The following is a 72,089-nucleotide window of genomic DNA, read 5'->3' as shown; positions in this document are numbered from 1 at the left end:
AAGGCTCAAATCTTCACAGGTTGTGTGTTCTTTAGCTCAAAAATAATCATGTTCCAAATACAACTTCAAGCAGATTTATCATAAAAAAAATTTTAAAAATTAGTGAAATTTTGTTCCAAAGATAGAGTCTTAGAAGAAAATTATTGTCTTTTCAATCAAGTAGAGCATGCATGCAACTAACCTATTACTATGTAATTTATCCTATTCTATAAAAGAAAGAAAATCTAACTAAAATATCCTAATTTATTGGTGCTAGGGAAGAGAAATTACCTCCGGAAGTCAGGTACTGACCGACCTCCCCACACTTAAGGCTTTGCACCGTCCTCGGTGCCATCTGTCAGGAACAGGGGTGGGCTGGTAGCAGTATCTCCACAGTCGGGACCATCATGGCTCCCTGTGCTGGTAAAGGAAGTGGAGTCCGGGGTGTCTGAGTCCTTGAAGTTTCCCTTGAGTAGCTCCTTGAGGTGTTTGAATCGGCGCTCGTTACGACGCTCTCTTAACTTCGCTTTCTGTTCTTGCCGATCCAATCTTTTGATTATCTGCTGGAGCAGTTCATCTATTGTAGGTGCTTGTGGTGTTGAAGAAGGGATATCTTCAACCAGATCCGTGGGAAGGCTTGTAGTGGCTGTTGGAAGTCTAAGGTACTTCCCATTGGGGACATACTGATCATCCCATGGAAGCATGGCTTTGGTGTCTCCAGCTCTGTAGAAAACTCCGGCTGCTGAGACAAGATCTGAGACCAAGGCGGGAAAAGGTAAGTTGCCTGCAATTTGTACGTGTCCCATGGCATTCCGGATATGTCTTGGTAGATTCAGAGGCTGGTCTGTAAGGATGCACCATAGTAGAATGGCCATGTCCGCAGTGAAGAAAGACTCGTGAGTGCTCGGAAAGACGTAATGGGACAGGATCTGTGCCCATATGCGAGCCTCCAAGGTAAGTGCTGAAGCCGATATTCCCTTAGGGCGGGTACGATGGTCTCCGTAGATCCAACGGCTGCCAGGTAGTGCAATAACTCTGAGAACAGCTTCCCAATCAAATTGGTACATCTGGCGCTTGAGTGTGGCTTCTTGAAAGGCGTCCAATCCTTCCGGAATAGGAGGAAGACCTAAAGCTTTTTGAATGGCCTCTTCTGTAATGGGTACTTGCTTCTGACGAACAAAGATAGACTGCAGGGTAGGCAGGTAGAAGTTAGAGTAGAACTCGACTACCCAAGAAAGATTGGCCTGCCTTGGTTGTCTCTGTAGGAAGCCCCATTGTCTTCGTTCAATTTGCGGCTCAACAAAAGTAGCAATATTGGGCGGGAGGATAAGAAGGTGTTCGTTGTTGTAACTCCTTTCAGCTAGAATAGGGAACATCTGTTCACAGTAGCGATTTGAAAATCGCGCAGTGTCCTTTGCTGGAAAGGCTTTCTCCTTTTCATCAACCTTGATGATCCTCTTAACTCTTTTTGTTGAGGGCTTGACTGTAGTTGAAGAAGGCTCTGCCACTAGTGCTCTTTTAGTTCCTCTTCTTGCTGGAGGTTTGGGAGTAGCTTTCTCTTTTCCTTTCTTGGTGGCCATCTTGAAAAGGGAAGAGAGAGTAAATTAAATACAAGGAGATATATAGCAATGAAGAGAACAGAAAAGGTGGTGATGGATGCACATTAGGAGGTAACTGACAGTAACACACGCTCATGAGTACATGTGAAAAGTCATCGAAGGAAAATAGCTAGTGCATATAGTGACAAGTGAATGCAAGGTGTTTATTGGTATGCCGAAAAAGGGCATGAGTAGCATAGATCAAAATTTAATACAAGGTTTGTACTGACACATCTATCTAATACTCTAGATAATCCATCTAAGCAAAGGCTAAAAGAATCACCATAAACGCTAAAATCATCCATAAAAACCTCCATACAGTCCTCAATAAGATCAGAGAAAAGACTCATCATACACCTTTGGAAAGTAGCTGGTGCATTGCACAAGCCAAAGGGCATTCTCTTGTAAGCATAAGTCCCAAAAGGACATGTAAAAGTGGTCTTTTCCTGATCCTCGGGGGCTATATGAATCTGGAAATAACCTGTGTAACCATCTAAAAAGCAATAATGTGATTTACCTGACAGGCGATCCAGTATTTGATCAATAAATGGAAGTGGGTAGTGATCCTTACGGGTGGCTTGGTTGAGACACCTGTAATCAATGCAGACTCTCCAAGCATTCTAAACTCTAGTTGCTATGAGCTCTCCATGCTCATTCTTCACTGTAGTGACTCCAGACTTCTTGGCCACTACTTGTACTGGGCTAACCCATTCACTGTCTGAAATGGGATAGATGATACCTGCCTCCAATAGTCTGGTCACTTCCTTTTTGACAACTTTCAAGATAGTGGGATTCAATCTTCTTTGGGGTTGACGGACAGGTCTTGCTCCCTCTTCTAAAAATATTCTGTGCTCACATACTTGAGGGTTGATGCCTACTATGTCTGCCAAACTCCACCCAATTGCCTTCTTGTGCCTCCTCAGTACATCAAGTAACTGCTCTTCTTGTTGAGAAGTGAGTTCCCTTGCAATGATAACTGGAAACTTCTGCTCATCTTCAAGATAAGCATATTTGAGGTGTGGAGGAAGAGGTTTTAATTCTAACTTCTGATCATGGGCAGGCTCTGGATTGTTTGGAACTTGTGAAATTGCCAAAGTGCCCTCATTGTCAATCAAGAGGATCCCCACACTTGGACCTTGTCCAGTGTGCCTCTCTTCTAATTCTTCCTTGTGAACTGCAGCTACAGTTTCATCTATGACATCACACTGAAAGATAGAATGATTTTCTGGAGGGTTGTTTATGACTCCATTCAGATTGAAGATTACTATTCGGCCATCTATTTCAAAAGAGTATGTTCCTGAAAAAGCATCCAATTTGAATTTTGATGTCTTCAGGAATGGTCTTCCAAGTAGGATTGATGATGGCTTATCTGAGTCATTATGGGGCATCTCCAAGATATAAAAATCAGTGGGAAATGTAAGCCCTTTAATGTTCACTAAAACATCTTCAGCAACTCCAGCCACTGTAATAATGCTTTTATCTGCTAACACAAAACGAGCTGCCGACCTTTTTAAGGGAGGGAGCCTCAAAATATCATATATAGACAAAGGCATTATACTAACACACGCTCCTAAATCACACATGCAATCATAAATTACTACTCCACCAATAGTACAACTAACTATACAAGGACCTGGGTCACTACACTTCTCAGGTAATCCTCCCATTAAAGCAGATATGGAACTACCTAAAGGAATAGTTTCTAATTCATGAATTTTGTCCTTATGTATACATAAATCTTTTAGAAACTTTGCATATTTAGGTACTTGCTGAATAACATCAAAAAGAGGGACGGTTACCTCAACCTTTTTGAATATTTCTACCATTTTGGGATCGGGTTCCAGCTGCTTCCTGGGCTTCCTTGCAAGTTGTGGAAATGGAATGGGAGTGGTGTTTTCTACAGTGTCTGCGCCTCTTGGTACTTCCTCCTATGGTTGGGCTTCTTCTTTTTCAGTTATGTCCTGTATGTCCTCTTCCTCTTCAACATCTTCTATTTCTACGACCTCTTCAGCTGAGGCGTGCTCTGGTGGGCTTGGCTCCTCCTGATTCCTCTCCTGCAGTGTAGTTCCGGACCTTAGGGTGATGGCATTAATGCCTCCCTTTGGATTGGGTAATGGTTGAGAGGGAATTCTAGTGGAACTTGAAGGTTGGTTATTGGAATTTTGCATTGATCCAATCTGTGAGACAAGAGCTTGCAAAGTAGCGGTCAGACTGGCATTAATGTTATTTTCCATGGTCTGTTGACTTTGCTCAAAAAATTTTAGTAACTCTTCATTAGGAGATGAAGAAGGATGAGTGAATTGAGAGGTCTGCTGTTGCGTATTCTGTGGTCCTTGGGATTACCTCAGGTGGGGTGCTCTGTAAGGTTGGTTCTGCTGCCTGTTGTTGTTATTATTCCACCTCTGATTTCCCTGATTATCTCTGCCTCCTCTGTTATTATTGTCCCTCCAATTCTGGTTAGAATTGTCCTGCCATCCATGGTTATTATTTCCACCTTGATTGTACCCTTGGTTGGGGCGGTCATAGAAGTTATGAGTGGATGCCACCATGTTGTCTTCCTGTTGGAGTTGCGGGCATTCATCAGTATAATGGCTATAATTAGCACAAATTCTGCAAGCTCTCTATGGGACTAACTGTTGGCCTTGCTGTGGTGAAGGAGATTGAGCTTGCTGAACTTGTTATTGATTCAATTGCATTTGCTTCAGCAAGTTGGTCATTTCACAGATACTCTGAGTTAGAGCAACAGTCTCTCTGCTAGAGGATACTTCTGCAATGGCTTTTGAATGGCCTTGCTTCTACCTGTGGTTCCTAGTAGATTCAGCTAAGTCGCTGATCAATTGCCATGCCTCATCAGTGGTCTTGTACTTCTTCATAGACCCATTGCTAGCACTTTCCAATGTGGTCTTATCTTGGGGCCTCATACCCTGTGTGATGTAGCTGAGTAACACTATCTTGTCGATCATGTGGTGGGGGCATGCTTCCAGAAGACTATTGAAGCGCTCCCAGTATTCAAAGAGAGTCTCGTTGTCATCTTGAACAATCGTGGAAATATCTTTCCTCAGTTTATCAGTAACTTCAGATGGAAAGAATTTCTCCAAAAACTCTTTTTTGAGCGTATCCCAGTTGGATACATTTGCTAGGGGTTGAGTGTAGTACCACTCTCTTGCTTTTCCCTCAAGAGAAAACGGGAAAGCTTTCAGCAAAATTGAAGTTTCATCTGTACCATCTCGCCTGACAGTAGAACAGGCTACCTGGAAATCTCTCAGATGCTTGATAGGCTCTTGATCAGGTAAGCCATGAAACTTGGGCATCAAATTGAGTAGTGCGGTCTTTATTTCGAAATCTGTAGCCACCGCTGGGTGATGCGCTTGAAACGGTTGCATTGTAAAATCAGGGGCTCCTTCCTCCTGGATGGTAACTCTTCTGGCTGCCGCCACGTTACTTGTACGTAAATCAACCGAATCAGTAAAACGGGGGTTGGTTTCTTCCTCAGATGGCGTTTCAAATCCGCCATCAGAGAGGACTAACCGACGCCGAGCTCGCCTTATTCGTGAGATGGTTCTTTCAATCTCAGGATCGAATACTGGCAAGCGTGGATCAGGAAGTGAACGTGTCATCTAGCGAAAGAAACAAGCAGCTAACAGTAGCAAAATAAAATAAAATGCAAATAAATAAATTATAATTAATAACTTTAGTACTCTATTGCAACTCCCCGGCAACGGCGCCAAAAATTGATGCGAGCAGAAATTGGCGAATTAAAAATTGTTAAAATATATACGTTGCAAGTATAGTTCTTAATTTGCCAGAAATCCGCCTATCAATTTAGAAAGGTGTCACAGAAAATTGAAATTTAAAATACTGGGAGTATGAATCCCAGGTCGTCTCCCAACAAGTTGCAGGAAAGGGTGCTATTTTATTAATCAGATGTTTTCGAAAAGGTTTGAGTTGAGTAAACAGGAAATTAAATTGATGAAATTGAATAATGTAAATAAAAGCCTTGACTGGGAGTTGATTACATGGAAGCCCTATTCTTGATGGAACATTCTTAAGATAATTGACAATTGAGAGTTATTTCGTTTAGTTATCCTTTACTAAGTAAGGGAAGGTAAAACAAGTTGGAATACTGTTCTATCCACAAGTCCCAATCCACTCTTGGGAGGATTGGTGTCAGGAATTAGAAAGCAAACCAACAATAACCCAATTACAATCTTTCTCTTGAATCTTCCAACTCAAGGGTTCCTTTCAATCAACTCCCCATCAAGTTAAGGAACTACTCACTCATTGTAAAGGTAAAATTCATAGCATATAAAAAAGAATTAAAGAAAGACATTGTAAATAAAAATTAAAAATAGTCAATTAAAAATAAAAGTGATCCTTGTATTAAATAATCCTAAAAATATTCCAATGGTAAAATTAAACAAAGCAAAGAACATGGAAGAGTAAGCCAAGTAAAGAAAACGAACTAGAATGACGAAGTCTTGATGAGGTAATAACTCTTCTCAATATCCCAATGCAAAAAGCTAGAGAAACTAAAATCCTAAGAACTATCAATGTCTAGAGAGAAAAACCTAGGGGAGGAGTAAAACTAGATCTAAAAACTAAAAACTGTGTAAAATGAATGTTATCTTCGGTTTCTGCATGTTCTCTGGCTCTAGTTTGCTGTTCTGGGCCGAAAATTGGGTCAAAATAGGGTCCAAAATCGCCCCCAACGATTCTGCAAATTATGCAGATCGCACATGCCACGCGATCGCGTCGCTCATGCGGACGCTTCATTCGCATTTTGCTTCACCACACGGGCGCGTCGTCCACGCCTCCGCGTCGCTCGTGCTTTTCCATTTCGCGCGGTCGCGTCATCCATGCGGCCGCGTCGCTTCTTGCTGGTCATCTCCTCAATTTCTTGTGTTTCTTCCATTTTTGCTAGCTTCCTTTCCAATCTCCAACTCATTCTTGCCCTATAAAGCCTGAAATGCTTAACACACAGATCACGACATCAAATGGAATAAAGGAGAAGTAAAATGTATAATTAAAAGTCTCTAGGAAGCAGTTTTTCACTCATGTAATAATTTCAGAATGAAATATAAATGCATGCTATTTTAATGAATAAGTGGGTCAGGATCATGATAAAACCACGCAATTAAACACAATATAAACCATAAAATAGTGGTTTATCAATCCCACTTTTGTAACAGGAAAGTAGAGGCATTGCTCAAGCGCTATGGGGTAGTTCACAAGGTTGCTACCGCTTATCATCCACAAACCAATGGACAAGCAGAAGTGTCCAACCGGGAGATTAAGAGAATCTTGGAGAAAGTGGTCAATCCGCAAATGAAGGATTGGAGCCTCCGGTTAGGAGATGCACTATGGGCGTATAGAACGGCCTACAAGACTCCGTTAGGGATGAGTCCCTTCCGAATTGTCTATGGTATGGCATGCCACCTTCCGGTGGAGATTGAGCACAAATCCTATTGGGCGGTAAAGCGGTGCAACATAGATTTGACCCAAGCAGGAGTGGCCAAAAAATTACAGCTAGAGGAGCTCGAGTGTCTGAGGAATGAGGCGTATGAGAATGCACGGATCTACAAAGAAAAGACTAAAGCATTCCATGACCATCACATCCGGAAGAAGGACTTCCAAGAAGGTGATGAGGTTCTCCTCTACAACTCGAGGTTTCGATTCATGCCTGGCAAGCTTCACTCTAGATGGGAAGGACCTTTCAAGGTGAAGGAGATAAAGCGCTATGGAGTGGTGGAGTTGTTTGATCCTAAAAGTGAAGCAACTTTCAAGGTGAATGGACATAGAGTGAAGAAGTACCATGGCTACAAGCTCCTAAAAGATCTAGAGGTGTTCCTATTGGAGGATGCACCAAGGAGAGAGGAAGCTTAAGCAGAGGACCGTCCAACTTAAGGACGTAAAAGAAAAGTGCTTAGTGGGAGGCACCCCACCGTGGTAAGATCTTCCTTGTGTATACCATCTTGTTTGTAGACTTAGATTCTTGTGAATTTTGTAATTTCTTGATGATTGATTGATTGCATGGGATTGCTAGCTATATTGCTCTTGTTGGATAGATAGGATGTTCATATAGTTTTTATCATTTTGGTATGGATAAATTGTTGAAGTAGAGAGACTGCTATGTTTTCAATAATGCATGAATTTGTGAAGTGTTCTCTTGCCTACTAGCTTAAACACCTGCCAAAAATGTATTAGAATAGCTCTTGTTATGTTAGGAAAAAAAGAAGAAAAAGAAAACAAAAAAATTGGAAAATGGGCACCGATGCGCCAGCAAACTGTGCACGCGCGCGCCGGTGGTGCACCTCTACCTCTTGGGCCAAAGACCCGAGAGTCAAGCTCACTTTGTGCCCATCTCGCGCCAGGCACCCACGCGTTCGCGTGCTTGCCGCCTGCGCGCCCCTTGTAATTCAGCCATCGACGCGCAAGCGCACAGTGCGCGCGCGCGCCGATGTTGCAATCTGAACTCTCTGGTATAAAAACCAGAGAGTTGTGCCACACTTGTGCCAGAACTAACGCGTCCGCGTGTTGCACGCATTCGCACCGGTCTCAAATTCCTTCAGGCACGCGTCCGCGCAAGGTGTGCGTCCGCGCGCCTGCGCCACACACCAACTCTGGTATAAAAACCAGAGAATTATGCCAACTTTGTGCCAGTTCTGTGCTAGGGGCACAACTAACCTCGCGCGTCAGCGCCATGGACGCGTACGTGTCCCTTGTCTAACCCTCACCGACACGCCAGTGCATTGTGCGTGCGCGTGCCGGTTGTGTGAATCAGTTTTAAAGCTGCGCGCCCCTGCTCTAACTCTCTTTCTCACTTCTTCTCTTCCTTTCTTATTTCTCTCTTCTTCCTCTTCCATCACCTCTCTTTCCTTCTTTCTCTCCTATACTCCACTACCGTCTCTGGCCACTTACCGGTTACAACCACCTCTTCCGGTGACGCTACATCTTCCTCCATTTCTTTCTCATCTTTACAAAAGAAATTTCAACCTTGTTCTTTTCTACTTCTCAAGGTTCTACTTCCTCCATCTCTCATCTATTATTTTCTTTGCATTGTTTCTTCTTCTAGTTAGATTCTTCTTGTTAGTTTTTTTGTTTTCCCTTTTAGTGGATCATTATACTATTTGCTTTATGCTAGTTTACTTTTCCTTTTTCTTGTTTTTCCATGGATGTTGAACTTGGACTTTGAATTGTTTAATGGATCTTCTTGTTGTTTTCCGTTATCTTTGTAAGTAGGTGATGTTTATGTGATAATTGATATCTCGTTTTGGGCTTCAATTTGGTTGAGTATCTCATAAATGCTCATTGCTTGATTATTGTACACCAAGTATTCGAGGAAATGCACATATGCCATTTTGGTTCATTTTAAGTCATATACTTTCAAATTGGTGCTCCCTCCTCATATGCACTTGCTCTCTCTTAAATGCATTGAGTCTACTTTGTTTGCTTAGAGTGTATACTTGCCAATTAGATATTCATTGAACATGACTTGCTCTTTTGTTATGGATGCTTGAGATTACTCTTCTTATGCCATTACATGCTCTACCTCCTCTTGCATCCCATACCAGGTGTTATGACCCTTGCTTTTACAATCACTTTGGGCACTACAATTCACTTGCATGTATCTATTAAGATGACTCTTGGGTTTAATGTTTTCCTTCTTTTCCTTCCTTTTTCAGGATAGCTACCAAGAAAGGCAAGGAGATAGCTTCAAGGAAACCGGCCGCAAAAAGGGCACCCCAAAGGCCAAACTCTAAGGCGCACTCTTCATTAGGAGCCAAAATCCTATCTAAGAAGGCGAAGACACCCGCTCCTATTAATGAGAAAGAAAAGAGCAAACCGGTGAGAGATTCTTCAAGGTTCTCCAACCGTTTTTGTGAACTTATGTTCCCTTCCATGGTTGTGAGGAACTATCATCCTGAGCATCCACTCGCTCCGCCGGACAAGGTTGCTCCTTATATTCTACCCCGCATTGAACGACGAGGATGGGAGTTTCTTTTGAAGAAACCAAGGGAAATCAACCTCTCTTGGGTGGAAGAATACTACACTAACTACCATCTTCCCTCTCTTCAATCGGTATACGTGCACTGGAAGCAAGTCTCAGTTTCAGAAGAGGCTATTCAGCAAGTGCTTAATGTCCTACCGGTACCGAGTGACATGGATGGCTACCAAAAAGTCTTACGTTAGCGGAAAAAATTTGGATTTGATTGGGACTCAATCCTCCGAGTCATTGCTGAGCCGGAGACATTTTGGACCCAAGGTCGACTCCGGATGAGGCCTAAGTCCATTGACGCTCGCTTCCTCACTGTAGAAGCTAGAGCTTGGTCCCTGATCCTATCTCACTGTGTGCTACCTAACACCCACAAGTCGTCCTTCACGGCGGATCTCGCCTTGCTTGTTTGGTGTGTTCTCACGGAAAGACCGGTGAACATTCTGCTTCTTGTCAAGCAAGCGATGAGTCAAGTCCACGCCCGGGGTAATTTGCCATTTCCAGCATTGGTGTCTGACTTAGTTGCTGCTGTGGGTGTTCCTTGGGAAGCCAAGGACAGGAAGATTATAGTTCTGGATAAGGGCGATGTGGTCCCAAGCGGAAAATACTTACATCTTCCCATGAACAACCCAAGCCTTGACATAGCCCTTCCATCTACTATTCCTTCCACCTCATCATCACCACCACGGCAAAGATCCACACATCAAAGGATAGAAGATCTACACCAGAAGCTTGATAGATATGAGCGGCGCAACCAACGTCGATACACATACATCAAGAAGCTTCTGCGTTGTGTTACCCCTAGCATGGAGGAACCAGAAATATTCACATCCACCTCCAACCCAAGTGATGGGAGCTCTGACGAAGGGGATAGTGAAGGTTCTAGTCCCGACCGTCCTTTGCACATTATTCGTAGCACGGAGGACTGTGCTAATTTCTAAGTCTGGGAAGGTCGTTCGACCGATCTCCATGGGTAACAATCTCTTCATTTCAATACCCATGAATTTATCTTTTGCTTAGTAGTTAGTACATTGCATGTGTAGTTAGTCTCACTTGTAAATATTCCTTGCATGATAGTTAGTCTCTATAGAGTTGCTTGGTCAAAATAATAACTTCTTCCCCAAGAAACTGTGTTCTGGGGTACCCTACCAATTTTTGAAAAGAAAAAAATTTTTTTTTTGCGGTTAACTTGCTTTAAGAATGTATTTTGGAACATAGTGATTGGGCTAAGAACACACGCATGTAAGTTTTGAGCCTATTGCATGGTTACATCTTCTAACCATTATTTCCCATTCTTGTGTGTATTACTCTCTCTCTCTATGATTGTAATCCTTGCTTTGTCTGATTCTATATGTCCATTACTTGTGTATGAATGCATTTACATGATTGAGGCCGTCGTTTCAATAGTCACTTTTCCCAAATGGCCTTAACCCTTTTATCTACTGTTGCTAACCAATTTTGAGCCCATGATAAACCCCTTTTATTCTCAAATAGAGCACATCAACAACCCTAAGTGAAAAACCATGAATGTCCCTAAATTTGGATCCTTGATTAGCTTAGGTAAGTTAGGGTGTGTATTATTCAATTGGGAGGGTATACTTGGGAACTTGGGTAGATATAGAGGTGTACATTTGTAATTGTAATTGAAAATTCTAAGATTTGGGAACATACTCATGTATTGGATGATCGAATCATATGCATTGAGATTCTTTTGTGTGTGAAACCCCAAGGAAAAGGGGGACCAAAAAGAAAAAAAAAAGAGAAAAGAAAGAAATTTATATGTGTATATACGAGAATGTATGAAAAAAAGAAAAAATAAAAGAAACAAAAATATAAAAAAAAAAAAGAGAAAACAATGAAAGGGGACAAAGATGCCCCAAGACAAAGTAATAAAAACAATGCATATGGGAAGTGAATTGAAAAGAGTGCATGAGTATGCAAAAAGTGAAATCTAATGGTAGCTAGGTAATGTATCATAGTCGTATAGGTTGTTCTATATGTCTAGTGGGATCCTAGGTTAATCGAGGACTCAAATTTTAAGCTCACTTGACCATATGCATCCTTACCTTTACCCTAGCCACGTTACAACCCATGATAAGACCTCATGATACTTGTAAGCATGCATTAAGTAATTGTTGATTGTTAGATGAAAGACAAATCTTGGAAAGCATGATTAGGAGAGAATTGAGTGACGAACCCTATACACTTGAGAGAATAGAGCGGATACACTTCCGGTGAGGGTTCAATGCTCGACTCCTTATTCCCGGCTTTCACAAGCGTTCATTTAGCAAGTTATATGCACTTCATAGTGATGTTCAATTTGGTAGGATTCATGAACTACCTAGCATTTTCACCCCGTATGCTCATATGTGTTTTTGGAGGATAGATTTTCCCTTGATCAAGTAGATAGATAATTTTACATTGGTTGCATACATTTACTTAGATAGTTTGCATTTCATAAACCCTTTCTTACCATGATCTTTGGTGTTTTTATTTTTAAGCATGAAGACATGCTTGGTTTAAGTGTGGGGAGATTTGATAAACCCCAATTTTGTGGTTTACATTGTGTAGAATTTGGGGTTTTGTCAATATTTTCCGCACTTATTCACAAGAAATGCATGGTTTTGTGTTCTCTTCCTAATATTGCTCCATGATGAAAAACATGCTTATTTTGCCTTAAAATTGCTATATTTTAATCCTCTTCTATTTCCATTCGATGCCGTGACATATTTGTTGAGTGATTTCAGGAATTATAGGGTAGGAATGGCCTAGAAGAGAGAAAGAAAGCATGCACAAGAGGAAGGAACATGAAGATTTGGATTTTGGGAAATTTAGCATTGGCGCGCACGCGCACTTCACACGCACATGTACATGAAGATAGCTGGAAGCGGCGCACAAGGATGGACGCATCCGCGCGGGTCAGAAAAATTCCACCGACGCGCACACGCACGCACGCATGGCGCGCACGCGCGGGAAGTTGCACGTGACCTCATTAAAGGAAATCGTGCCTGGCGATTTCTGAGGCTCATGAGGCCCAAAATCAAGCTGTTTCTGCATGGAAAAGACCCAAGGATGCTAAGGGAAAAGGGGGGATCATTCATTTTTACACTAAGACACATTTTTAGCTAGTTTTTGGTTCTTTATTCTTCTAGAGAGAGAAACCCTTGTTCCTCTCTAGATCTAGCTTTAATTTGATCTTCCCTTGTTGAATTCTGAATTAGATCTTGTTAATTACTAGCTTTGATTGTTGAATTTGAATTTCTTAGTATAATTTTGCTTAGATCTTGTGTTTGTTTTATGAATTCTTGTCAATTGTTACTTTATACCCATTTCATGAATGTTGTGAATTTTGATTTGTTGGTGTTACATTGATGATTTCTATGATTAATTGTATTGTTTGAGTGATTGTATGTTGATAATTGTTAGTGGGTAATTGTTAATTTCAATTTACTTGCAATTTGAACATGTCTTTTGTTAATGCTTACCAAGTGTTTGATGAATTGTTTACGTTGATTATGGAGTAGTTCTTTTCACTCTTGGCCTAGGCTAAGGGAATTGGGTAAACTTGAGCCATTGGGTCTAATGGATTTGATGATTTGGGAACCTTTAGTGGTCGATTTGATAGCCATTGACACTAGCCTACTACTAGGTTAATTACTAGTGAGGTTAGACCTTAGGGTTGATGTTGACCAAACCATTTAATGTACTTCAAGTATAGAAGTAGACTTAATGAGTTTGGTTCCTCATAATTGTCAAGATATGGTTATTAGACAAGGATGGTGACCCCAATTCCCATGCCTAGCCAAGAATTGCTTTCATTATTCATATTTGAAAATTCAAATTCTTGATTACTTATCTTAGTTATAGTTAATTGCTTAGTTTAGAATAGAGTTATATTGGATGTTACCTTGTTAATATAGAATTTCTCACATCTTGCTTTGTTACTTGAATTAGTTCCTTGCACTTTAAGATTACTTGCTTGTTAAGATTCTTAGTTTACATTCTTTCTCATAACTCACAACCCCGGATTTCTAACCAATGTTGAAGCACATGTTTGCCCATTCCTTGCGAGACGACCCGAGGTTTGAATACTTCAGTTATTTCTATTGGGGTTGAACTTGTGACAACCAAATCCCTCTCTACATCTGATCCTCAAGGATTGTTGTTGGTAGAGCTATACTTACAACACAACTTTATTGAAGAATCTTTACCGACGATACCCTTAGGCAAGCTATCACTCTGCTTTCCTATTGTCTTCATCCAATCATGCGTGCTCACTTCCATCGCAAGCTGTATGTTGGTGGATCACTGTTGTCAATGGCTACCATCCGTCCTCTCAGTGAAAATGGTCCAGGTACGGTTTCTGTACGGCTAATCAACTGTCAGATCTCTCGTCTCGGATGAAAAATACCAGGCACAGCTACCGCAGGACTAATCATCTGTCAGTTCTCACTTGTGTCAGAATAGGATCTCTCTTTCCTTTTGCACACTGTCACTGCACCCAATATTCGTGAGTTTGAAGCTTGTCACAGTCATCCCATCCCAGATCCTACTCAGAATACCACAGACAAGGTTTAGACTTTCTGGATCTCAGGAATACTGCCAATTGGTTCTAGCCTCTACCACGAAGGTTCTAATCTCACGGATTCGAATGCTTTGTTGTCAGGAGAGGCAAGTCAAATCCGTGGATCAAAGACCCAAGAGACTATACTCTGGCTGTCATCCAATGACTACGTTGAACATCATGTAGACCGCTTGTGGTTGTCAGGCACGCGAATCTTGGCTAAGCGAGTAACGAAGATAGTGGGTGATTCTCACGGGTCACCCCTTCATTCTGACTTAACTGAATTAAGTACGAGAGTATATCTTGGAGAAGAAGTAAGCGTGAATTGAAAGAGAAACAATAGTATTTTCATTAATTCATGAAGAACAGCAGAGCTCCGCACCTTAATCTATGAGGTGTAGAAACTCCACAGTTGGAAAATACATAAGAGAAAAAGGTCTAGGCATGGCCGAATGGCCAGCCTCCCAAATGTGAAAAATGGCATAAGCTCCTAAAAGTCCTCTATACAATAGGAAAGACTAGTATTTATACTAAACTAGTTACAAAGGATTACAGAAATTGAGTAACTAAGTGCAGATAGTGCAGAAATCTACTTCCGGGGCCCACTTGGTGTGTGCTTGGGCTGAGCATTGAGCTTTACACGTGCATAGGCCATTTATAGAGTTAAAGGCCAGCTTGGATGCCAGTTTGGGCCTTTAACTCCAATTCTGGTGCCAGTTCCGGCGATTTACGCCAGAAAAGGGTCTCTCGCTGGCGTTTAAATGCCAGTTTGGGCCATCAAATCTTGGGAAAAGTATGGACTATTATAAATTTCTGGAAAGCCCAAGATGTCTAATTTCCAACGCAATTAAGAGCGCGCTAATTGGGCTTCTGTAGCTCCAGAAAATCCACTTTGAGTGCAGGAGGGTCAGAATCCAACAGCATCTGTAGTCCTTTCTCAGCCTCTGAATCAGATTTTTGCTCAGGTCCTTCAATTTCAGCCAGAAAATACCTGAAATTACATAAAAAAAAAATACAAACTCATAGTAAAGTCCAGAAATATGATTTTTGCATAAAAATTAATAAAAATATAATAAAAAGTAACTAAAACGTATTAAAAACTACCTAAAAATAATGCCAAAAAGCGTATAAATTATCCGCTCATCAGATACCTTTCATGGGATGGTTGGTCCGTACTTTAATGGTGTGGGCTTGAAAGTATGGTCGAAGCCGTCGGGAAGTAAGTATGAGGGCGTAGGCGAACTTTTCTATCTTTTGGTAGTTTAGTTCAGCCTCTTGTAAAGCCTTACTGATAAAGTAAATGGGCTGCTATTCGTTATCATCTTCGCTGACTAGCACTGATGCTATCGCTCGACTTTCAATGGCGAGGTATAGTATCAGTTCTTCTCCTTGTTGAGGTCAGGTAAGGATAAGTGGTTGTCCTAAGAATGCTTTAAATTCTTGGAAGGCTTGTTCGCATTCTTGGGTCCATTCGAACCTCTTTCCTTTCCTTAGGGTTGCATAGAAAGGTAGAGATCTTAGGGCTGATCCGGCTAGAAACCTGGACAAGGCTGCTAGCCTTCCGTTCAACTGCTATACCTCCTTGACGCAGGTCGGGCTTTTCAAGTTGAGTATAGCTTGAAATTTTTTTGGGTTTGCCTCAATCCCTCTTTGAGTGAGCATGAACCCTAGGAATTTGCCGGCTTCTACCACAAAAGTGTACTTTGTGGGATTTAGTCTCATCCCGTGCTTTCTTATGGTGCCGAATACTTCGGCGAGGTCGGGTAGCAGCATTTCTTCCCTTTGTGTTTTTACCAGCATGTCATCTATGTAGACTTCCATCAACTTCCCGATGTAGTCGGTGAATACTTTGTTCATCAACCTCTAATATGTAGCCCCTGCGTTCTTGAGTATGAACGGCATGACTACGTAGCAGTAGTTTGCTTTTGGGGTTAGGAACAAGGTCTTCTTTTAGTCGGGTTGATGCATCGGGATCTGGTTATATCCCGAGTAGGCGTCCATGAAGGAAAGGTACTTGTATCCCAACGATATTCGGGAGGGGGTAGGGGTCTTTTAGGCAGGCTTTGTTGAGGTTGGTGTAGTCGACACACATCCGCCACTTTCTATTTGGCTTTCTGACCAGCACGACATTGGCCAGCCATAGTGGGTATTTCAACTCCCTTATGAACCCTGCCTCTAGCAAGGCCTGTACTTGTTCCTCCACGACTTGTGACCTTTCTGGGCCGAGCTTTCTACACTTCTGTTGTACTGGTTGAGATCCGGAGTATACTGCTAGCTTGTGGCACATTAGTCCAGGGTTTATGCTGGGAATGTCCGCGGCTTTCCATGTGAAAAGGTCGTAAGTGTCCCTTAGGAACTTTATTAGTAGTTCCTTTAGGTCTTCTTTTAAGTTCGCACCTATGTTTGTTGGTTTATCCCTGGTGTCTCTGATTTGGACCTCTTCAGTCTTGCCTTCTGGTTAAGGGCGGAATTCTTCACGGGCCCAGGTTCCCCCTAGTTTGATGGTATTAGCTTCCTTTCCTCTCCGGTCACCTTTTAGGTTTAGGCTTTCATTATAGTAGCGTCGCGCGAGCTTTTGGTCTCCTTTGACGGTGGCTATGCCCTCTGGCGTTGGGAATTTCATACATAGGTGTGGAGTGGAGACTACTGCGACGAGCTGATTTAGAGTCATCCACGATATAGTCTATGCTCAGTGTTCTGGCCCGGGTTCCCTTTCTAAAGGTCATGTGCAGTAGGATGTACCCAAGTGGCTGGATCAGAGCATCTCCTAGCCCAAACAGGCTGTTGGGATATGCCCTGAGCTCCTTTTCTTGTAGTCTGAGCTTATCAAAGGCGGATTTGAATAGGATATCTACGGAGCTTCCCTAATTAACCAATGTTCGGTAGAGGTTGGCATCAGCTAGTATAATTGTAATGACCACGGGGTCATCATGTCCAGGGATGATGCCCGCGGCGTCTTCTTTAGTGAAAGTGATAGTAGGGAGGTCGGGTGACCTGTCTCCTTCTCCGATGTGGTATACTTCTTTGAGGTGTCTTTTGCGGGATGATTTGGAGATTCCTCCTCCTGCGAATCCTCCGTTGATCATATGAACGTGCCTTTCCGGGGTGTGAAGGGGACGTTCAGCTCGCCCACCCTCTTCATCTCTTCTTCTCTTTTTTGGCTCATCCGTTCTGTTGGCTAAGAATCGATCTAGTCCTCCTTCTCGGGCTAATTTTTCTATGACATTCTTCAGGTTGTAGCACTCATTAGTGGGGTGTCCGTAGATCCTGTGGTATTCACAGTATTTGGTCCGACTTCCTCCTCTTTTGTGTTTAATTGGGAGAGGAGGTGGGATCTTTTCTGTGTTGTATATTTCCCGGTAGACGCCAACTAAGATACCCGAAGAGGGGGTATAGTTATGGTATTTCCTGGGCTTCTCTGTGGATTGGTCTTCCTTTTTCTTTGACTCCTTATCTTTGTCCCGAGGTGGGTAGGAAAACCCAGCTTTAGAGGTTTCTCCTAATCGGGAGTTTTCCTCCATGTTGATGTATTTTTCAGCCCGTTCTTGTACTTCATTCAGGGATGTGGGGTGTTTCTTAGATATGGAGTGGCTGAAGGGCCCTTCTCGTATACCATTGATAAGTCCCATGATGGCTGCTTCTGTGGGGAGATTCTGAATGTCTAGGCACGCTTTATTGAACCTCTCCATGTAGCTGCGAAAGCTTTCCCGATCTCCCTGTTTGATTTCTAGCAAGCTTGGAGCATGTTTGGCTTTGTCCTTTTGTATGGAGAACCTGGCTAAGAATTTTTTGGTGAGGTCATCGAAGCTTGTGATTGATCTCGGGGGCAAGCTCTCGAATCACTTTATTGCCATTTTGGTCAAGGTAGTCGGGAAAGTTTTGCAACGGGTTGCGTCTGAGGCGTCCATGAGATACATCTGACTCCTAAAATTGCTAAGGTGATGGCTTGGGTCGGACGTGTGATAAACCACTATTTTATGGTTTATCTTGTGCTCAATTGAGTGATTTTTATCAACTCTTTACCCACTTATTCATACTATTTGCATGGTTTTACATTTGCCTTCCTAATTATGTGCTTTGATTGAAAACATGCTTCTTTGGCCTTAAGTTCCCTATGTTTAATCCTCTCTTATTACCATTAGATGCCTTGATATGTGTGTTAAGTGATTTCAGAGATTTCAGGGCAGGAATGGCTCAGAGGATGGAAAGGAAGCATGCAAAAGTGGAAGGAATACAAGAAGTTGGAGAAATTGCTAAGCTGTCCTACCTGACCTCTTCGCACTCAAACGGCTATAACTTTAGCTACAGATGTCCAAATGGTGCGGTTTCAGTTGCGTTGGGAAGCTAACTTTCGGGGCTTCGATTTGATATATAATTTTTTATATCTTCCCTGAAGTTAAGTGATGCAAACGCGTGAATGACGCGCCCGCATCGCATCTGCGAACTTCAATCCGCGCGGACGCGTGGACGATGCCTCCGCGTCACTTTCCCGCGACCTGAACGTAACAGAAATTGTAGGGGGCGATTTTTGGGCTATTTTTGACCCAGTTTTCAGCCCAGAACACATAGATTAGAGGTTATAAAGTGGGGGAATGCATCCATTCATAATCAGGCTCTCATAATTCACTTTTCATAATTTAGATGTAGTTTTTAGAGAGAGAGGTTCTCTCCTCTCTCTTAGGATTTAGTTTTAGGATTTAGAATTATTTCTTCTTCATCACAGGTTCAAAGTTCCTTTTATTTATTTTCCCAATTCAATTTATGAACTTTTCCATGTTACATTTGATTTTCTTTTATTAATGCAATTGAGATATTTCAGATTTATCACTTCTTCTATTGTTTATTATTAATTGATGTTCTAAGTTAGATCCTAACTTGATTTTGGAGTTGATTGATATCTGGAGACCCTTGAGTTGAATTACTCAAGAGTTAAATTGTAATTGGGTTTATTGTTGGCTGGCTCTCTAGTCACTAACGCTAATCCTTCCTGAGGGAGAAGATTAGAACTTGTGAATAGAAGTAGACTTCCAACTTACTTGACTTTCTTTTACTTTACTTGGTAAAGGATAACTAAGTAGAAGTAACTATCAATTATCAATTGATCTTTAGAAAAATCCAACAAGGATAGAACTTCCGATTGATCTCTCCTAATCAAGGTTTTTTATTTAATTACATAAAATCTCTTATTTATTTTTATTGCTTTAATTTATAATTATACATGTGCCCATTGCCCAAACTCCAAAACCCCAATTTACAAGACTCATAACCAATAATAAGAACACCTCCCTGCAATTCCTTGAGAAGACGACCCGAGGTTTAAATACTTCGGTTATCAATTTTAAAGGGGTTTGTTACTTGTGACAACCAAAACGTTTGTAAGAAAGGTTGATTGCTTGGTTTAGTAACTATACTCGCAACGAGAATTTACTATAACTTCTAAACCATCAATCTTCAGTTCTTCAAAATGGCGCCGTTGCTGGGGAATTGCAAACGTGTGCCTTATTATTGGTTATTGTAAATATTTGCTTTTTACTTGTTTATTTGTTTTTATTTTTGCTTTTTTGTAAATTAAGAGGTTATTGGTTTTTATTTAGTTATCAAAAATTTTTCAAAAATTTTTTTTTTGGTGTTCATATTGATCTTCAAGTTGTTCTTCGTGTTCATCTTGACCTTCAAGTTGTTCTTAGTTGTTTTCTTCATTTTGATCTAAAAATTTTAAGTTTGGTGTCATTTTATTGTTTTTCACTTTCCTCATTAAAGTCAAAAATTCAAAATTCAAAAATTTAAAATTCAAAAATTCAAATTTCAAATTTCAAAATTTAATTTTCAAAATTCAAAATTTAATTTTCAAATTCAAAATTTAAATTTCAATAACCTTTTAATTTAAATTTGTTTTTATTTTCGTTTTTAATTTTTAGTTGCTACTATGAACTCTCACCCCCGTCGCTATGAGTCTGGTTACAATTATGTTGCAGGAAGAAGAAATTACAATGAGAACAGGCATCAAGGTTGGAACAATCAAAGATGGGAGGAGCCACAAGGATTTGATCAACCCTCATGGCAACAACCACCTCCAGTGGACTATCAACAACCACCACCATATGCCTATGAACCATTTCCTCAACATGACTTTGGACCGCCATACTCACAAGCCCCTTTCCACCATTCACCTCCATATGACCCAAAATTGTATCCACCATACCAACCACCTTATGAGCCAAATGAACCCTCCTATCCACCCCAAACCTCCATGGAGAAAGCACTTACCGATCTAAACTCTACTATACAAGCTCTCGTCGCCCAAATCGGACCACCAAATACCTTCAACAATCAACCCTCAAGCTCTAGTGCACTTTCTTTTCAACAACAGAATGATCTCTCCATCCCATCACCACCCTCCATGGAAGAGCACCCACATCCATCAATCCAAGAGCAAGATGATCCCAATTATGCTATTGATATGGAACAGGAAAGAAGGAATCATCTTTGCGAATCCATACTTCATCAAGAGCTAGAGGAGGTCCTACGGGTAAAGGTAGGAGAGACCCTTGAAGATGAAAGAGTAGTTGAAAGGAGTTGTCATGGAAAGAAAATCATCGAGGATGAGTATGATTTTATACTTAAACAACTGGACAAAGCAGCAATTATTAAAAAGGAAGAAGTGGTTGCAGACTTAAGAGATGTTGTACCTCCATTGGAAAGTCCAGTTATAGAACCTCCTTCCAAGGCAATTGAAATTGATGCTGAGGAGGGTGTACAACCTCCAAGGCATATCATAGTTGAAGACTTGGAAGAGGTTGATCAAGAGATGGAGATTCAAGAAAAAGAGGCACAACCTCCCATGCCCTTGGTGAGCAATGAAAAAGAGATTGACTTGGAAGAAAGCCACCAAGAGGAAGAGGTTGAAATTGAAGAAGCTTGCAAAGAGGTGGAAGTTGTCAAGAAAGAACATAAGGGAGAGGAGCTTGATATCACTTTGCCAAAGCTGCTGGAGACCTCTCCACCTAAGTTGCCATCATCTTTTACAACATTCAAGTGGGTAAAATTCATATCCCTTAGCTTTCTAATTCCACTTGAATATGGGCTACTGGAGACGGATGGTCAACTTAGAGCTCTTTGTGGCATTAAGAGTAAGAGGAAGATAGTTAGTGGTTGGTGTTGTCAAGCAAGGTTCAACATGGTTGTGTGCTCAAAGTTTAAATGCAAGGGTTGGTGTAAAGCTCAACTAAATGGGTCTAGGAAGTTGTTTGGCCGCCTTAGTGAGAATTCAGATTGCTTGCTACCCGGATGGAATCATGATGATAAACACAAAGACGGGTGTAAAAGCAAAGTTTGGGATCCTGGAGTCTGTTCTGACATTCAGCATACTGGAAGCCTGAGATCTTGTTTAAAACTGCTCAAGGGCTTTACATGCCTTGTTTGGGATCCCGGAGGCTACTGGAATTACAAACATTTGTGGAGATTCAAGGATCAATACAAGCACAAGCCACCATGACAAGAAACTCACCAAATGTCCAACTTAAGGACTTTAACTAAAAGTGCTAGGTAGGAGACAACCCACCATGGTATGATCGTTTCTTTTTCAATTTTAATTTTATTTTATTTTGTTTATTTTTAAGTTTTATTTTATTCCATTTTATTGAACCTGGAATTATTCATAACATCCATATCAGCACTGCATTTGCATTCTGCAATTTTCATGTATAAAATAAAAAAAAAAGCACGCACGCTACGCGGTAGCGTCGCTGACGCGTCCGCATCGAATGTGCCTCAGGAAGAAAAAGCAATCGAACAGAGAGTCATGCGGGAGCGTGGCTGAAGGCGTGCCTTTGGCACAAATCACCCCACGTGACCGCGTCACCGACGCGTCCGCGTCATGTGGGAACTTTGGCCTCCCACGCGTCCGCGTTACTCACGCGGCCGCGTGACCTGGAAATCGACGTAAGAAAGGGTGCACGACCGAAAGTTGTGCTCGAGTGGTGCTGGACTGGTGCTGAACGCACAATTCTTACCACGTGGACGCATGGCTCACGCGCCCGCATCATATCCCAATGATGGCCACTCACGCGATCGCGTCGACCACGAGACCGCGTCACCTTGGAATTTGGCATTAACGAATTTTGAACAGAGAGTTGTGCGAGCGCAAGGGGTGGCATAAAACGAGTCACGCGGGTCGATTAATTTAAGCGCAAGTCGTGCGAACACGTCCCCCACGCGTCCGCGTCGCTTGCGCCGGACAGCTTATCCAGATCAGCCAACTATCTTACTTTTCTTCCCCAATCCTAATTTTTCTTATCCTTTCTTACTTACTTTCTTCCCTTCTTTCCCTTCTCATTCTTCTTCACTTCCATTCTATTTTATTTAATTTATTTGCATAATTTCATTCATTCCATTTTAATTTTGCGCATATTTTTATTTTCTTTTCTAAATTCATTATTTTTTCTTTAGTGTTGAATTTTCTTTTTTCACTGTTGCATCTTCTCTTGAATTATTTTGGGTACTTAGTGACTTGTTTTTATTCTGGTTAGGTAATATTATTTAAATCAATGCCTATCTTTTATACATGTATTACTTTTGCATTGACATGAATTTATATTATCTTTCCTTACCCACACTTTCTTCCCTATTGTTGCAAATTTTTGCACTCTTGATTTGCCATGAACTTCTACTGTTTCCTCACTTGCATGTTGTAGCTACCATGTAATTGAGACCCCTATTATTTGGCATTAACCCAACCATATTTTATTTATCTTCTTATCTTTATTTCTAGGTTACTGTTCTTCTTTTTCTCTTCTTTCAGGCTGGCCACCGAAAACGGAAAAAGGGAGAAACTTCTAAAGGGAGAGACAAACAAGTCCATCTGCACAATCCTTGAAGAAAAGCATCAGTTAGAACAACCTGTCCACCTGCACATCTCAGCATGCACCGAGGACGGTGCAATCTCTAAGTGTGGGGAGGTCGATACCGATTTTCATGGGTTAGTTACTCTTCTATCTCAACACCAATGGTTTATTTTCCTTGTTAGTTGTTGCATTTGCATGTTTGATTGCATGATTATTTGATTTTGTGCATATTTTACTACTTAGTTGAAGTAATATTTTCTTTTTCAAGAAACCTTTTAGAGCATTTCACTAATTTGAATAAAATTTAATGTTACACTTGTTTGAAGAAATATTATACTGGAACATGGTTTAGAGCACGAACACACAAAACCTGTGAGAATTTTGAGCCTATTTGAATTGGTTGCATTTTATCAACCAAAATTTTGTTTTAGTGTGTATTTTTCTCTCTAAAATTGTGATCTTTGTCCTGCTTAATTCTATATTTCCATGGTTTGATGTATGCATGAACTTATATGATTGAGGCCTTTGTTTCACTGAGCTTACATACCCATATGGCCTTACCTTTCATTATTCCTTGCAAACCAATTTTGAGCCTATTTTACCCCTTTGTTCTTTACTTTAGTACATCATTAACTCTAAGCGAAAAATAATAATGCCCTTAATGTGAATCCTTGGTTAGCTTAGACTAGTGAGAGTGCTTATGATTTAAGTGTGGAGAAATTGGCTTTGGAAACATTTGGTTTGAGAATTGAGTATGTTAGAATTTTCTGAAAATGTGAAAGAAATATTTAGGACATGATTCATGCATCCAATAATTTAATCATATGCATTGAGAAAAATAAAAGAAAAGAAAAAAAAAATATATATATATATATATATATATACATATATATATATATATATATATATATATATATACATATATATATATATATATATATACATATATATGTATATATATATATATATATATATATATATATATATATATATATATATATATATATAAGAGAAGTGAGAAAAAGAAAAGAAAAAAAAGAGCAATTAAGCAAAAAGGGGACAAAATGCCCCAAAGTAAGTGGTGAAAGTAATGCATATGTACTGTACTTAAAATTAGAATGCATGAATATGTGGAAAACATGGTTAATGGATAGTTAGATTTTGTATTGTGATTACATGGATTGTCTTAAGTTAGGTGAAAAGTTTAAGTTAATTAAGGATTCAGATTTTAGACCACTTGGCCAAATACAATCCTACCTTGACCCTAACCCCATTACAACCCTTAAAAGACCTCTTGATATGTGTATCTGTGCATTAAATTTATGTTGATTGTTAGATGAAGAGAAAGCCTTAGAAAGCAAGGTTAGTAGAGAATTGAGAGAATCGAACCTTAAACACTTGAGTGATTAGAGTGTATACACTACCAGCGAGGGTTCGATGCTCAATCCCTTGTTCCCTGCTTTCATGAGCTATTTTCTTCTTGCAAGTCTATTTGTACTTCATTTTCATTATTTGAATTAGTGAAATCCAGTTCATATTTCTTCTTGAAAGATTTGTTTACTTTTAACTAAGTAGGTAGAAACATTTTGCATGTAGTTGCATTCATATAGATAGGTTGCATTTCATATTAATCTACCATTCCTCTTCATCTTTATAGCTTCTCTTGAGCTTAGCATGAGGACATGCTAATGTTTAAGTGTGGGGAGATTGATAAACCACTATTTTATGGTTTATCTTGTACTCAATTGAGTGATTTTTATCAACTCTTTACCCACTTATTCATACTATTTGCATGGTTTTACATTTGACTTCCTAATTATGTGCTTTGATTGAAAACATGCTTCTTTGGCCTTAAGTTCCCTATGTTTAATCCTCTCTTATTACCATTAGATTCCTTGATATGTGTGTTAAGTGATTTCAAAGATTACAGGGCAGGAATGGCTCAGAGGATGGAAAGGAAGCATGCAAAAGTGGAAGGAATACAAGAAGTTGGAGAAATTGCTAAGCTGTCCAACCTGACCTCTTCGCACTCAAACGGCTATAACTTTAGCTACAGAAGTCCAAATGACGCGGTTTTAGTTGCGTTGGAAAGCTAACATCCAGGGCTTCAATTTGATATATAATTTTCCATAGCTGCCCCGAAGTTAGGCGACGCGAACGCGTGAATGACGCGCCCGCGTCGCATCTGCGAACTTCAATCCGCGCGGACGCGTGGACGACACCTCCGCGTCACTTTTCCGCGACCTGAACGTAACAGAAATCGCAAGGGGCGATTTCTGGGCTGTTTTTGACCCAGTTTTCAGCCCAAAACATACAGATTAGAGGCTATAAAGTGGGGGAATGCATCCATTCACTTTTCATAATTTAGATGTAGTTTTTAGAGAGAGAGGTTCTCTCCTCTCTCTTAGAATTTTGTTTTAGGATTTAGAATTATTTCTTCTTCATCACAGGTTCAAAGTTCCTTTTATTTATTTTCCCAATTCAATTTATGAACTTTTCCATGTTACATTTGATTTTCTTTTATTAATGCATTTGAGATATTTCAGATTTATCACTTCTTCTTTTTTTATTATTAATTGATGTTCTAAGTTAGATCCTAACTTGATTTTGGAGTTGATTGATATCTGGAGACCCTTGAGTTGAATTACTCAAGAGTTAAATTATAATTGGGTTTATTGTTGGCTGGCTCTCTAGTCACTAACGCTAATCCTTCCCGAGGGAGAAGATTAGAACTTGTGAATAGAAGTAGACTTCCAACTTACTTGACTTTCTTTTACTTTACTTGGTAAAGGATAACTAAGTAGAAGTAACCATCAATTATCAATTGATCTTGAGAAAAATCCAACAAGGATAGAACTTCCGATTGATCTCTCCTAATCAAGGTTTTTTATTTAATTACATAAAATCTCTTATTTATTTTTATTGCTTTAATTTATAATTATACCTGTGCCCATTGCCCAAACTCCAAAACTCCAATTTACAAGACTCATAACAAATAATAAGAACACCTCCCTGCAATTCCTTGAGAAGACGACCCGAGGTTTAAATACTTCGGTTATCAATTTTAAAGGGGATTGTTACTTGTGACAACCAAAATGTTTGTAAGAAAGGTTGATTGCTTGGTTTAGTAACTATACTCGCAACGAGAAGTTACTATAACTTCTAAACCATCAATCTTCAGTTCTTCAACGTGCCGTCATATGGGGTCATGTTAGGAGCTTCGAAGTCTTTTGGGACCTTAGCTTTCATGATTTCTTTCGTGAACGGGTCCTGGTCCTTGTGGGGACTAGTTTTGTAGTCAGATCGAGTGGTTTTAGCTTTCAAGTCAGCTTCAAGTTTTAGGAGCTTTTTTTCCAGCTCCCGTCGCCGCCTTGTTTCTCTCCGGAGGTTTTGCTTGGCTTCTCGTTGTCGTTCAGCTTCTTGTTTGAGCTGTTTGAGGTGATACTGCTGTTCACGAATGGCCTCTAAGATTTCTGTGCTCTGGGGTTGCTTTTCTCCCTTGGAGTGGTGTGCATCCTTTTGGGAGGTTGGTGTAGCTTCTATGTTTTGCAATGGCGTTCCTTCTTCTAATCCGGAGGTGGGGTCATTGATAAGAGGGTTGTTTGCCATGATGATGGAATGACTTCCAGGTCCCGACAATGGCGCCAATGTTTCGAGGTTACCTGAAATAGGGGGTCGATCTCGGACGAGATCTTCTAATCTGGCTGAGGCCGCTGCGTCCGACTTGTTGGAGGAGGAGGTGTTATTGATCCTCTTTCACCGGAGGGGGGTGGTACCTGCAAGAGACTCTGATGCTTAAGTCAGTATGGGCTTTAGGCAAGTTTTTTTTAGAATTGGAATGTGTGTTATACCTGGATGCTCCGGTGTATTTATAGTAGTGTTTGACAATCTTCCTTTGAGATAAGTTTGTTATCTTATCTTATCTTTTGTGAGTGAGATCATAGCTTTGGCCAACCGCTTTTCTAGTAGTTGGTGGTCCTTTTATTCTGGGCCTTCTTGGGCCCTTGCGGCATTTACTGGAGCTCCTTATGAAGAGGTCGGTGGCGAGCCAACCTCTAAAGAGGTCGGTCGATTTATTTTAGTCCGACCCAGACCTTTTAGCTCGGTCCAGGGTATGAACAATACCCAACCTCCACCAAGTCTCAAGTGTCCACAAATCAAGCTCCAATTAATATATATACACGTAATTTCACATTACCACACATATACATATCCAAATTTAATACCCAACACACAAAATTATAGAATTAACTCGAGTTCTAGAATTCTCACCTTACCAACTAAAAATTAGGACAAGACTCGGCAAGTCCACCAAGGCAATTTAATCTTAAACACCGAAATTACACGAAATTTCAATACCTCAAAACCTCAACATTTTCGAACTGAAGAAGAGAGAATAGGAGCTAGTAATTTGATTTTCTCACCTTGAAAGGTACCGGGCTTTATAGAGCTCGTCACTGTGGACGCGTGGTCGCAAATGGTGCAGCGATCGGAGCTCTGAATCAAAAGTTACGTGGGTTTGAATCTATGCCAAGGGTTTGGAACCTTTTCCCCCTTTCCTTGTATTCTCCACGGGTTCTTCATTGAAGAAGAAGAAGAATGAGCTGATGCTCATTAACTTAAAGGAGTTGGTTGGGCCCATGGGCCCAGTTTGGATCTGGTTCGATCGGTGCGGTCTATTCGGCCCAATCTTGGGCCAAATTCTTTAAAATTAGTGTCAGAATTCTTTTTTTAATTTGTTCTACCTCATTAAACTATAAAATCTCGTTTTCTAATTTTTTTATTAATAATTAATTTATTAGCTAATTATTTACTAATTTTGCGGGTTTTACATCATACATTTGATTCAGGTCCTGACTTTCTTTTTAGCATTTCGGGTGCAACATAGTAAACACTACCAACAATATCTTGAAACCTCCTACCTGAAATTTATTTTCAAAGAGGGAATTAGAACTTTCAAACAAAAACAACAAAACATATCTGATACAAAAGGGGATAAAATGTAAAGAAAACAAATTATTAGCATAAATATATTCCCTTACCAGGTTTTATGAAATCGAACAACTTGAAATTTGTGGCCTTTAGAGGTGAATCTTCTTTGGTAGACTTGAAGAGAAAATTCTACATTTAAAGAAAGACAAAATCAATGTCTAGTTGCATGACTCCAAATTGCATAAACATGCAAATTGACTTGACCTAGGGATGGCAACGGGTTCTCATGGGGGCGAAGACATGCCCCATGCCCCCGCCCTATCTCCGTGACGGGTAACGGGGACCTCGTACTCGCCAGGGACTGGGCCTCTGCGGATTTTTGTAAAAAAAATAAAAAAATAAAAAAATAGAAAAAATAAAGATAATCTTTAATCGTTTTTACAAGCATAATTTCTATAGTCTTCAACGACTTAAATAGCAATAACCAACAAATATTTGATACGAAACATATTCATAAACAACCAAACATATCCATAAAAAACCGAACATAGTTAATCACATTGTAAAAACATAATTCTCAATCCTTCTTTTATCCTGTAATGGTAGTATATTGTATATAATTTAGTAGTTTACTTACATCAACATCTCCTTCAATATTATGAATTGTAAAGCACTCAAGTTCTATGTGAGTTGTGGTGCCAAGTTCTTCAAAAGTCAATCTTGATTACACATTAAAGCCTCTAATATATCCGGGTGCAACCTACTATGATATGGTTTAACAAATCGACCACCCGTACTAAACGAAGACTCAAAGACAACTGTAGAGATAGGAATTGCCAAAAAATTTTTAGCAATAGCTTGCAAAGTAGGAAACTTCGCTCCATTTGATTTTCACCAATTTAAGATATCAAAATCATGTTCATTTGTGGCACTAGTCTCTCTTCAAGATAATAATCCAACTCACTCTTTGTATCAATAAGTGCGGATTCTTCACTTACATGCGCAGCAAAGTCAACTTGCCAAGATTCATGACTAAACTTCCTCCCCTTTGAACTTGAAGGAAATGATGGTGGTGGCGGTATATCTAATTGAGCAGCTTAGTCTCTCTCTCTCTTTTCTTTGTTGCATACTCTAAAACTAAATCTTGCACTACCTTTTTCACTTGACCAATTACAACACATGCCTCCATCTCATCATATATTTTATGAAAAAAGAAATTCAATAAATATATCTTGTACCTAGAATCCAAAAGAATCACAATAGTCATAACTGTATTAATCACACCCCAACACTTTTCAAACTTAGCTATCATGCTAGTAGCCATCATTTCAATTATCTCATTTTCACAATTTTTTCACTCCATCAAAGCCAACTTAATCACACAAACTTTAGAAAAATAAAGATTTGATGTAGAATAGGTTGTTCTAGAAAATAATTCAGTCACATCAAAAAATACCCTCAATCTTTGAAAATTTTTATTTGTCATATCCCAATCCTTATCACTAGGCAAAGATTTATATTGACTCTCATGCAATGACAATCTTTCAAACACATCTCTATACATAATTGCAGTCTTAAGCATAAAAAAGGTTGAATTTCACCTAGTTTTGCAATCAAGACAAAAAATTTTTGTGTAGGATATTTTAAGTTGCACACATGTTTCCTTAAACTTTTCTTCTCTCTTCGGTGTTGCAGTCCAATAATGGACACTATCCCTCACCCTTTCTGTAGCATGTGAAATAAGTTGTAACCCATCCTTGACAATCAATATTTAATATATGCACACAATATTGCATGTGAGACAATTTATCACCCGAAATAAAGTTTCTATGTGACATTTTAGTCAAAATATTCTCAATCATAACGTCATTAGTATTGTAATTCTCAAGAGTCAAAGTGAATACCTTCCCATCAAGATTCCAATCCATCAAACAATCCACCAAGACCTCTAAAAGTACCTCAACCATGTAGGGAGCCGACATATATATAACCTACCATGACAATTTAGTATAAAAAGAACATTAGAGGTATTCCAATTATAAATATTTCATAAAATTAAATATTTAATGTTATTACTTCACAAGACGGATTTGTAATTTTCAAGAATCATCAATATAATGGGCTGTGATAGCCATGTAACCTTTGTTTTGGTTGCTTGCTGTCTACATATCAGTCATAATTGCAACTCAACTTTTATTTCCCTCAAGAACAATCATTTTCTTCGATCTCTCATCATTGTAGAGCTTGAAGATGTTACTTTTCAAAGTGTTGCAAGTAATCACCTTAAAGAGAAGTTGCAAAGCTTTGCAAAATCGTCTAAAGCCAATGCGGTCCATAATAGATAGCAGATACTCGTGAAGACAAATCATAATAGATAACTCTTTCCTTGTATTTCTTGTTCAAATGTATATACACCAACCACAACTGTTTCCTCACTAGTTGTTGGAGTTGTCTTCATTGTACATTGTCTTATATTTCTAGTGGCGCAAAGATTGCACGTTTTGAAGTGATCATGCAAGTGCGAAGTTCCTTATTTTGGGTCATCAAGTAGCTTTGATTTGCAATAATTGCATTCAGCCTTTAATTTTTCCTTAATTTTCACAATCTTAAAGTGATTCAAAACTTTAGAGATTAACTTCCTCTTTCAAACACCACTTGTAGAGTTTGTTGTTCCTTCATTGGTAGTTGTTGTATTGGTTAGGGATTCGTGAGGTTAAGATTGAGGAGCCTTTTGAGTAGTTGGAATATTAGTGGCTATAGGATCTTTCGATGGAGTACTTTTCTCAAAAGTATTACTCAATGCATCAGAGGAAGACATTCTATAAAATCATAGAACAATAAAACTATAATCACATACACACAACAATCCACATTAAATCACATAAATCAATTTACAGAGAATAATTCGCAAAAAATAAAAATAATAAATCACAAACATCACAAAAAATACATAAATTAAAAAAATCACAAAGAAATATAAATTATAATTATAATTAACCTAACTCATAGAAATTATAACTAAGCTATATAATTAACAAAGAATCAGAATAAAAAATTATAACATAAGCTCATAAATTACATAAATCACAGAATCCACAGAGAATCACATAAATCATAGAAATTAGAATAAAAAATATAAATTATAATTAACCTAACTCACAGAAATTATAACAACTTTTAAAATCAAAGTATATAATAAAAATTTTAAAGTTTGCAGAACTAACATACTCGACAGTCCGTGGAGGCATAGACTAGTGAAGACCAGCGACCGGCGAAGATGCAACGATAAGAACACACTCCACACTCCGACGCAAAGACGGTGAACACTGGAAGACGACGCACTCCCTACTGTGGTGAGTGGTGACGCCGTGATGGTGGCCTCGAGAGTCCGTGAGAGGTGGCAGTAAGGGACTGAGGGGGTGGAAGGTGGTGGTGAGGGACTAAGGGGGTGGGAGGTGGCAGTAGCGGTCGACAGTGGTGAATGGTGAGAGTGTTGGGCTGTGCATTTGTGAGAGACCAAGAGGAGAGGATTTGAGTGACTAAATTTTGAATTTTGAGAGTGGCGGCTTGGGTTTTCTCACAATCTCATATATAGTATATATATAATAGGGGGTATTTTAGTCTTTTCACTTATATGGGGTTTAAACGGGTCTCCATGGGGTGGGGACCTCTACCCATGCCCCCGCCTCGTTTATTATACGGGACTCCGTCCCCTGTCCCACGAGTACAAAATTGTTCCAGTATCTGCCCCCGATGAGTAAATTCCCGCAGGTACATGCCCTGCCAGAGGGTTTTGCCATCCCTAACTTGACCATATCTCTGGTTTCATGTCCCGATGAACCAAACCGTGTAAATGACACTCAGCTGCAACCTTGAGCATTTGTCTTAGATCCACTACTATATCTTTTTCAGTGTAACGAATATCCCTCCTAATTAAAGCGAAGGAATTCAAGGTAAGTTCCAATTCAATAGGTAAAAATACTGAATATAGAGATATAGTAGACAATAAAATTGGAATAAAAAATGAGCAGTACAATATAGACAATAATTGCTATTGAACAAAGTTGGAATATAGACACATTCAATTTAACAATAAATAAATAAACCAGTCCAACAAGAGGAGATTTTAATATGTAACCTATGATTGGTATTGAAAGTGAAATGTATGAACCGATCCAATAATTTTATGAGGGATGTCTTGGAAGATTTTGAAAATTAATGATTATGAGAAAATTTGTAGAATATTTATTTTGATATTTCACGCAAAAGTATTTCTCAGCAATGTGAACAATCCAATCAAGCTGAACATTATATGAATTAGCACAAAAATCAGAGAGCCAGAACAAAAAAAAACAAGGGGAGCATAATAAGCAAGAACAAGGAACAATAATAATGCCCATAGGTCCAGAAACATACCCTGGAAAAAGTTGCAAAATCAGCATTCAAGGAAAATTGGTAGAAAAATTTGAATATAACTTCATACTTTACTACATAGACTTACTTCTCAAGTTTATATAAACAACAGTAGCAAAACGATACAGATTAAAGGCCATTTGTCCTCCTCCATCTTCACACAGAAAAATTGAGCCCTAACGTTTATCACGAAGAATAGAAGCACAAAAAAAGTGTATACCTAAAACTTGCACGGAAAAAGAAGAAAAAAAATTCCTAATTAAAATGAGCTTAAGAGATTAGAGATTGTTACGATGGAAGAGGTGAGTTGAGAATAGATGGAAGAGGCATTGGAGGGAGCTCGTGCGACGAGAGCGGCGGCAGAGAAAGTAGACGCGACGAGAGCTGCGGTGGTGGAAAGAGTTCATGCAACGACTGTAAAGGGAGTAGACGCAACGAGAGCGGCGTCTGAGGGAGCACGTGCGACGCGAGTGGTGACAGAGAGAGCTCATGCGACACAAGCGTCGGCGGTAGCAGCGGCGGAGAAAGCTCATGCGACGGAAAAGTCACGTTTTCAAGGGAGAGAGAGAGAGAGAGAGAAAAAGAACAGGTTAGGTTAGTGAAGAATGTGCGACGGAAAAGAGGGTAGGTTGGAGTTTCAGAGTTTGTGTGAATAAAGCTCGAGAAAGTTCTCCTAATTTAAAGTTGCGACAAATTTAGTAACTAACTACAAACAGATTTTCTGTTATAAAACATCTGAAATTAAAATTTAATTTTATCCACAGAATTACTAACAAAAAATCTGTAAAAAATCTGTGGATATTTTTTACAGTAAAATTCTATCGAAAAAATCTCTACAGTAATAATAGTAGGATATTATGTATTTCTACTAAAGATCTTGATATTTTAGGAAAAAAATTATATCATGATATATTCGAATTTAATATATATATAATTTAATAATAAAGTGTTGAGAACCGTATCATTCGTCAAAGTAAAATGTCTAAAATGTATAAATTTCCATTTAGATTTTTAAACGCATATTTTTTTCCATCACAAGCAAAAAGCATTTTTTTTTGGGTAATGCTAGGGAGACAAAAAAAACAGCCAGAACTTATCTTATTTAGTATTTATTAATTGTCGCAACAATTAATGAATGCTAAATAAGACAAGTTATGGCTGCTTTTGGTTGATTTTCTTTGGTTACCAAATATTTCCGTTTTTTTTTTCCTATGGTGTGGAGAAAGGGAGGAGCGCCTAATCCTCCACACTTAAGATGCTAATTCAAAGCGTCACAAACAAACGGCATACAACAAAAAAAAAATGAATTCCAATTTTAAAGGATTTTATTTTAAATAATGTTAGAAAATTATTTTTTTTTTCAATCAATGTCAACTAAATTTTAAAATTATTCTATTTATCTCAAATTTTGTACCTTAAATAATAAATTATTAAATCTAAATCTTAAAATTATAAACATAAAGTTATATTAGCGAATTAAAAGTTTATTTTTTATATTTTTTCTTTATTTTATAGGATTAAATTCAATACAACATGGATGTATGCAATTGTGAATAAATAGATTACAAAATTGGTTGATAATAGATCCAAATGGATTTCTTGAATTTCTGGCAAGTCATGTATGTTCTGTGCCTAGTACAACGTGAACTGTTTCTGTTCTTTGTTTCTTACAAAAAACCGCCAAAAGTTATACTGCTGATCGAATCTGTTACAAGCTTGATGTCTTGCGGGCTCTCCTTGTCCAGGTTCCAACTTAATAACTGCCGGATAAAACAATGCTTCCAATTAAATACATTGGGGACAACCAAATGGGAAAGATTCAATAAGGGTATGTATATTAGGGTTAAAGATGTAATTATTGAAAATTTTAGGCGATCAATATTTCTTTTTAATTTTTTTATTTGGATTAATATTTGCTAATTTTTATTTTTCTTATTCTTACTATGATCTTTATTTCAATTTTGACAATGTCACTATATTAATTCATTTTACTATTATATTATTGAGAGATTATACCATACTTCCTGAAACTTATACTCACTTCTAATTTCAATACAAATTGCAAGTCTTCACCCTTCCATCTTAGAAAACAATCCATGATGTAAGACTTTTTTTTTCAAGTATTGGTCTTACTAAACACAACAATCAATCAAATATATAAACATAAATTAATAACGAAGTATATTCTTGTGGAACTCATGAGTATCGTCTGAATTAATAGTAGTATACATGTTATAAAAGAATCTCACTTTTGCTCTTGTCTACCAAAAGAAAATTCTCACTTTAAGCTCTATCTTCAATGCCAGAGGTTAAGTAAGTCAATGGAGTAGTAAGCATCAAGATATTGAGAAGTGGAGTATAGAACCTTACAAGATAAAGGCATATAGTATCCTAATTCTGTTCAATCAAAGACCTTATTATGGCACATTCACTATCCAATATGCTCATTATTAAGCCTAAACTTAATAATACGATGGATTCCAAACTCATAATAGGTCAATTAAATTATCCATTCAACTACATAATTATTGTCTAGTATATACACACTTGCTATATGAAAAAGAAATGGATTCACACGTTGGATATACGTAGCATAAGAAGTTAAAAAAGCTAACATTGTATATATAAAGTAGTGTTGATCCCCATGAGGAAGCACAAATGTGCAACTACGATTTGCAAGGAAGAAAAGTTAAGGCAATTATTTTTATTTTTTATTTTTTATTTTTCTAAGATATTCTCCAGTCTAATAAGCTAAGGATTAATTCATCGTGAACTACAACTTTATTTATGAATTTACCATTGGCCAATAAATTACTATATACATAAGACAAAATTTAAATTTCCAATATTTACAAAATAAACGAGTGAGCAATCCTTGACCAACTTATCTTTGTTAAATTTAATTGGGGATAGAAAGCATATAGAGTCACATACATTGGACAAATAATAACTGCTAACAGTATTGCATTGGGTGCTCCATCCTGTGTTACTGTACGTGACTTTATTTCATTCAGACCCAAAAGCATGGGATGAGATGCATATTATCCTTACAAAGCAGAAGCAGAAATTGCATTCTTTGCCGCCAACACACGCTCAAACGCTTTGCGCATGCATTCAGCCCTTTTTGAGGAAAACCATGTGCACCTATATTATTAATTATTGTTTATATCAAAAGAAGAGACCACAATCATCTAGTTTTTTCCCTTTTTTTTTAATTATTGTCTTAAAATTTCAACATGTTGAACTGTGTATGGTTGCTATATATCTCCTACTGTGGCTGTCGGTTTCACATATGGGGTAACCTACACCATCTATTTTGCGATATGTAGAAAATTGGAACAAAACAGAAAACATTATTGAAGTACTCTCTATCAACAGCATATCAAGTATTCTATATATATGAAGATTCTTTTCAAAAAAAAAAAAAAAAGTAAAAAACCATTATTGAAGTTACAACCATAGTATAGCACGAGTTTTTTTTATTTGTTCTCGAGTGATGTCTAATTTTCTGCTTTGTAGTTTTATTTTATATTGAGAATAATAAAAGGTAAAGAGAATTAAATTTCACAAAAATCAGATTTACTTACGTTTGAATGTTAGTTTATTTGGAGGAATTAGCTAGAATTGAGTTTATATAGTTCTGCTTTTTTTTCAAGTTAGGTGAGCACTTAAAAAAATGTTCTAAGGTAGGTGAGTTTAGGTTTGAAAAATGAGGAACGACTCTTGTATCAGTAATTGTAATCAAACGTTGATTATAATGAAAATTTCATCATAGTTTGAGATGGAAATTTGAGGTAGGTCTTAATAGATAAGAGACGGAGCCAAGATATACCGCGATGTCAATTTCTCTCTCTTTTTCTCTTTTGCATAATCGTGATGACATAAACTGAACATAATCTCCTGGTTTATTGTATTAAACACAAATTATAAAAGTTGCTACAATTTATGTTTTTGATTCAATTTCCCTTTCTCAAATCTACAAAAAAAATCTTCAAACAATGCTCTAAAATACCTAATTTAACGACTTAACGTCAAGATGGTGATATGCTCGCTCTCGACATTGTTATAGGACTGAGTTCTAATGATGGAAATTAAAACACTGGAAAATTAAATAGATGTTAGCGGGGACCGAAGTTTACTTAGTTCTATAGATATTTTTTTATTTATTTCACCGTGCAACTTTTAACTTAGCTTATGTGGCGACATATTTTATCATAATTTATACATATAAATTTTAAATAATAATAAAAATATCAAGAAAGGACAATAAATTAATACCTAGAATGATAAAGAAAAAATGAGCTACTCAAATGAAGATACTAAAAATATTTTTTTATGAAAAATGTTTTGTATAAAAGTATAAGTTATTTATTTAGCCACATTTTAAATAAAAATAATACTTTTATAACAAATTAAAATCTAATCCTTCAATTCATTATCTAAAGATAAAAAAAAAGTTTTTATACAAAGACAATTATAAAATCTTCATTGGAGAATCTACCAAAGAAAAATAGCAGAATCATCGCAAAAGAACCAAAATGGATAATTACAACTGTTATAAAAGAAGTGCAAAATCACTATTTAGTGGCGGTTACAATGCAAGACGCCACTAAAACATGTCCCGTTTCAACTCCATCATTGAAGTGGCCTGAAACCGCCACAATTTTCATCTGCCAACAATATTATATTTAGTGGCGGTAATATCACTGGAAACTGCCGCAAAATAATTTAGCCACATAGCTAGCAGGGAGCGGTGGTTGGCCAAGCGCTGCTAAACCATGTAGTGATGGTTCAGAATCGCATCAAAACCGACTATCTAATGCCTATGTTGTGGTGTTGAGTTTCAAGAGGAATATAGTTAAAGAAAATATTTGATAGATGAATTACGTTTCTTTTTTTTTTTTTTTTTTAAAGTACTTATGAGTATGGGTAGTTGTTTATAGAACAACGAGAGTTTGATAGAGATAATAAATGGGATGTGTAGTCATTATTATAGAGTTCAACAAGTAATAATTGGCTTAACTTCTAACGAATCATTAACTAATTTTTATTGTTTACTAACAGAACCGTTAGGTTAAATTAATGTATACTTTCTTAGAAACTAAAATTCATGAATATATTATATTGTAGTCAATGAGTAATGATATATAAATGGTAAGAGTTACTTCTTTCGCTCAATATTTTATAACCTACCACACCAAATTCCTTTTAATTTTATGACTGTTGAACTTTGACATGAAGAAGATGGATCTACTACTTGCATGTTTATCAATCTGGTACATATCATTTGTACTCAATCCTTACATACATATTATGGCTTAGGGTGGTGATTATGACTACAAGCAAACATGATGGCACATGGCAGTACTGAATGATATGAAGTGTCAAAGACTGCAACTTGGTACGCAAGAAACAACGACACACATTGCTATTAAGTGAGTGGAGCCTATATATGCAATGTTAAAGCCATACGAAAACTTTTATTGTGCGTTTTTATATATTTGAAATTTATCATATTATTATAAGGAGTGTAAATTCTTGTTGTCTCCAGTCACTTTATGCTATAGGAATAAAATTTATTTATTTAATTTAAAATTTAAATATTATTAATAATAACAAAAAAACAAAATTAATTCTAGTTAACTCCGCCATATTCTAACTCTTTTTATTTTCTCTTTCTAACACTACAAGAAAACAGATCTGTTGCCGCACTTTTAAAGCATGGCGAAAAGCTGAAAAAAGTGTGGCGATAGCTTTTTGCCACGCTTTTTGAGCTACCGCCACGCTTTTAAAAGGGTGGCGTATGTAAGCGTGGCGGTTGCTCTATCGCCACGCTTTTGGTGACCAATCGCCACGCTTTTTCTTTTGCCACGCTTTTTACAAATGGCCACCCTTTAAAGCGTGGCCGTATGTAGGAGATATGACCACGTTTTTGAAGCGTGGCGATAGAGAGATATGGCCACACTTTCAAAGCATGACGACAGAAAGATATGGCCACGCTTTGAAGCGTGGTGATAGCGAGATATGGCCACGCTTTTAAAGCGTGGCCATAACCAGAGATACGGCCATGCTTTAAAAGCGTGGCAATAGCCTTATAAAATTAAAAAAAAATTCCTTTTTCTAATTTTTACCTTCATCAATACAAAATATAAATTTTTCAGTTCTTTTTTATTATCAAACTTATAAATATAATATGCAATTTTTATTACAAGACAAATCAAATAATAATTAGTGACATATATAATTTTTGCTATAATTGTTTTATACATTAAAAAACTAATACTCCAATACAAAATAAATCTCGAGTTCAAATTCTAAAACTAAAAACTGAAGAAAAATACAGAAACAATACAAATTATGAATGATTGACTGTAAATAGAAGTGTAACAAAAATTACAATTTATAAAATTAAAAAACAAATAAAGAATCAAATTTAAGTTACTATATGGCAATACCAATAATTGCAGCATAAACATCAAATAGTGGCAAAAGCAGAAACACAATGACTCCTCCTGCAAGTTCATCCATGACTCCTCCTGCAATCTCCAAATCTCCAAAACTGGACTTATAGGGCTTGCAAGTTCATCCATGACTCCTCCTGCAATCTCCAAAACCATGACAAGGAGGAAGTCTCGGTAAAAACAAGAAAAGATCTGAGGCCAAAAGAGAAGAAAAGGAAAAGAACTTATTAGAATTTTGCCTTCCAGCTGAAAAGAACTTATTCATTTTGGGTCATTTAACACCAGAAGAAAGAAACTTTCATTTCAGTAATAAATAAAGAAAAAGCATGGAACAAAATCTTCATTTTTAATAACCTCGAGTCCTAATCCCCCCAAAAAATAAAGAAATTAAATGGTTTTACAGAACTCCATTTTAGTAAGCATATAACAAAGCAAGCTTAAGGATGTTGACCCATTTAATAATTAATCATGAGTTGATAAAAATGAAACATTTTTCTGTGATATGATATATGAATTGTCATCTCAAATCTCTCTTTAATATACATTCAACCACAAAATTTACCAGATCAAGCAAATTTAAAATGGCAGTATCTATAACTGACTCGAACTTAACCATCTCTTAAGATATTCAAAACCATTTGAAAAGTATTCATATCTGCTAAATAAAAAAAACTACATCAATCTATCTCCTCTTATTCAACAAGAAAGGAAGGAAGGTTGACGAAAAGATAAAAAGAAAGGAGGAGATGGAAGAATCAAAAGGAAAAAAAGTTCAGTTTGACAAAATTCCTTAAAGACAACATAAAACAATAACCAGGCCCAAAAAGCATGAAAGTATTAATCATAGTAGTAGCAATCAGGGGACATAGCTCGCAATTCAAAAAACACTGAAAATTTAATAAAATTAATTGCAAAATTTGCCAACACGTCAGTTCACGGCCCTAAATCTCTACCCTTTCTACAAATTTGCATGTACAGATTAGTATTTCCAAAATTCACCCAGCACAAACTTAGATTCCTTAAAAAAGGTGATATAATATAAAATAAAAATGAAAAAGAAGAAGCATCCAAAAGGTGAATAATCTAACCTGATTGCCAGGGAAAACAAATTTTTTAAAAAATTCCGGAAACAAAAGTTTCAGGCCGATCTATAAGCCTCAGGATTGCAACGAATAAATATCCTGGGTAAATGAAATAGAAGCAAATTAAAAGAATAACAAAAAAAAACACAGAAAAATATCTTTAAACCTACCTATCAATTGAATTTTAAGGAAGAGTGGTTTTCTAGTGATGGAATTGTGAAAAGACTAATTGATCGCACACTATAAAAGCTTGTAAGAAGAGATCTCATAAGACTAACCATATGGTGTATTGGAACAGCCGTAAGGGTTCCAAATCTTCCATTGATGCGGCAAACTGCTGGAACAAGAAAAGTGCTGCTCCAACACTGACAACTGCAACACCAATTCACAAAGCATCAATTAATTTCAGAGTAAACTAAATATTGAAAGCAATCTTATATTTTGAAAAGGGAGCACCAAACTTGTGCTTAGTTACACTAGATTTTTATTTCTCCTTGTTAATGGAATTTGGGATTAATCATAAATTATTGAATACCTTTTCGATACCGGCTACTAAAAAGATCAAACCATTTTGCTTCAGGTTCAGAAGAACCTTGACTTGCTGCTGTTAAGTCATGCATAACCAAAATTCCAAACATTGTCTGCCAACAAAATTTCAAGGTTAACAATCATATATATGTTACTATCTCTATTTGATATTTGTATTCAGAAGAAAAATAAATAGATCAATACCATATAGGATTTCTTGCAAGAGGCAAACCGGCTACTAATGTTGCAAAAATCCCAATACATATAAAAAGTTGATTAACAGATCCAAGCGCACCGCGAATTTCGGTTAGAGAAATCTGTTCATTGTAAGGAATCACCTAAGCAGTCAATATAAAATATATAAACAAGATCAGAAATGTTAAAATAATTTATAGCAGCCAAATATGTATCTATCAAATGCAAAATCTCAGCAACCAAATATCCATTGTCAAACAAACACATTCTTTGTGTGTTGCTTGATCTTGACCACAACAGCCTCAACTGAAAAGCCTGTCAAAGTAAACTTTCATATATGACGACTCATACTAATCTTCCCCTACACCAATGCTTGGATTGGATGTCATGGTATCTGGTGGGTGCATCCCAACAAGGTGAAAAACTAGATTTGCTAAAATAAAGGATCAGATCACGACTCTAATTTCAAAAGAACATCTTTCACATAATAAAATTTGTCGTGCAACAATAATCCAAGTGTATCTCTCCAAACTTTATGATAAAAGGTTAACAAATAAAGTATTCATATAAATCTCATCAAATGGAAGATAAGTGCAAAACAATAAAACATAACCCCTTTGCACAAATGAGTAAACAAAGTAAAATGATTATGATGAAGACAGAAATTAACTCAGCTCGGAGCAACATATAGTTTTTACTTCTTTGGTTAGTGTGTGTATGTGTGTACGAACTAAAAAGAAAAAGAAATTACCAGTGAAAGAAGGGGCTTCCAAACACGACCAGATTCAAGACACGTTCATGAAAAGAGAACTAAACAGAAGAATTCCGACCAACAACACAAAAGCGATATAAATTCTCGGAAGAAGTTGATTAGATCCAAGCACACCGCAAATTTCAGTTGGAGAAATCTGTTTATTGTAAGGAATCCTAAGGTTTACTATTCTGCAATTTACTAGCCTCAACTGAAAATTAACTGAAAAATAAAAAAACTTAAAAGAAAGAAAGAAAGAAAGAGGCACCATACTCTGGTCTGCACTGCGCGGGGCATATACCTTGTGTTCGTCGCGCATTGAGCATGTTCGGCGGAAGGTACCTCTCTAGCGCGGTGAAAACCGCTAGGCAGTACATCAATTGCAAGTCTTCGTACTTCTCCGCTTTGTGCTCCTTGTTCGGATTCAGTCTCAGCCTTGCTCGAAGAAACCAACGCCCTCGCAGCTGGATTCTCCTCCTTCGCCGCCACGGAGCCGTTTGCCGCTGTCGCCAGGGACGGCGCCTCCGGGCGGTCGTTTTGTGACATTCTTCAAGAAATGGCATAGATAAGAATGACGGTAAGAGGGGAGAGTGAGAGAGTCTCGCGAAGCTTTTGGCCAAGTTTTAGGGTTATTAGGATGCAGGGGTTATTGGCATTGGGGTTATTAGTTTTTTTTTAAACCTTTTGGCCACGCTTTTAAAGCGTGCCAAAAGAGTACCAGGATATGGCCACGTTTTATAAACGCTACTGTATTGAAACTCTGTTGCCACGCTTTTAAAATGTCTATGTTTCTCTCCATGGCCACGCTTTTGAAGCGTGGCAAAAAAAATGTGGCTGTATCTCTAATCAGTTGCCACCTTTACAAAAGCGTGGCCATTGACCCTTTTCGCCAGGCTTTTGAAGCGTGGCGAGAAAAAATGTGGCCGAATCTCTATTCAATCGCCACCCTCACAAAAGCGTGGCCAATGACCACTTTTGGCCACACTTTTAAAGTGTGGCAAAAAAAACGTGGCCATAGGCCTTTTTTCTTGTAGTATAACCATTTTTCTCTCTCATAAATGTCATTCAATTCTATTTTTTCTCTCATTCATTTTGCTAGCTTGTTTTTGAAAAATCTTTAATTAGTCTTCAATCTTTAACTAATTTTAATTACCAAATTAATCTTTTATATTTTATTTTATTAGACAAATTAGTGTCAACACTACAAGAAAAAAGGCCTGTTGGTAAACTTTTTTTGCCACACTTTTAAAGCGTGCCCAAAAGTGGTCTATGGCCACGCTTTTGCGAGGGTGACCACTGATTTGTGATTTGGCAACGCTTTTTTTTCCATGCTTGAAAAGCATGGCCATAGAGGGAAATTGCCACACTTTTACGAGGATACCCACTTACTTGAAATTTGGCTACGCTTTTTTACTGTCACGCTTGAAAAGCGTGGCGATAGAGGGAAATGGGTACACTTTTACGAGGGTGCCCACTGATTAAAAATTTGGCCACCCTTTTTTTTGTCACGCTTAAAAAGCGTGGCCATAGAGGGAGATCGGCACGCTTGTAAAGCGTGCCTAGTTTGTGTTTCAATGGTCACCTTTTTAAAGCGTGCCCATATTCTGTTTATTTTGGCACCCCACAAAAAAACGTACTGATAGAGTTCCCTCCCCCAAAATTTAGTTTCCCATTCAATTTTTTTCCACACTTAACATTTTTTTCCTTAGTTTTCAATTTTAACCCAAACAACATCACACACTAGTTTTAACCCTAAAAGTGACCCAGTCACAAAAAAAAAAACCCTAAAAGTTACCCGCGCCATCATCATCCTCAAACAACATCTCCATCTTCATCGTTCATCGTTGATCACCCATGCCTTTCCTCTAACCCAATGAACTTCGTACTCATGCCTTCATCGTCCGAGACCGTTCATCGCCTTCATCCTCATCTATTGATGCCAAGGCATCTTAGGCTAGTTTCACTAGCCTTTTTCTTTTATTTTTAGTTGTTTTATGCATTTTCTTGAGCCTTAAGTAATCATTTGGGCCAAATAGTCATGCTTGTCTTAAATCATTCAACATGAAGATTTTGATGCAAATTCCATGAGTTTTTAGTTATATTACTTGAATGCTATGAATGGAAGATTTCTCATGAAATTTTGCAAGACTTTGATGCAATTGTTTGGATGATTTCAGGGAAGAAGAGGCTAGGCAAGGAAGCAACAAAATCAATAAAGGAAGCTTGAATATCACATGTGGAGTTTAAGTTCCAGTTTAAGCTTAAACTGGAACTTAAACTACCAAGCCATATAATGCTGGAATTGAAGTTTAACCTCCAGTTTAACCTTAAACTGGAGGTTAAACGCCAAAAGTGAGAATCTCACCAGGGGAGCATTTCCACGTTTAACCTCCAGTTTAACCTTAAACTGGAGGTTAAACGCCAGAAGTAAGAAAGGCACCAGGAGCATTCCACGTTTAAGCTCCAGTTTAACCTTAAACTGGAGCTTAAACGTGTTCGACTATTTTTCTCCTCCAGGGTTGCTTTCTCATTTCCACGTTTAAGCTTCAGTTTAACCTTAAACTGAAGCTTAAACGTGCTCGAGCTTGTGCCTCCAGGGAGTGCCAGCGTTTAAGCTCCAGTTTAAGCTTAAACTGGAGCTTAAACGTGTTATATGGAACAGCTTGACCATGCCTTCTTCAAACATAAATAACTTGAGCTACAAAACTCCAAATGAGGTGATTCAAAATGCATTGGAAAGAAGACATCTAGAGCTTTCCAAGCATATATGGCATGCATGGTGGATACTAAAAATTGAGGGAGAAAACAGCCCCGTAATGTGCATAGAAGAGCATAGTACCAACATGCAATCAGGCCAGCTGACCTCTTCACCTTCCATGGAGTATAACTCGAGTTGTAGAAATCCAATTGAGGTGCTTCCAGTTGCGTTAGAAAGCTGACATCCATAGATTTCCAACGAGGTATAATAGTCTATATTTGGCATCAAATTGGCAAGGTTGACAAGAGAACAAAGTGACGACTCAAGAAAGGGGGGTGCAACGTTTGAGTGTAGTTTAATGGATCATTATCCTTTTTTTGGATCAATTATGTCACTCTACCCTTCAAGCAAGCAAGGCCCATCAACAACACCAAATCAAGGCCACAAGAATCATCTAGAATAGTTTATTTTCATTTGATTGTAATTTGCTTTGAATTTCATTTTCATTTTGTAATTTAGGGAGCCTATTTAAAGGCCTTAGTTCCTGCATTTGAGAGGGACTGGAGGAAAGGGGAATCCAGCCCCTGAGGGGGCATCGGGGAACTTTGGATCATTTTCTTGAGTTTTGTAATTGAATTCAGAGCTATGACTCACTAAACCCCTTTCATTGGGTTAGGGAGCTCTATTGTAATTCAATGAATCAATAATAGTTTATTCTTCTTCTTCAATCTTTTCTCTTGAATTTTGTTAGAAAGCTTCTCGATCTAATTCCATTGGTTAGTTGTCTTGGGAAAGAGACTATCCATAATTGGAATCCTTCGGAACCTTGGGAAAGGAATGGAGGATTCATGCTAGAGAAGCTTTCTCACAGTGAATTGGATTGGGATTTGGATGGATATTGTGACATGTAATCCTACCAAATTGTGGTTCATGAAACTGTGTGGTATAATCAGTGATCGAGCATCATCTCTTCTTACAAATATTTAAACCAAGGGATTGGGAATTTGTTTGTTTTTAGAGAGAATTGGTGAGCCAAGGGATTGGGATCCAATCATATAAGATTGCCAAGCAAAATTCAATGAACGCGTTGGTTGAGGAAGAGATAAACATGTTTTGATTCGGAGATCTCAATATCTCCTAAAACCCAATGAATTCCCCATCTCCGATTTTCACTTTCTCTTTACATTCTGCAACTCAATTCATGCAATCACCCCCATTCCCTTTTAATTTCCGCACTTTAGCTTCTGCTCTTTAATTCATGCAATTTAAGATTCCGCCATTTCAATTTCTTGCCATTTACGTTTCCCGCCAATTTTACATTCCGCAATTCTCATCTAAATTTTGATTCTGCTCAACTAGAACACACTTCTAATCCGAATTGCTCACTCAACCAATCCTTGTGGGATTCGACCTCACTCTATTGTGAGTTTTTACTTGACGATAACCGGTGCACTTGCCGGAAGGAATTTTGCCGATCGTGCAATTTCCTAAATCGTGGCATAACAAGTTTATGCGCATCAAGTTTATGACAACACCAAACTTAATCCTTGCTTGTCCCCAAGCAAGTTCTGAATTATTGAGAAGAAAGAATGAAACAGAAAGTAAATTCATTAGCCATATCAGTAAGTAATTGACATTGATTAATGGCGTGTTCATGCAGAAAGTTGTTGCAGCATCACTTTATTGTTTCTTAGGTAAGAATGTCACTTTTTATGTTTCCACTAAAACACTGCTATGGCCTCTTGTTATTCACATATCCTTGGCAAGTTTCTTTTCTTTGTTTTTCTTTTTCTTTGAGCTTATTTGCTCCTTGTTGCTCAGTGTCATGTGTTGCACAAGCCTTTGGCATTTTCTTTTTCTTATCAGTGCACTACACATATCCACTACAGGCATTTTAGTTCACATTTCTTCTTGAGACATTGGTACCCTGCACCTCTTTGTGTGACTAAATGTTTTGTATTTAGGTTGCTCTTGATAATGGACTTTTGGTTGATAATCCCGGGTTAGTTAACCCAAGTTACCAAGTGTTGAAACACTCCTCAGAACCTATTCATCCAAGCATATCCTTAATACATAAACACCACAGGCATTTGTCTCAGAAGTTCAAACCATTGGTGCCTAGCTTATTTTCTCAATTTTTTTTTTTTGCTTTTTGGTTGCCCTTTTTCAGTGGCTTTTTCTTCTTCTTTTTCTTTCTTTTTCATGGCCAAAGACATTTATTCATCAAGATCCATAGACAGCATCCTAATTTCCACTAAAAGTGACAATTCTAACTTTATTTCTTAGTGAGCTGACTATTCAATCAAACATGCATACCAACACTTAATCTTATTTGATTTCTTACCAAATGGAATTGAGTTACTTTTGTTCAAACATTTCTTTTATTTTATGGAAACAGAACAAGCATGGCAAGCATTTGTTTAAGAAGATGAAGTTATCCAGACACTTAGACTATCACTTATTTGAAAATTAAACAAACAGACAAACAAAAACTGCAATGACTCAAACTTAAAGCAGGGGTGCATGCAAACTTCAAATATCAGCAATTCAAAGTACAAGTAATTAAGTGACAATACAACCTTTTAGCATCTTCTTTGTTGTTCATCATCCTTCCTAGCCTTGGTGTTCTCTTTGATGATGATGTATATTCCTTCCATGAGATTGATTGTCTTCCTGCAAAGCTATTAGAAGTTGCTTGTTCCCCAAGCACTTTGAGAATTGGTTAGCATGCATGGATGTTTGTAGGCCTCTGAACTTAGATTGGTGTGTGAACACGAAACTTAGTTCCTTGCCATATGCAGCAATTGGGATCATATGCAGAAAACCTCATGTGCTTTTATTAAGAAAATAACTATGAACTAGAAAAAGAAACTATGAACTAGAAATTAAACTATTGTTTAAGTAGTTTCCCTGATTGGTTGGAGCTAGTGACTAGTCATGCTGAGGTAGAAATGTGCTTTTAATGAAGTTTTTTGGTGGAACACCAAACTTAGAATCTCACATTCACCCTTGAATTGTTTTGGTGTGCAACACCAAACTTAGCTCCTTGCAATACAGATAAATCTACTTAACTCTTTTATTGAAATAACTAGAAAAGAAAAACTACCTTTGGTTGGGTTGCCTCCCAACAAGCGCTTCTTTAACGTCATTAGCTTGACATGCTGTTCCTGACTTTCTTCCTCTTCTTCCAGTTTGTTAAGAGGAATGACTTCAAGTGGATAAAGGAGCTAGTTAGTGCCCCTTGTTGTGAATGCTTCTTTCCAGCAAGCTTTCCCTTGTGATTGGCTTGAGTGAACTTGCTTGTTGGCTCAGGAGTTGGATTGTTCTTCGACCTTCTCTTCTTCATGGATATGATCCTTTGTTTCTCGGTCACAATCCTCCTTTTGGTGCTTGTTTCTACTGCCTTCACATCCTTGATCTCAGAACTTGGTTGTTGTTGGACAGTTGGAGTATCCTGTTCATCAAAAGCTTCCTGAATTTGTGGTTCAATGAACCCTTCCTCTTTGCAACTCTCTGTGTCATTGGAGTGTGATCTCCCTTGATTGACTTTCTCCCTTTCTTGTTCTTCTGATTCCTCCCTTGGGTTTGCCATGGTATCACTAGAAGAATTGTGGGTAGGGATTTGCTTTGATAGATATCCAATTTGTGCTTCTAGCTTTTGAATGGCAGCACCATGATTTTGTAAGTTGGATATCACTTCTTCCTTAAAGCTTTTCAAATCGGCCACATCTCTGCCCATAGTTGCAATCATTCCTTCTATCCTGTTTAATTGATCTTGAAATTGTTGGTTCGGATTGGGTTGATGATGTTGATTATCTTGGCTGTGATATGGTGGCTGGGAGTATGTGTTTTGTGTGGGCTGATAGAGTCTTTGGTTGGAGTGTTGGTAGTGGTATGACTCTTGTGTGTAGTGGAATGAGTCTTGTGGATAGTGAAATGAATTGTATGAATTTGAGAAGGAATTTTGTGCTGAGAAATGCTCAAGTGATGAAGAATATGGATATGTAAAACTAGGAGGTGAGGTTGGATAATTCAGAGGTGATGGCTCTTGATGAATGGGGTGTGAATAAGTGAAATCTCTTTGGTTTTGATCTTCCCAGCCACAACTTGAGTAGTGATCAAATTCACCAAAACATGGACCATTTTGTGGCTCTGGGAAGTACCCCGTTTCCTGTTCCTGATACTCCCACCCACCATGAGCATAATAACATGAATCATTCTGTGGTGGTGGAGAGTTTCTCATGAATTTTGATTGACCAAAAGATGATGGATACTCCTTTCTTTTTTGCAATGTGCCCAGTCTCAAACAATACTCATCCAAAGATAGTGGAAATTCCATAGTGAGGCAATATCACAAACAGCTAGTGGTTAGTATGCTAACAAGTGAATAAGCAAAGAAAACAAATTAAAATTTGCAGAAATTAGCAGTAATAAACTGAAACAAAAACTATTAACAAAAGAAAAGAAAAATTGCTCAATCTAGTTAACTTCCAATTGGAGAATTGTCAATCGAAAACCAATCCCCGGCAACGGCGCCATAAACTTGATGCGCATAAACTTGTTATGCCACGATTTAGGAAATTGCACGATCGGCAAAATTCCTTCCGGCAAGTGCACCGGTTATCGTCAAGTAAAAACTCACAATAGAGTGAGGTCGAATCCCACAAGGATTGGTTGAGTGAGCAATTCGGATTAGAAGTGTGTTCTAGTTGAGCGGAATCAAAATTTAGATGAGAATTGCGGAATGTAAAATTGGCGGGAAACGTAAATGGCAAGAAATTGAAATGGCGGAATCTTAAATTGCATAAATTAAAGAGCAGAAGCTAAAGTGCGGAAATTAAAAGGGAATGGGGGTGATTGCATGAATTGAGTTGCAGAATGTAAAGAGAAAGTGAAAATCGGAGATGGGGAATTCATTGGGTTTTAGGAGATATTGAGATCTCCGAATCAAAACATGTTTATCTCTTCCTCAACCAATGCGTTCATTGAATTTTGCTTGGCAATCTTATATGATTGGATCCCAATCCCTTGGCTCACCAATTCTCTCTAAAAACAAACAAATTCCCAATCCCTTGGTTTAAATGTTTGTAAGAAGAGATGATACTCGATCACTGATTATACCACACAGTTTCATGAACCACAATTTGGTAGGATTACATGTCACAATATCCATCCAAATCCCAATCCAATTCACTGTGAGAAAGCTTCTCTAGCATGAATCCTCCATTCCTTTCCCAAGGTTCCGAAGGATTCCAATTATGGATAGTCTCTTTCCCAAGACAACTAACCAATGGAATTAGATCGAGAAGCTTTCTAACAAAATTCAAGAGAAAAGATTGAAGAAGAAGAATAAACTATTATTGATTCATTGAATTACAATAGAGCTCCCTAACCCAATGAAAGGGGTTTAGTGAGTCATAGCTCTGAATTCAATTACAAAACTCAAGAAAATGATCCAAAGTTCCCCGATGCCCCCTCAGGGGCTGGATTCCCCTTTCCTCCAGTCCCTCTCAAATGCAGGAACTAAGGCCTTTAAATAGGCTCCCTAAATTACAAAATGAAAATGAAATTCAAAGCAAATTACAATCAAATGAAAATAAACTATTCTAGATGATTCTTGTGGCCTTGATTTGGTGTTGTTGATGGGCCTTGCTTGCTTGAAGGGTAGAGTGACATAATTGATCCAAAAAAAGGATAATGATCCATTAAACTACACTCAAACGTTGCACCCCCCTTTCTTGAGTCGTCACTTTGTTCTCTTGTCAACCTTGCCAATTTGATGCCAAATATAGACTATTATACCTCGTTGGAAATCTATGGATATCAGCTTTCTAACGCAACTAGAAGCACCTCAATTGGATTTCTACAACTCAAGTTATACTCCATGGAAGGTGAAGAGGTCAGCTGGCCTGATTGCATGTTGGTACTATGCTCTTCTATGCACATTACGGGGCTGTTTTCTCCCTCAATTTTTAGTATCCACCATGCATGCCATATATGCTTGGAAAGCTCTAGATGTCTTCTTTCCAATGCATTTTGAATCACCTCATTTGGAGTTTTGTAGCTCAAGTTATTTATGTTTGAAGAAGGCATGGTCAAGCTGTTCCATATAACAGGTTTAAGCTCCAGTTTAAGCTTAAACTGGAGCTTAAACGCTGGCACTCCCTGGAGGCACAAGCTCGAGCACGTTTAAGCTTCAGTTTAAGGTTAAACTGAAGCTTAAACGTGGAAATGAGAAAGCAACTCTGGAGGAGAAAAATAGTCGAACACGTTTAAGCTCCAGTTTAAGGTTAAACTGGAGCTTAAACGTGGAATGCTCCTGGTGCCTTTCTTACTTCTGGCGTTTAACCTCCAGTTTAAGGTTAAACTGGAGGTTAAACGTGGAAATGCTCCCCTGGTGAGATTCTCACTTCTGGCGTTTAACCTCCAGTTTAAGGTTAAACTGGAGGTTAAACTTCAATTCCAGCATTATATGGCTTGGTAGTTTAAGTTCCAGTTTAAGCTTAAACTGGAACTTAAACTCCACATGTGATATTCAAGCTTCCTTTATTGATTTTGTTGCTTCCTTGCCTAGCCTCTTCTTCCCTGAAATCATCCAAACAATTGCATCAAAGTCTTGCAAAATTTCATGAGAAATCTTCCATTCATAGCATTCAAGTAATATAACTAAAAACTCATGGAATTTGCATCAAAATCTTCATGTTGAATGATTTAAGACAAGCATGACTATTTGGCCCAAATGATTACTTAAGGCTCAAGAAAATGCATAAAACAACTAAAAATAAAAGAAAAAGGCTAGTGAAACTAGCCTAAGATGCCTTGGCATCACCTATCTAAGCTAATGACCTTCGCACCCATGCCTTTCCTCTAACCCTCTCTCTGTCGAACCCTCGTTCATCTGTCGAACCCTAAATCTAAAATCACCCTCCCATAACTGGAACCCTAACTCCCTAAGTCTCTTCTCTCGCTTTCTTATCTGCCTTTTAGTTTTCTCTTCCGTCACTCTGTTCTCTCCCTCGCACATGCCAGAATCGCCGTCACACAGAATCCCCTTCGCACACACCATTGCAGACTAGCACGTCTCGCGGTCTCGGTCCAAGGCGTGTTCTCCTCATCGTGTCGTCTCCGTCCTGTGAACGTCTCCGTCCTACTCTCCTGTCCTGTGAGCGTCGCTGTCCTCCCCGTCCCGTGAACGTTGCTGTCCTCCCCGTCCCGTGAATGCCGCTGTCGTTCTTCCTGATTCCTGGGCTTGTGAAATTTTCCTTTTAACTACTCTGTTTTTTAAATCTTCTAGACCTCTCTTCTCTCTGTTAATCTTCTATTTGTTCTGGTTCTGTTATTAAATTGGTTTTGCTGTGTTTAATTTGCTATTAATCTTCTATTTGTTCCCCAACTAGTCGCTCATCCCTCGCGCCATTGGCTTCGGTGGCGCCATTTTACTGTGCGTAGCTTTGGCCTACTTCATCTCCAACCGCCGTTGGACGAAGAAGAAACCGATTATGAAGAAAAGTAGAGGAGTGGTTGCTCTTCAAATTATCCAAGAGGTACAAATCCTACTATTTTTAGGGTTTTAATTTATCATATTCATATTTTAAGTCTGAATGAATAAAATTTTTAGATAAATTCATAGTTTGTGACAAATTACACTACAAGTAAAAAGCCCTGTCTTCAGTGGGATCTGCATGGAAAACTATCAAGTCACTACTGGTATATGAATTGTACTGATTTCTTATATTGGAGTATATGAAATTTATTTCAACTTGGATAATGAGATTCATTCACTGGTATTCTTTTAATCTTAGTATATGAATTATACTTTATTATGACACACATGCATTTGTTCGAATAGTACATATACTTGATACAAGGTTTGAGTGATATGATCATTTGTTATTTTGTTTGGTTATGATGTAAATTGCTTATTGGAATGGTTTCTGATTTTTGTCTTTAATTTTTTTGGTAAAGAAATACTAAATGGAGGTTTCTTGAGGGTGTGAGTGTGTCTGGTGCACCGCCACCTAAAATGGTCTTGGTGCAGCAGTGTATCCGTGATAAAGGTGTATTGGAAGTTCTATGCAACTATGATGCTATCAGTCTACTAAAATTAAGGTCTCTTCTATAGTGCCTAACATTTACTGATAGACTTAAAAAATAAAGAGGTGAGTCTTACTTTACTCTATCTCTACTTTAGATAACAATGTGTTTTTCGAATTTTATGCGTCCTCAAAAATCAAATTGCTGACGTATAAAAATGAATTAAAATGCACTATTCTTTTAATATGCATTCTTGCTATATGCTAATACGAAACACCCGTTTTCAAGGTTTTTCCCTTTATTTTTTTTGAAAAATCCATTTTGTCCATATTGTTAAAGTTCCGGAGTTACTGTGTTTATGACTTAATATTATAAAAATGTATTAAGTAAACATACTAAAGTTTATTTAATATATTGGTTACTATGAACCTTTCATTTCTATGCATATACAAATTAGACAAATTAAACCAAAATTTTCTAAACTATAATTGGAAGTTTCTAACCAAGTAATTTGGATGATCATTGAAAGTACAAAACAGAGAAAGAATAGGACTCGAGAACTTGTGCAGGAAACAGAGTTTTCAACCTTAGCATGATGGAATTTGAGTGGTCATTTTTAAATAGGAGCCTAGATTTTCAGTGGTCATTTTTAAATTGGAGTCTAGATTGAGTGTTCAGTCTTACAGCAACATTGGAAAACTCTAACTGCAAAATACTAAAGTTGAGATAGCTGAGTTGTTCCTTTCATAATTTTAGTTGTAGGTCATGGATTGAGGCCAGTCATTTTTTACAATTGAAAATGTGTTATCTCAGGTGTCTAAGGAGGTGCTCCTTCAAGGAATAATTAAACAAGATCTATATGTTTTTGAGAACATGTATATACCTAGACAGATTAATGAATCCAAAGTATTTCAATCTTTTTTTGCTATGTATAAATCTAATTTAGAACTTAGCATAGAAGATTAGGACATCCATCACTTATTATTTTTGAGATTATTCTTAGACACTGTAATATATTCAAATAAAACTGAGTTTGATTCTGTTGTGTGTGAAGCTTGTGCAAAAGGCAAAATGCATACCTTACCTTTCTCTTTGTCTAATATTGTTTTTATTTCTCCTCTTGAATTAATTTACATTAATGTATGGATTCCTGTCCCAATTGTTTCCAGATCAGAATTACTATATGAGCATTGTAGATGTTTACACAAGATACACTTATTTATATTTACTTAATTCAAAAGCTCAAGTTCTGCAAATTTTACAACAAGTTACTTATGAAAAACCAAACTGGAAATTCCGTTAAAGTTGTGCAGATAGATAATACTAAAGAATTCTTGTGTTAGCCAGCTCGTCATTCCTCGCCAGTTCACCATTTTGGTCGTCGTGCTGCTCGCCCCTCTCTCTCGCGGTTCTGCTCGCTTTTCTATCGCGGTTCTGCTCGAGGTGCTGCTCAAAGGTTAGTTCTCTCTCCCTCGCTCACACAAACCATAAGCTGCCATCCATTACCAACTTCTCAAGTATTTTCCTTTTTATCTTCCATGAAATATTTTCATAAAAGGGTCCAAGAAATCAAAGCCAAAATCCAATTTTTGCTGCTGCAAAATTCCACCTACTGAATTCAAATCTCAGTTTCTTAAGAAATCAGTCCTGTTCAGTACATAGAAGTGATCAGGTATATAGTTTGAATTTCTTTTCTGCACTTTTTTTTAATAATTTGGGTTTTCTTCCATTTCAGTTCTTAGTATCTGTGTTGATTCCTGAACTCTTTTTTTTTAAGGAAAAAAATATCTGGTGTGAATCTGATATTTTTTTAAAGATATTTGAGCATTAGTTTTCTCTGAATTTGATTTTCATTTTTTTTTACCAAATTATGGAAATTAGATTAATAGTTTGATAAAAAGGAAACTAAATGATAAACCTTGAAAGTTTCAAACTCATTAATGCTCTATTCTGTTTGGCATTACTCTGTTTTAGAATTTTCTCTAGTCTTTCATTATTTTAATCTCTCATTCAATTTGTTACTCCACCTAGGTAGCAAGCATAATCTAACTTATGAAAAATGAGGTGTTTAAAGGATGCTGCTGAACCACCTTTAAACAAGATGCATCCCCATGGGAACTCATCATGTCACTAATGGTAAGATTTTTATCCTCACCTGCTAGGGCCACATAACCTCCCTCTTTGTATACCTTATATTGATCATTCAGCATATAGCTAAAGCTTCTCCAATATTCCTGATGGTTTTCCTGTTTATCCCTCTACTTTTATTAAGAACCTATTTTGCTGCTGTTTTTGTTTCATGAGAGTTAGGCTTAGCTAGAGTTGCTTGTTGTTTTCCTTTTTGATTAATTGGAGCATTCCTCTTGGTTTGATTAGTGGAGATAGCGCCTTTTTTTATTTGAGACCGAGCTTTGCAATTTGGTTTTTTGCATGCTAGGTTTGGGATTCTGAATAGTAACTATTTTTTGTCCCTGACTTTTAGGGATTTCCTTGCCTTTGTTGGCTTGATTATTTCCTTTCTGGGAGTGGCCAACATGATGAATGATTTATTAATATTATTTTTTGGGGAGATTCGGTTTTTTGTAGGAATCTTAAGTTTTAAGATGCAAAGTATATATAATTTCTTAATGAGTGGAAGGTCAAATTTTGGATATTGCGTTGCAAATTTGTTTAATAAGCTTTTTTGTTGGCGAGCGAAGACGTTATGTTTTGTGAACATGTTCCTTTATTTTACCCTTTTATCAGGAACTATCTGGCTCCATTTCTAGATTAATAATAGACCGAAGCTCCATTGATTATTGTTATAGGGATGGAGAAGGTGATGCTGAATGAACTCTAAAGATGGTAGACACAGGAGTAATTGGTAGCGAGATTGCCATGGCCGAAGTAAGTCTTAAATCCCCTCTGTAGTATATGTTGTATTTAGAGATGTCTATTCTTTTTCATTTATAAAGTTTGCATTTTCATTCAGGAGTCAGGTATCTGGTCTAAACCCAACAGTGACAATTTCACACAATGTATAGAACTGCTAAGAAATCATAAGAGTATGTCTCAAGTACCCTCCTATCTCGTATTATGCAGTGGGTTATTCTGTGATTTTCTCTTCTCACTCTTCCTTTTTCTTTCTTTTTCATCAGGGCTAGATGCAAAGACCAACGGCTATATCCTCATAAACACTAACGGTGGCTTGAACCAGATGAGATTTGGGGTCTGGCAGCATTGATTTCTGATGGTATATTATGAAAAGTTAAGTAGCGAAAGGTACCATCTTAATAATTATTACTCCACTTAGTAATTGAATTGTTCATTAGACACTATTAATACCGAATTGTAATTGTCTCAATATGTGACTCACACTACTGTTTTGTGATTAAATTTAATCTTAGTAATTCTTATCTGATTGAGAAACAATTGTGATTGACTTTTTTGTAGTACATATAACTATATAGCTCTTAATTCTATGGATTAATTTGGTTGTTGGAAAAATGCTAGGTGTTAATTCTAGACATTTCACATTAGATTATTTTGGGAGTGAAGTGTTTATGGGTTCACTTTAGCTCTGTAGAGTGCATGGTTGTAAAAGTATAGCTAGAGAATAAATTGAGATATGGATTATGAACATCAATTTCCATAACTGATGCCATGAGTTACAGTGTCACAAAATGGTTATATTTTTGTAAAATGTCAAAAAATTCAATGATGCACATACATATTTTCTTGGAAAATTGTAATGGAAACCTGTGTTATATTTTGTCACATGATGACTTATTAGGATTGTGTGTTTTACTGACACAGATTTATGGTGAAGATGAATGGTCATTTAGATTCTGGGAGCAAGGTACTGGAGTTTTTAGTTGCCCTTCTAGAAAAAATATGATAAGGAAGAAGCTGCGGCCAGTGAAGACGAGGAGTTTTAAAGCAAATGGTAGTAGGAGTTCTTCCCACATCAACTTTTTGTTAATCATAGTTCTGCTGTATATCACTTTTTGGTTTTCCATCCTTCATATCTTTGGGAGCATTATAGTTTTAATTTAAATTATTATTATAGCATGTAAATAATTCATGTAAATCAATAAAAAAATCAATTCTTATGCCTTCTAATTTTCTCTTTTTAGTTATTATTATAAAATTGTAATTTTTTAATTATTATTATGCATTCTAATTTTTTCCTTTTATTTTTAATTTGACAAAGGAATAGGCCACGCTTTGAAAGCGTGGCAAAAGGCTTTAGTTGGAAAGCCACGCTTTTAAAAGCGTGGCTGTATGTGCTCTATTAGCACGCTTTCAAAGCGTAGCCAAAACCAACTTTCTTGGCACGCTTCAAAAGCGTGGCGATATGTGAACTTTTCTGTACGTTTTTAAAGCGTACCGATAGATTAACACCTATAGCCACGCTTTTAAGCGTGGCAAGAGTTGAAAGCGTGACCAAAAAGAAAGCATGCTGATAGATCCACAAAAGCGTGACGATAGAGCAACAGGCACGCTAGCGGATGTGACCCTTTCAAAAGTGTGCCGATAGCTCAAAAAGCGTGGCGAAAAGATATCGGCACGCTTTTTAGCACTTTTTGGCACCCTTTAAAAGCGTGGCAGAAAGTTTATTTTCTTGTAGTGCTAGCAAAGAACCATATCTCGGTTGCAAGGGGTTTTTTACATTGTCTTCCACCATCTGACTATACTTGTTAAAGTGTCAACATAGGTGGAATAATGCCTCTTTTACTTCTTTCTTGGAATTGCTAAAATAGTTATTCCTAACTTGAATATTCCTACTTCTTTCAATGAAGCCAAGACTATGGTAAGAAACTTAGGTCTTGACTATAAGAAGATTGACGCATGACCGAATGATTGCATGCTATATTGGAAAGAGCATTAAAAAGCTGTTCCAAGTTTACTTATTTGAAGCTACTTATGAAAATGAGCCATTTGATAATTCAATGATTCCCTCTATACCTAATGATGATTGTGAAGTAGACTTGGAAAGGAATGATTTGAATGAAGTTCTTGTCGATGTTACAAAAGAAGTCTATTTTTTCCAAGAGTATAACACAGAATCAAATAAAGAATATGATTCTGAAGACTTTTGAGTGATTTGTTTTCCTCATTTTTGGTATATAAGTCAAATTTCATGCTTTATTTTTACAATTTTAAACCTAAACTCGCTTTATTTCATGATTTATTTGTTATGGTTCACTACTTGATTTGCTGAACATTTTGTTTTACATATTTATTATTCTCTTGTAACATTTTTCTCTTATTAGATGTATATGCAATTGTGTTTGATGGTATTTAATATTTTTACAGCAACTTAATAAAAAACAAAGCAACTTCAAAAGAGAAAAGGCTAGTAAAGAAGTATTAAGCTCATGCAAAAGTTAAAAAAATTGAAATAAAGAAAGTATCTTCTACTGCAAAACTAGTCCAAAATTTTATATCCAAAGGTGATAAAAGAAGTAATCAAGCCAAAATAGCACAACGTCCTAAGAGAAAATTTTCAGAAATTGGAGACAAACAAAGTAGGGAGAATTCCATGGAAAGGAGAAATAAGACACTTATGGACAATGTTATGAACCGGTCTTTAAGGTATTCTCATAATCAAGTGAGAAGTAATGTTCAACTAGAAGAACAACCAATCTCTAAAAAGATGAAGAGCAAGACAAAGTGTCCAACAATGACTCTTGATGTATTTTTGCATATAGAAATAGTAGAAGTGGAAAGAGAAGAGGAAGAAGACTTTGAGTCAATTAGTGAGGATGCTAGAGCTATTGAAAAAGAACCAGTTAACTTGACAAAATCAAAAAATAACTTAAAGCATCCAACAATGACTCTTGATGATTTTTTGGTTGAACAAAAAATTCATGTGGAAAGAGAAGAGGAACAAATTGAAGTTCCAACTATTGAGGATGCTAGATCTAGGCTAGGGGTGTACATAAAATAACTAAATTGTGGTTAACCGATTCAAAAACCATAACCAAATTTTGGTTAACCAATTTAATAAAACAATTTTAAAAACCTTATCTATATTATTAAAAAGTGGCTAATCAAAACCAAATTTTAAAAATCAATTTTTAACCGGTTAACCAAAATCAAAACCAGATTTTATGCAACTCTTGTGTTCAAATTGGTTAATCGATTTTTTTGTAAAAACCTATTTTTATCTGGTTAAAAACCGATTTTTAATTTTTTTGAAAAATCCAATTTTTCTATGTAAAAATGTTTTTTTTTGAAAACCAATTTTTTTAGAATTGGTTTTTATTTTTATAACCGATTTTGAATTTTCTAACTGGTTAATAACCAGTTTTATCATATAAAACCAATTTGGTTAATTAACCAAATTATATTTTTGGCTAACCCAAAAACAGGTTTAATTTTTGGATTAACCAAACCATGTACAATCCTAATCTAGGCCATCCTTGAATGATAGAGGAAATGTTCATATCCCCATGAGAAAGATTATGTTGGTGAACATGAAAATGACAACTTTGATGTGGAAAGAGACCAAGTTATGAAAAATGCTTATGTGGAAGATAATGTAATTTTGTTTGTTGCTATTTGTTTTTTGGCTATTTATAATGTATAATGTGGATTCATGTATGTGTTAGAGTTGCTATTTTTTGTTTTAATTTGTATAACTTGTCAATTTTTTAATTTAGATATTTCAAAAGTTAGAAAGATTTGTGGAAAAATAAGGTGCCTAAAGATTTATGCAAGAACTTGAGAAGAAAGGGAAGAAGTGACTTTTGATCATGGAGCAACAGTGGGGCCAACTCCTCAGACAGTGAAAAATTTTATTAGAACAATGGAAAAGAATACTAATTTTATTACCTTGATGTACACTAATTGAAAAGTTGTCCCCAAACAAATCAAAAAACGTATATGAAAATATATTAATATAAGCTCAATTTATCTATATGTTTATGTCATAGGTTTATAATCTTTTTATTTATATGATATGATCAAATCAAAGTGTTTGTAGGAGGAAAGAAATAAAAGGAAGAAGAGAAGAACATTTAAATAAGGAAAAATATTTATATTTGTTTTGGAGCACATATATACAATTCTTTTAATTAACGCATTATTAATTAATTGTAGCATCGTATTCATATGAAGAGTTAACTAGATGATGTGTGATAATTTTATGTATATAAAGGAGTAGTTTAAACAAATGGAGTCATTTGGAGGAATAATAATAGAAATAATTAAAAATGAAGGGAAGGTTAAGATGCATAAAAAGGTAACAATGTAAGGCTATCATTGTAAGTTAGTCTATAATTTTTTTTCTCTTGGTTCCTATGTTGTGCTTATGGCTGTAACTCTAATTATTTTAGAAACACAAGCATGATTATTTTTTCTTTATTACTAATTTGGTTAGTATTTTGTATTTATGGATGTAATATTTTGGTTAATGTTTTATGCTTATAGCTAAGGGTGTTCAAACACTTACATATGTATATGTTATTTTAATGGTGTTGTTAGATTGCTGCCCCTATTAATATCAATGTAACACCTTTACTACTAGAATGTCACGCTTCCGGCTGTGCCATTTTAATAATAAGGATATTATGATGACTTTTATATATAATTATAATGAGTAGGAACCTTTAACTGAAAATCGTATCAACTTTTCTTTGAAAAACCGGAAATACTTTTTCTTTCTTTTCGCACGAACATATATATATACACACACAACACTATTAGATTCACATTCAAATTTATGTACATATATACAAACTAAGTCATAAAATCACAACTCCTATCCCTCTTTATAGAAAGTAAATATCGATAACAAAGGCGAGGGGAAAGACATCTATAATAATATGGCCATAAAGCACAACTAAAAAAGCGCAGAAATCTCTTCATAAGTTTCCTCGTCCATTTTTTGAAAAAGATAAAGCTGTAAGGGGGTGAGAACCTAACCACACGATCTCAGCAGAGGAGTTTTAGAATTCTCATAAAAGGATATATATATATATATATATATATATATATATATAAGAAAGTTCATTTTACGACAGTGATAATTACTTGTCTTATGAATCTCTTCTTTGAACAATCTTTAAACCAAAATCAAGCCTAATCCATAACTATTTAGTTATTTAATCTTTAATTCACCAAACTTACTAAGGCATATAACTTAATCAGTTATGGCCTCTGCCCCAAAACTCGTTCACATTTAAACACGGCCTCCGGCCCAAAAAGACACCGCAACACATCAAGTGATATAACTAATTCAATCAATCACGGCCTCCGGCCTAAAATATAATCAATCACGGTCTCCGATCCAAAACATAATCAAATCACGGCCTCCAGTCCCAAACATAATCAAATCACGGCCTCCGGCCCAACCTAATCAAATCACGGCTTCTGACCCAAAATATAATCAAATCTTTGCCTCCGGCACAATATATAATCAATCAAGGCCTTCGGCCCAAAAGATATTCAAATCACGGGTTTCGGCCTAAAATATAATCAAATCTCGGCCTCCGACCCAACATATAATCAATCACAGTCTCCGACCCAAAGTATAATCAAATCTCGGCGTCCGACCCAACATATAATCAATCATGGCCTTCGGTCTAAAACATAATCAAATCATGGCCTCTGGCCTAAAATATAATCAAATCTCAATCTCCATCCCAACATATAATCAATTACAGCCATCGACCCAAAACATAATCAAATCACGGCCTCCGACTCAACATAATCAAATCGCTTACAAGCAACCAAACTCAACCACAATCCGAACTAACAAGTCACAAACACAAGCAATCAAAAAATCACATAGAGAACATTTATAACAAGTAGTACAATTAGTAGTTAACAGAATATCAATTAGGAAAATCAAAACAATTGTGCAGACCCAAGAAATTTCAAACAAATGCGGTATAATGCATGCCTATCTTACTGGCCATGAGCTCATATGTCGGTTAAACTGCCAGAACCCGACACACCCGGTAGCTAACCCGGATATCGTCTCTCTGTTGCGCATCCCCAAGAGGCAGATAATCGACAGAGTGTGCCCTATCACCTTCACATAGAGGCAGCCATCAAGGGAATAAATCAAGAGAGAGTGTCCAACCACCTTCCCTTGTTAGGTCGTGCCATATAGATCATGGGATTAATGTCCTACCACCTTGCAGACAGAGAGAAAATATGGGAGAAAACATAAAGGAAGAGTCTCCTACCACCTTCTCCACCTCCAACAAATTACAATAAAAGAGAATGCGAGAGAATAAATCGAGGAAGAGTGTTCTACCACCTTCCCCACATCCATATCATAACAAGAGAGGGAATCCTTCATCCTCAACTTGTCTGTTTGTGAGAGGGACAAAGCCACTGTCCTCGCTGTGGGCGGGACGAACCACCATCCCTACAACATCAGCCATAATCTCGTTATCATAATCAAGTTCATCATTAACATAATCATAATCTCATATATCATTCTTAGAATTCACAACTTGAAATTCATATTCTTTAAATAAATTTCTCGACTCTTATATTTGAATCCATTTGAAACCTCAAACTCACTTCTATTCTCAAAACCTTTAGGTAATTAATTAGTTAACTTTTAAAACGTTAGTTTAGCTAACCCATTTTCAAGAAATGTTTCATTATTCATTCGTCCTCTTCGTTGTTAACCAAATCAAATGCGTTAATTCAATAAAACTTCTCAAATATAATTTTTCTTCTCAAATTTTTCAATTGAAACTTCAAAACAAACTTTAAAACTTCCAATTCTCATAAACATAACCTTAAACCATGAAATTCATTAAATATATCAAAACATTTAAATCTCCATCATTTATCTTGTCATTAATAACCAACCCCAAAATCATTCTCATTTAGTCTCACATGTCATTCTTTAATTAATATCTTTACGGGCTAACTAAATCCAACTTTCAAACTTTTCAAGTTCAACTTTAAAGTCCTCCAGAAGCTTTCAAAAGCGTTTTTAATTTCATTTTTAAGTTTAAAGCATTCCCAAAAGACTCGAAAATCGTTTCATTTCGCCAAATCAAATTTAAATACTTTAACTTCTCTAAAACTTTTCAAAACAGAATCCTTCAATCAAATTAACCCAATACTCTTCATGGTTGGGACCCTAGAAGGGTGGCAAAGTTCGAGTATTAAAGAAAATACTGCCAATTTTTTTATAAGCATTTAAGTGAAATTGAATAATAAGAATAATAGAAAACCGTTACTTTATTGGGTTAATTTGATTGAAGGATTCCGTTTTGAAATTTTTAAAGAAGTTAAAGTATTTGAATTGATTTAGAGAAATGAAACGAAATGATTTTTGAGTCTTTTGGGAATGCTTTAAACTTAAAAAATAAAATTGAAAGCGGTTTTGAGAACTTTGGGAGGACTTTAAAGTTGAACTTGAAAAGTTTGAAAGTTGAGTTTAGTTAGCTCGTAAAGAGATTAATTAAAGAATGATATGTGAGACTAAATAAAAATGATCTTGGGGTTGGTTATTGATAATAAGATAAATGATGGAGATTTGACTATTTTGATATATTAATGCATTTCATGGTTTAAGGTTATGTTTATGAGAATTTGGAAGTTTTAAAGTTTGTTTTGAAATTTCATTTGAAAAATTTGGATTGAAGAGTTATGTTTTGAGAAGTTTTATTGAATTAACTTGTTTGTTTTGGTTAACAACGAAGAGGATGAATGAATAATGAAAGATTTCTCAAAAATAGGTTAGCTAAATTAAAGTTTTAAAAGCTAATTAATAAATTACCTAAATGTTTTGAGAATAAGAGTGAGTTTGAAGTTTTAATGGAATCAAATATAAGAGTCGAGGAACTTATTCAAAGAATATGAATTTCAAGTTGTGAATTCTAAGAATGATATATGAGATTATGATTATGTAAATGATGAACTTGATGATAATGAGATTATGATTGATGTTGTAGGGATGGTGGTTTTGTGCCGCCCACGGTGAGGATGGTGATGATATCCCGCTTACGGTTTGAGTTTGATTATGATATGGATTATGGTTATGATTGAAAAGTGTGTCGGGCACTATATCCTTGAAAAACCCTAATTTTGTGGTTTATCTTGTGTAGAATTTTGGGAGTTTTATCAATATTTCTACACTTATTCATATAAATTGCATGGTTTTATGTTTCCTTCCTAATTTTACCTCATGGTTTAAAACATGCTTCTTTAACCCTAAAAATGCCAATTTTTAAACCTCTTCTATTACCATTCGATGCCGTAATGTGTTTGTTAAGTGGATTCAGGATCTATAGGGTAAGAATGGCCTAGAAGATGGAAAGGAAGCATGCACAAGTAGAAGGAGCATGAAGAATGAAGCTTTGGAGAATTGGTGGCGATGCGCTGAAAATGGTACACATAAGCTGGCGCATTCTCATGGTGATGTGAAACCCCACCGATGCGCACGCATGCTTGACGCGTACACGTGGCTAGCAGAACTCATATGACGCGCACGCGTGGCCAACGTGCATGCGTGACGCCCAACACGTGACCTCATTAATGAAATCGTGGCTGGCGATTTCTGGGGGCTCCATGCCCAATCTGAGCTTAATTCTGCATGGAAAAGACCCAAGGAACCAAGGGGGAAAAGGGGGACTCACTCATACACACCATACACATAATTTTAGCGAGTTTTAGGTTCTTGTTTTTTGGAGAGAGAAACTCTTACTTCTCTCTAAATTTAGTTTATTTTGATCTTCCTTTGTTGAATTTCTGAATTGGGTCTTGTTAATTCTAGTTTCAATTACTTAATTTGAATTCTCTAGTTATAATTTTGATTACATTTTGTGTTGAATTGGTATTTTCTTGTCATTTCCCCTTTTCTTCTCATTTTATGAACTTTGTTGATTTTGAATTTCTCTTAGTGCATTGATGTTTTCTATGATTGATAGTGTTATTTTAGTTGTTCTCTATTGATAATTGTTAGTGGGTACTTGTAATTTCCAATTAGTTTTGCAATTTAAATATGTCTTTAGTTAGTGCATACCATGTGTTTGATGAAATGTTTCCTTTGATTATAGAGTATTTTTCTATACTCTTGGCCTAGGCTAAGGGAATTGGGTGACCTTTAGTCATTGGATCTAAGTGATTTAGTGGTTCGAGAACCCTTAGTGGTCAAATTAATACCCATTGACACCAATCTACTACTAAGCCAATTAGTAGTTGGATTGGGACTTATGAGTTGAAATTGATCAAGCCATTTGACGTACTTCACTTATAGAAGTAGACTTAATGAGCTTGGTTCCTCATAATTTTCAATATATGGTTATTAGACAAGGATGATGATCCCAATTCCTATGCCTAGCCAATAATTCCTTTTATTATTCATATTTGAAACAAAAAAATCCCAATTACTTGATTCTTGTTATAGTTAGTTTAGTTGTTTACTTAGTCTTAGAGTAGAAATAGATTTATATGCTCTCTTGCTAGATTGAATTTGCCTATACCTTGCTTTAATTGCTTTGATTTAGTTTCTTCCACTTTAAGATTTTTTGCATGTTAGGTTTAGTAGTTTAAATTCTTGTTTATGACTGATAAACCCCAATTTTTTTGTTTATCTTGTGCTTAATTTAGGAGATTTTATCAACTTTTCTCACATTTATTCAATGAAATAGCATGGTTTTGTAATTCTCCCTTAATTCGTGCTTAAGTGTAAAAACATGCTTTTTAGGCCTTAAAATAGATAAATTTAATTCACTTTAATTCCATTCGATGCCTTGATATGTTGTTAAGTGATTTTAGGTTTAGAAGGCAAAGATTGGATTGAAGGAATGAAGAAAAAGCATGCAAAGTGGGAGAACTCATGAAGAAATGAAGGAACTGCAAAGCTGTCAAGCCTGACCTCTTCGTTCTAAATCGATCATAACTTGAGTAAAGAGGTCCAAATAAGGCGGTTCCAGTTGTGTTGGAAAGCTAACATCTGGGGCTTCAAAATAATATAAAATTTGCCATAGTTATCTTACAGTTAGGCGACGCGCACGCGTCGCAGGACCAGCGTGGACCATTTTGGGCAAAATGTGGCCAGCGATTTCTGAAGTATTTTGGGCCCAATCCAACCCATTTCTGATGCTATTGAACCCAAGGATTGAAGGGAGGATGAACCAAGTAGTCATAGTGGAGTTTTCATCATGTTTTAGGGATAGAATTCTAGAGAGAGAGGCTCTCTTCTCTCTCTAGATTTAGGATAGAAATTAGGGTAAAGTTAAATTAATCTCTCTCAATTTTATCTTTCAATTCTTGTTTTGATTTCAATTATCTTTATATTTTAGTGTTCTATTGTCTTAATCTTCTTAGTTTCTCTTGTTAATTTCTTATTTTGCTCTCTTTTATGTTGATGAACCATTGTTGGATCTTGATTTCTTCTAATGCAATTTTATGTTTCCATGTCCTCTTTGATGTTTATCTTTATTGTTATTGTTGATTTCTTGCTTATGTTAGTTATGGGTTTCATTAATTCTTACATTTTGTGATGTTTACTTTTCTTTCACTCTAAGTGTTTGATAAAATGTTTACACTAGTTTTTAAGTAGTTTTATTGACTCTTGGCCTAGGCTAAGGGAATTGAGTGACCTTGAGTCATTGGGTCTCAATGAATTGGTGATTTGAGAACCCTATGTGGTCAATTTGATAACCATTGACTCTAGCCTACTACTAAGTCAATTAGTAGCTAGGTTAGGACTTGTGGATTGATATTGATCAAGCCATTTGATATACATCAAGCATAGAAGTAGACTTAATGAGCTCAGTTCCTCATAATTGTCAATATATGGTTTGTAGACAAGGATGGTGATCTTAATTCCTATGTCTAGCCAAGAGTTCTTTTCCTTTATTTTATTAGTTATTTGTCATTTACTTTGTTACTATTTACTTTTCTTGCCAATTATCAAATCAAACCCCATTTTTGTTCTTCATAGCCAATAATTGAGCACTTCATTGCAATTCCTTGTGAGACGACCTGAGGTTTAAATACTTCGGTTATATTTTATTGGGGTTTGTACTTGTGACAACCAATCTTTTAAATTTGATTTGAGAATTATTAGTTGGTTTGGAGCTATGCTTACAACAAAGTTCTTATTTCTATAAGAGAAATTCTAGACCGACAATAATTTTCGTATCAATGACTCCCAACCCCGGAATTCTAACCAATATTGATGCACATGTTTGCTCATTCTCTTGAGGATGACCCGAAACCAATACTCTCGATTACTTTTTATTGGGGTTGACTTTGTGACAACCATATGAAAATTTGATGAAAAGGATTGTCTGTTGGTCTAGGACTATACTATGACAATGATTTGATTTTCTATTGATGAAAATTCTAGACCAACACTAATCTTACTCATCATATTTTTGGTGTCGTTGCCGGGGGATGGTTGCAACATATGCTTTGATATTGGTTATGTGAATATGTGAATATTGTAGATAGTTTACTTGTTTTCACTAGTTTTTTTTTTTTTTAGATTTTCTTTAATGCATGAGCTATGACTTCTAAGTTGAATGACTATGTCTCAACCGAATTCTAACTTAGCCGAGTTCAATTCTGAAATTGAAAAAATCTTACTACATACTCGGCAAGCTAGGCGGCGGTTGGATTACACGGCTAGTGCTTCGGCCTCTCTTGAGGAACTTTTCGAAACACTAAACGGAACAGAGTGTGATCTATAGTCCGATTCAACGAAGAAACTTTTTATTCTTCTGTTGGTACTACTGATACATCTTTGCATACTACAGGTGAAAACCACAAGGCGGAGCCACATAGGATTACCTAGCATGAGCAAGGAGCACCGGATCTTATTCTTCAACCGTTGCAAGCTAGGTATCTGAATCTTGATCCTAATTTTGAGCTGAAGAATAGTCTGATTAACTTGTTTCCTAAGTACCATGGACTACCGAGCCAAGACCCCATTAGGCATTTGAGAGACTTTCAAGTAGCTTGTTCTACAGCTCGAAGGCATGGTGCTGATGAGATTGTTATCATGGTTTTTGCTTCCCCCTTCTCTCTTGAGGGGCAAGCAAAAGAATGGTTCTACTCCCAACCTGATGAAGTGGTGACTGAATGGGACCTATTGAGAAGAGATTTCTTAGATAATTTCTTTCCTCTGGAGAAGACTGACTACATCCGGAAGGAAATTTCCGGTATAATGCAAAGAGACCAAGAGACACTCTATGAATGTTGGACTCAATTTAAGAGGTTGTTGGAATCTTGTCCACATCATGTGTTACATACTCACTTGCTAATTAGCTATTTCAATTGGAGGTCTTTGTGCATCGAATAAGAGATTGCTTACCGCCTCTAGTGGTGGTTCCCTTTCTAAGAACAAGACGGCGGCGGAATCATGGAGTTTGATCAATGATGTCGCCGAAGCTACCCAACATGTGAGATTGAGGAACAATCCTCCCAAGAGTGTGGTGGAAGCACCTTCTTCCGACTTGGCTTTGACTAAAGTGCTTGGAGAAATGACCATTCTCCTCAAGGAGATTCACCAATGACAAAAGGCATCTTAATCAATCCAAGCCATCCAAACCCCACCTCAAATCCTACAACTTGAAGGACCTCCTAGAGTGTATGGTTTATGGTCTAGTACCTCACATTACACCGACCAAGGCCATCAAGTCCAAGAGGATTACACTCTTGCGGTAGCCAACAACTACAACAACCGTCCACCCTATCAATCTCAAGGTCAAAGCAATTACTCCCCATGGTAATATCTCTAATCAAGGGTGGAGGGACAATGCTCAAGAAAACAACCACAATCAAAGATGGAACCAAGGTAACTCATCTTCTTATTACTACAACAACAATAACCAACATTCTTCTCAATATCACAACAATACCAACCAAAACCACTATAACCAACCATACCAACACTCACAACAAAACCAAAACAACAACCATAGATACCAAACACCTCACCAAAGACAACAAACTAATCAACCTTCTTCTTCTCCCACAAACCAAGGTGATGACTCTCACCGTGCACTCTACCAAGAACAAGAAAGACTTAGGGCTATGATAGAGAAAAATGAAGAGAACACTAGGACTCTCAATACACAAGTTGTCACTATAAGTGCTCAAATGTCTTCCACAGCCCAGATTCTCTCAAGGTTAACCCTACCTCCTACCAACAATACCAACACCAACCAAGCCTCTAACTCATCAAGCCTTCTTTCTCAACCTATCCCAAACCCAAGGGGTAGCATCAATGCAATCACCTTGAGAAGTGGTACAACGCTTGAGGAAATTGAACCCAAGCTTATCAAGTTGACAGAGGATGTTCCTAATGTAGAAGTTGGTGAAATAATGGAGATAGATGAAGATGAAAAGGAGGAAGAAGTTGCAAAGGAAGAAGAAGAGCAATTGAGGGCCAAAGAACCGAAGCGAAAGAGCAACTTAGAGGAACAAATTCCTATTCCTTTCCCCGCGTTAGCCAAGAAGGCCAAGAAGCATGAGGAGCTTGATCCCAACATAGTTCAAATCTTCAAGAATGTGGAGGTAAATATTCCACTCTTTGATGCCTGGTATGCAAAATCGTGATCGTTCATTCCTTGGTAACGGTGTCAAAAACTTAATACGCACATTCATAATTTTAGTTCTTTGTCACAACTTCGCACAACTAACCAGCAAGTGTACTGGGTCGTCCAAGTAATAAACCTTACATGAGTAAGGGTCGATCCCACGGAGATTGTCGGCTTGAAGCAAGCTATGGTCACCTTGTAAATCTCAGTCAGGCAGATTCAAATGGTTATAGAGTTTTAATAATTAAAATATAAATAAAACGTAAAATAAAGATAGAGATACTTATGTAATTTATTGGTGAGAATTTCAGATAAGCGTATAGAGATGCTTTTGTTCCTTCTGAACCTCTACTTTCCTACTGTCTTCATCCAATCCTTCATACTCCTTTCCATGGCAAGCTTTATGTAGGGCATCACTGTTGTCAATGGCTACTTCCCGTCCTCTCAGTGAAAACGGTCCAAGATGCGCTGTCACCGCACGGCTAATCATCTGTCGGTTCTCGATCATACTGGAATAGGATTTAGTAATCCTTTTGCGTCTGTCACTACGGCCAGCACTCGCGAGTTTGAAGCTCGTCACAGCCATCCCTTCCCGAATCTTACTCGAAATACAACAGACAAGGTTTATACTTTCTGGATCTCAAGAATGGCCGCCAATAATTCTAGCCTATACCACGAAGACTCTGATCTTAGATCAGGAGGCTAAGAGATAAACGCTCAATCCAAGGTAGAACGGAAGTGGTTGTCAGGCACGCGTTCATAGGTTGAGAATAGTGATGAGTGTCACGGATCATCATATTCATCATGTTAAGGTGGAAGCGAATATCTTAGAATAGGAATAAGCTTGAATTGAATAGAAAAACAATAGTACTTTGCATTAATTCATGAGGAACAGCAGAGCTCCACACCTGGATCTGTGGTGTGTAGAAACTCTACCGTTGAAAATACATAAGTGATAAGGTCCAGGCATGGCCGAATGGCCAACCTCCATGATCTAAGAACTAAATGTCCAGAGATGTAAATACAATAGTAAAAAGTCCTATTTATACTAAACTAGTTACTAGGGTTTACAGAAATGAGTAAATGATGCAGAAATCCACTTCCGGGCCTACTTTGTGTGTGCTTGGGCTGAGCATTGAAGCTTTCACGTGTAGAGGTCTTCCTTGGAGTTGAACGCCAGTTTGTAATCTGTTTTTGGCGTTTAACTCTGCTTTGCAACCTATTTCTGGCGCTTAACTCCAGAATAGGGCAGAGAGCTGGCGTTGAACGCCAGTTTGCGTCATCTAAACTCGGGTAAAGTATAAACTATTATATATTTCTCGAAAGCCCTGGATGTCTAATTTCCAACGCAATTGAGATCGCACCATTTGGACTCCTGTAGCTCCAGAAAATCCACTTCGAGTGCAGGGAGGTCAGAATCCAACAGCAACTGCAGTCCTTCTCCAGCCTCTGAATCTGATTTTTGCTCAAGTCCCTCAATTTCAGCCAGAAATTACCTGAAATCACAGAAAAACATACAAACTCATAGTAAAGTCCAGAAATGTGAATTTTATTTAAAAACTAATAAAAATATATTAAAAACTAACTAAAACATACTAAAAACAATGCCAAAAAGCGTATAAATTATCCGCTCATCACAACACCAAACTTAAATTGTTGCTTGTCCCCAAGCAACTGAAAATAAAATAGGATAAAAAGAAGAGAATATACTATAAATTCCAAATATCAATGAAACTTAGCTCCAATCAGATGAGCGGGGCTAGTAGCTTTTTGCCTCTGAACAGTTTTGGCATCTCACTTTATCCTTTGAAGTTCAGAATGATTGGCATCTATAGGAACTCAGAATTCAGATAGTGTTATTGATTCTCCTAGTTCAGTATGTTGATTCTTGAACACAACTACTTTATGAGTCTTGGCCGTGGGCCTAAGCACTTTGTTTTCTAATATTACCACCGGATACATAAATGCCACAGACACATAATTGGGTGAACCTTTTCAGATTGTGACTCAGCTTTGCTAAAGTCCCCAATTAGAGGTGTCCAGGGTTCTTAAGCACACTCTATTTTTGCTTTGGACCTCGACTTTAACTGCTCAGTCTCAATTTTTCACTTGACACCTTCACGCCACAAACACATGGTTAGGGACAGCTTGGTTTAGCCGCTTAGGCCAGGATTTTATTCCTTTAGGCCCTCCTATCCACTAATGCTCAGAGCCTTGGATCCTTTTTATTACCCTTGCCTTTTGGTGTTAAGGGCTATTGGCTTTTTGCTCTTGCCTTTTGGTTTAAAGAGCTTTTGGCTTTTTCTGCTTTCTTTTTCTTTTTCTTTTTTTTTCTTTTATATTTTTTTCGCCAATTTTCTTTTCTTCTCTTTTTTTTTCGCAAGCTTTTCTCTATTCACTGCTTTTTCTTGCTTCAAGAATCATTTTCATGATTTTTCAGATCATCAAATAACATTTCTCCTTTTTCATCATTCTTTCAAGAGCCAACAATTTTAACATTCATAAACAACAAATTCAAAAGACATATGCACTGTTCAAGCATTCATTCAGAAAACAAAAAGTATTGTCACCACATCAAAATAATTAAACTAGTTTCAAGGATGAATTCGAAATCATGTACTTCTTGTTCTTTTGTGATTAAAAGCATTTTTCATTTAAGAGAGGTGATTGATTCATAGGACATTCATAGCTTTAAGACATAGACACTTAAACACAAATGATCATATAATAAAGACACAAACATAAATAAAACATAAGGCTCAAAAATCGAAAAACAGGAAAATAAGAATAAGGAGATTAAGGAGCAGGTCCACCTTAGTGAGGGTGGCATCTTCCTCTTCTTAAAGAATCAATGGTGCTTTTGAGCTCCTCTATGTCTCTTCCTTGCCTTTGTTACTTCCAATAGTTGTGTGGAAGAAAATGTATCCCTTGAGGTATCTCAGAGGTTTCTTGGTGAGGGAATTCCTCATGCTCTTGTTGAGGTCCATGAGTGGGCTCTCTTGTTGTGCAGTTAAATGCTCTACTACTGATCTATGGACCCTTGAGATGAATCTCTCCATCTTCCATGACTCGGAGGTGGAAGCTTTTGTCTTCCCTTTCCTCTTTTAGAGGTTTCTCTGGCCTTAGGTGCCATAAATGGTTATGGAAAAATAAAAAGCAATGCTTTTACCACACCAAACTTAAAATATTTGCTCGTCCTCGAGCAAAAGAAGAAAGAAAGAAGGAGAAAAAGAAGAAAAATAGAGGAGAGGGAGAGAAGTGTGTAATCGGCCAAGGGGAAGAAGAGAGGGTTGTGTTGTGTGAAAATGAAGAAAGAATGGGGGGTTTATATAGGAGTGGGGGAGGTTTAGGGTTTGGCCATTAGGGTTGGGTTTGGAAGGGAAAAGATTTTAAATTTTGGAGGTAGGTGGGGTGTATGGGGAAGAGTGGAGGGATGTGAGGGGTTAAGAGGTGATGGGGAAGAGTGATTGAGGTGATTGGTGAAGGGTATTTGGGGAAGAGGGTTAT

The 72,089-nt window shown here is 37.2% G+C and overlaps 1 protein-coding gene across 1 annotated transcript; it reads right to left on the bottom strand.

Annotated features, from left to right (window-relative positions):
• Positions 1 to 39,921: 39,921 nt before the first annotated feature.
• Positions 39,922 to 40,657, bottom strand: LOC107617899 (plastidic glucose transporter 4-like). Its single transcript, XM_021121210.2, has 4 exons — positions 40,598 to 40,657; positions 40,401 to 40,506; positions 40,144 to 40,237; positions 39,922 to 39,964 (listed from the first exon to the last, which is right to left on the bottom strand). Exons 1-4 carry the CDS (start codon positions 40,655 to 40,657, stop codon positions 39,922 to 39,924), a joined length of 303 nt encoding a protein of 100 aa, XP_020976869.1.
• Between the last annotated feature and the right edge of the window lie 31,432 nt (positions 40,658 to 72,089).

The sequence above is a fragment of the Arachis ipaensis genome, chromosome B1 (genome assembly GCF_059453495.1).
Source record: "Arachis ipaensis isolate K30076 ecotype BB chromosome B1, ASM5945349v1, whole genome shotgun sequence".
NCBI classification, from domain to species: Eukaryota; Viridiplantae; Streptophyta; class Magnoliopsida; order Fabales; family Fabaceae; genus Arachis; species Arachis ipaensis.
The sequence above is the reverse complement of the archived record's forward strand: the minus strand, read 5'-3'. Positions and strand labels throughout refer to the sequence as shown.

Bases quoted from the DNA above. Each gene is read 5' to 3' on its own strand.
- LOC107617899 (XM_021121210.2), bottom strand. From the start codon at position 40,657: ATGTATTGGGATTTTTGCAACATTAGTAGCCGGTTTGCCTCTTGCAAG. The intron at 40,238-40,400 runs GTATTCAATAAT...TTGGTGTTGCAG, and splicing joins TAGTAGCCGGTATCGAAAAG to TTGTCAGTGTTGGAGCAGCA. The intron at 39,965-40,143 runs GTTAGTCTTATG...TCATTTACCCAG, and splicing joins CTGTTCCAATACACCATATG to GATATTTATTCGTTGCAATC.